This window comes from Papaver somniferum, chromosome 9, assembly GCF_003573695.1.
Source record: "Papaver somniferum cultivar HN1 chromosome 9, ASM357369v1, whole genome shotgun sequence".
Taxonomy (NCBI): Eukaryota; Viridiplantae; Streptophyta; class Magnoliopsida; order Ranunculales; family Papaveraceae; genus Papaver; species Papaver somniferum.
The window spans coordinates 24311537-24383625 of NC_039366.1; the positions used below are offsets into that span (position 1 = coordinate 24311537).

A 72089-nucleotide genomic window follows, 5' to 3' on the forward strand; every position below is an offset into this window, starting at 1 on the left:
CCCCATATTCCTTAATATATAAGTTTCTTTCATTTTGACCTGCACTTGCAATACAGTTAATCAACATAATCATTAATTTTTGAGTTTTTGTGTAAATCTATCATATGGAGACAAATAACATTTTCTAATTTCATTCATTCCCATACTTGCCTCTGTTATTTGTATCCAAATGGGAGATTTTGCAGATTTTTCTTATTTTGTGCCTCAACGTCGCAGTTTTTTATGTATAATTTTGCAATCATATGCGAAGTGAATTTTGATTCTTTTCAAAATTTCGTTCCTGTGTGGTCTTATTTTTCCTTCCTAGTTAAAGATCTTATAATGCCACCTCTTGTCATTGCGACAAAATCGCAGGACATCTTGCACTTTCATGCAAAAACCCATTGATCTTGCCTTAACTTTTTTTTTTGTATTATGGCCTCTTCAGGAATGTTGCGAAAATATGACGGGCCTAAATATTCTTGCGAAAATAAAGCCCCATGACATTGCCGTCTTGTGACGAAATCGCAGGACGTCTTCGCACTTTCATGCGAAAACCCATTGATCTCGTCTTATCTTTTTTCTAGTATTATTGCCTCTTCAAGATTGTTGCACAAATATGACAAGCCTTAATACCCTTGTGAGTAAAAAGCCTCATGACATTTGCGTCTAAAGACACTTATCAGCTCCCTAATGGAGGGTGCCGCCCTTATCTCCCCCTGGTTGCCCCTTCAAGGAGGCGTACTTCTACTATACAAGGTTAGATCCTCCCATCCAGTCTTAACAAAAACCAATTGTTTTCGTAGCCTCTTATCCCTTTTACCTATAGGGTTTATGGTTACGAGACTGCACCCTAAGTGGGGTTTTCTTCGGGCCGAGTGCAGTATAAGCCAAGACTTGTCAAGAATGGCAAGGTACGCTCCAGACTCCCCTGGCACTCTTGACTCAACCGTGTACCTCGGCGCCTTGATCAGATTTTGCACTCCTTGGGAGAGTCCTCATTACCTTATTCGCCCAACCTAAGTCATATGCTTAAGCTGGGAATCCAAGGTGCCTCTCCCGGATGGGCTTTATTGACCCCAAATCTCCATGACTCAGGTTCCGGTGGAGGTGTAGCCTTTCCCTGAGCCATGCAACAGGTACCCCCTTATATGACGTACTTTAGGTCTTACATTTTCCTCTTGCGAAAGTGTATTCGCGAACTAGGGTGTACGCCATAAAGGTTCGCCCCTTTCTCTTTTGTCATTGTTGTCTGATTCTCTTCTGTAGAATTCATTATCTCTGCGAGATTCTCGCATATTATCATATTGTATTTGCATTTCGCAATCTCAATTTGTTCATTCACTAAAATGTATTTTTGTGAATTTTATCTATTGCGAGAGTGTCGCAACAAATTAATCATTCATACATTTATTATTTTTATTACCTTTGCCATCCTCTGCTTCTTTGTTATTTTCTGCTACTGCTTTTTTGGTATTGGTATGTTCACCATTTTTTATTCTGGGCTAGTATTAGTTTCGCAACTTCTCTTCTTATTTTCGTTCGATTGCGTCCACCATCAATCTCTCACTTCTTTGTGTCTCTTTGATTTTGTATCGCCAAATTTCCTTCTTGTTTGTTCTTCCTTCGCAGGATTCTACCTCAGTTTCGTAACACTTATTTCCTTCAACCCAATCTCCTTTTATGATTCCTACACCATTGGGGTGAGGGAATTTGATGCACTGATGGAAAGTTGAAGCTACACCTAGAATCTCATGTAGCCAAGGTCGACCAATTAACGCATTGTAGGGTGATTCTACGTCAACGACACAGAACATGATTTCAGAATATCTTCCCTTCAACGGAATTCGCATAGTAACCTCCCCTTTAGGCTAGTTGGCAGTACCATTAAAACCATATATCTTATATGTTGATGGTATAAGATCATCATCTCTTCCACCCATAGTTTTATAAGTATGATAAAATAAGATGTTCACAGAGCTTCCAGTATCGATTAGAATCCTATTAATTTCCCATGAATCTTCAGCTTCATCATCCTCATCTTCTTTTGGTTTTGGATTAATTTCTAATTTTACTACCAATGGATTATCATGTACCTCTTCTCCTTCGGGGACTTCTTATGCAGTAAAAGAAATTATCTATTTCTGCCATTCCTCTAGTGGCGAGATTTTTGCAATATTCATAATTTCTCTTCCATCATTATCTCTTGCGAACACTCTACTCAAAACATTGTCATGAAAATCTTCTATTGTCTTGTACGAATGTACGATAGAGTGACTGAACAGATTCTTTGCTTTTGCACCAACTTCTATGAAGAATGTTTCCTTGTTTTTCATCGTGTTTACTTTGTGATGCTCTGGTGGTGATGGTAATGGTTGATATTGTGGGTTCCCTACCAAAAAGTGGTTTATTTTTCCTTGATATATCATTCTCAGAATAATTCTTTTTACATTTCTGCAATCATTTGTAGTATGTCCATGAAAATGATGATAAGAACAGAACTCATGACTTCTGTGATTTTTAGGTGGTTCCGTTCCCATGTTCCATGGTGTTGGTATATTCTCCATCAAAATTATAGCTTCCCATATTTTCTCCACACTTGCATTTAGAGGTGGCATCTTGATTTCTTCCCATACTACCTTGTGACCTCCTTGTCCTCTATTATAGTTTTGTCTTTGACCTCCATAAGTTTCTTGCGGTTGATCGAGTCTTTGAATCTTGTTATTTCCACCACGATTGTATAAATTTCTTTCTCTTTCATACTCCTCTTGATCTCGGCTTCCCATAGCCACCAGTTTCTGTTGATTGTTGTTCGTCACCTTCTCTTGTTGTATTTGCGAAGTGCTCGCAACTGTATTTATTAGCTTGGGTAATAAGCTTGTATTCGCTGTTTGTGAACTGGTGTTCGCAACTGGGTTTGATTCCATTTCATTCTGCCTTTCATCTAGAGCGATATATTCTTCCTGAAGTTCTCGCAACTCAGTCATTGTGATCGTATTCTTGACTCTGAAAATTTGGATATACAATAGGTTTGTTGCAAACATAGCATTGATAAATGATAAGATAAGATATCTCTCATCCACACGGCCAGCAATTTCGCTACACATAGTCCTCCATCTTTTAGTTAGGTGTTTCAAACTTTCGCCAGTCCTTTGTTTTAATCCAAACATGTCTTCAATACCAGGTCGCGAAGAATTATTACTTATATTGCCCCCAGGAATGTAGTCTGCAAATGATTGAATGATGTTATTGTATTCTTTGGTAGTCCTTTGAACCATTTTAACGCCTCCCCTGTTAAGCTGGATGCAAAATACTTTCATAACACGGCATCATGATTTTCCCATTGCAACATGCACCTCACATAGGATTTAATGTGTTGAATTGCACAAGTTGTTCCATCAAAAATGTTGGTTAATGCGGGAAAATTGCATTTCGGAGGTATTCCTCCTAGTTGTACTTCCCTTGTAAATGGATTTTTCGCAGCTTCTTCTATAGCTTCATCTAATTGTCTTCTGCCTACCTCTCCTCTATTATTTAGCATTCCTCCCATTTCTTCTAATTCTTTCAAGATTTGTTTATTTACACCTGAATCTTGATCCATTGGTCTTTTTTAATTTCGCCTCCCTTCTTCTGCGTTCATGTCTTTCTTCTCTCGCGAAATTTTGCATTTCTTCTTCATTATCCTCATCTCGTCTTGTTCTGCGATTCTCTTCCTCATCTCTATCTTGAATTCGTATATGATGATGTCTCTCATTTTCCCCTCCATGATTGTGTTCATTTCTCATCAATTCCATTCGCTGTCTTTCAGCCATTCTTTGTACTCTATCTATCATGCTCTTCATTGAGATTACCGTTATTCGGTTTTGTGTTCGTCTTCTTTCTCGATTGTCGTGATTGTTCTGGCGAATTGTTTCCTGAAGCTCTTGTTCTTCCATTTCCGCTCTCAATCTTTCACGTTCGCAAATTAAACGTGCTTGTTCAGCGTAATGTCTTTCAGTTTCTTCTTCAATCGTTTGTTGATTTCTTTGAGCTTCTCTCTCATGTAAAATTCTTCTTTCATCCTCTCGATTCCCCTCGCCATTTTGATTATTTCGTCCCTGACGTTGTCCATTCTCTTGATCTCTATCAATTTGCCTATCATCAAAAGTTTCGTAACGATCATCAGTCCTTTCTCTATCTTCGCGATGTTCTTCATTAGGATTTGGTATCTCTTGTCGAATATTATTTCCAGCATTAGTTGTGGGTGAGTTTTGCCTCATCTCTCTTCTAGTCGATCTTGAATATGATTTTGTACTACTTCTTGATCTTCTACTCTGTAGTCTCATATTTTCCATCCTCAATTCATGATTTTTCCTTGTTAGATTTGCACGTTCTTCTGCCTCATCTCTTCTTTCTTCATGTATTCTTCGTCTCCACATTTATAACGGTCAAATTTCCTCATCTCCATGAATTATTCCTTCATTTGCTTCTTGATTTCTCTCTATCCGTCTATAGTTTCAGGTTTGCTGCTCTTCTTCTACTTCTTCTGCTGAATTTGATTGCCAAGTGTGTATACTCACCTTATCATAATCTGTGTTCCTTCCTTGTACTAATGTTTATTGAACTGGTGGTTGAATTTGATTTCCTTCATTATTTCTCATTCTAGTATATTCTCCCATTTCACTTCTTTCCCTTCCAGCAATTCTCTTGCTTCTTCTAACAGTAGTTGGTTGTTCTGATGTATTTTTTCTTCTAGCCATTTCTTCAATATTAATGAATTGCAAGAGATTATGTAAAATTCTTAGTCAATCACTGCAAACTTTCACAAATCTCAATATTAATCTTTAATTTTTCCTAGTAACAATCTTCAATCGCGCCCCTCCCTGTTTCTAACGCCGTTATGTAGTTGCAGGAAATCCTACACTACACCCCTCACAAGATTTCATTAATATTCAACTCATTCTAGATTTACAATCTTAATTTTATTGATGAATCTTTAAACAATCTTACAAGTAAAGATAAAGAAATCAAGAACAACCACTGCTCTAGATTTAATTTTCTCTCTCCTATTTACTTCTCACTCAAAAAAATATCTCTCCTTTTCCTTTACAACTGAATGACTATTTATAGGGAATTACATAATGGATGACAACTAATCTATCCTTTATTTTCGGATATGACTTGCGACATTCTCGCAACCTTACAAATGTTAATCTCGCAAACTCTTTAATTTTCGCAGGTCCATCACATTTTTCTCATGATTTAGTTGACGTCGTTTATTATGTCACTTCTGAAATTGTTCTGCGACACTATTGTGTTGTGTTGTTGATAATTTCGCTGAGGCATTATTGCTGCGAGATTTTGATCCTACAACAACAAATAGGGTTTTACATATCAATTTAGATTTAGAAGCTGTATCTTTTCCGGGTAAAATGCTTTTCTTCGTTGTTTTTTTTGGTTGAACGAGTAACAACTTTTCCCTCCTGTTTTGTTGTTGGGGGAGGAGTAACAACGTTTCTCTTCTTCTTTGACGCTGGTGAAGTATCAACAATTTTTTCTTTCTTTATACTGGTATAGGACTTAATTTCTCGATTACTTCTATTATTTTTCTGTTGATCGTACTTGTTGTCACAATTTTCTCCCTTTTTAATAGTTTTCTTCTGGACCAGATCTCAGTTTTTTGTTAAGCAACAATTTTGAATTTTCGATTTGGTTTTTTCTCGTTTGATTTTGGTTTCTTTTAATTCAATTTCGTATGACTTCTTGCGTTTTTTGATCTTTGATTTTGGTTTTGTGACCTAGATTTCTGTTTTTCAGTTGCAAAATCGTGCCCTAAATTTCAGTTTTAAGACGGTGGTTTTTTGATTTCCAAGTTCAAAATCGTTCCCTAGATTTTCAGTTCTGAATGAATGAAAAGAAAATCGTAAAAACAAGAGTCATTTGAGACGTTTGTTTTCTCACATGAAAAATTACAAGCAGAAAAATAGTTTTCAGTTTTCAAAATGATTTTAAACCTCTGGATAAGTTGCTTTTGCCAGTGAACTATATGATAACTAGTAACAATTTTTTGGACCAGCCAACAAATTGTCTGATCGAGATAGTCCAATCAAATTGACTCCCACTTTCTCCTCTTAGAAAAAAATAAATGAGGATTTTACTTTTGAAAATGTTAGATATACCGCGGACACGCACCGTGATGTACACCGTGGAGTTTTGTGTGAGAGAAAAATAAGATTGTGGGCCCCACTTTTAGCCCCATCCCCTGCAAATCTCCCCTAGGGCTCCACTAACAGCCTTTGGATTTCTTTGCGGTGCAGATCGTGGTACACACCTTGCGTGTGTGTATCATTACTCTTTTACTTTACCTTTTCCGAAATTTAAGGCTGAATTACGGACCCTCCATCTGAGTCCCAATTTTTTTACTAGGAATTACTGGTTAATCCAGTAATCGGAGAACCCGTTCATGTGTAGTCCAGCACCAAAAAAAATTTAATCCCTGATCCAAAAACAGGTTTTTGGACCAGATATTTGACTCTCTAATCCAGCACACATGCGAGACTTATTATTTACTTCTTTGTAAATTCCCCAAACATACCTACGTATAGAAACAATATCTGAGGCAGCCTTGAATACAGAAAACTTCATTTCTTTGTTTCAATTTCGTACATCAAAGCAGCTCTGGCGATTCATGGAGATTTGGTTTTTTTCAAAATCGCGAAGATGATGGACAATTGTTACTTTTCGAAAATCTAAGTGTTCTTATAATTCTTCTAATCTTGATCTTAAACATCTTTTAGTGTTGTTCAAAAAGGAGAAATCATTTTTAGGGTTTTCAAAGTTTATCTTTTGGTTGTTCTATGGTAGGTGAATGAACTTTATTTTTCTGATTTGACGTTAGGTTATCTTCAATCTGTGTTTAATTTTGATTTAGGTGTGGTTAATTTAAAACTTTTATTTGATTGATCGGTTAGTTTATGTTGATCAATTTGATTTTCTGGAGCTCTTTTGATGATAAAATGTTTTAAGCAGAATTACTAGTGTTTCGAATTAATTTCATTTGATTTAAAGATCCGTTGTTTCTGCTGCTCACAAAGATCAATTAGTTTTCAGTTTATTTCTCTTCCTACGGGTATGTCTAATTTAGTTGGCATTCTTCTTCGTTGATCAGTACTGATTGGTATTAGCTTGAGAAAGTTAGTGGTATTATAGATATTTTAGTAGTTGTATCTTCCAGAAAGTGAAAGTAGATTTTTGATGCAACAGTTAATTGGTATTCTTATAATGGTTCTCAGGTTTTCTTTTGATTCGTCTCCCAGTACTCTAGTAGTCAAGTTTGATGTTGATGGATCCCAGTAGTCAGGTTTTTACTCAGTACTTATGAATATGTATTGTTTTTCACTCAGTATGTACCAATATGTATTGGGTTTTCACTTGGTACACATCAATATGTACTGGGTTTTCAGTTCTTCAATACATATATATAGATGCACTGTTTTTTTTTTTCATTTTGAATCTCTTTAGAAATTTATTGGTTTCCAATTTTTATAATCTGCTATACTGTATGAGATTCATTCCCTTATAGACTTTGCAAATTGTTGCTTATTGGTTTCCAGTTTGTAATTGCAGAAAACAAAAGCGAACCAACAGAAGAAAAATAAGATAAAGGGCGAAACTAGTGTAGTAGACCCTAATAAGCTAAAGAGGCTTGCTTCTTCATTCATTCTATTAGGGTAAATATTATTTCCAGAACTTACTAGTTTTGTTTTAGATGTTATATGTGAATTGAGATTTCTAAAGTTTTTGCTTCCATTCATCGTTTTGCGGTGCTGCTGATTCAAGGGTCTGCACTTGTGGAGCTTGGGTTTCTGATGGAGTTGGACCTGTAGACTCAATGAGCATGCTAGATTATATTCCTTTTTGATCAGGTAGAACTGTATTCCTCTTTCTTAATAATAACAAATAGGTGCAAACCTTTTAGGAGACATGCTGATATGTCTTTTTTCTAAAATCAAAATGCATCTGATTTTTCATGGCTTCTAATGTTAATTCAACCTACTTATGAAATGGAGGTCAACTGTTTAACTCTATTTTGACAGTATTACCATGTATTTTAGAACTAACCACAATAGTTGTTTGGAGTACATATCGATATCTACTAGTTTTTACTCAGTACATATCAATATGCACAAGGTTTTCACAAATATCTACTAATTTTTTTCAGTACATTTGTATATGTACTGTAATTTTTATATTGAATCTCAAAAAAAATTGGTGTGTAGTGTTGATGATTAAGACTTCTTAACAGGGGTCGAGGGGGCAGCGCCCCCTCGTAAACAAGAAATTTAGTTAACCGAGTGACTAGTGTAGCTACTTAGTGTGTCAACACTTTCAATTGTCGTTTCTGGAAATCTTATAATTCTTTTTTTTATCACAGACCTGATGAGCAATAAGTATTGGCCGCGAAAGTATTAGGGAGAATTCATGGTATGATTTTTTCTGTTAGCAGCAAGTTACTTGCTTTTTCTGTGTATTTCAGGGGTTTGAGCTGAATGAATTACTAATTTAGTTATACATTTTTTTTAGCCTGAGTATTTATACAATTTTTTGCACTGATAGTGATCCGGTCACACTTTTAGATCAAGATCCTAGCTCCCTCTCATAACAAGGTCATTTATCTTTTTATATATGGTACCATTTTGGATTATAGTTATTTAAGCTAGTCAGCGAAAGGATTATAGATATTTGGTTAGTGAAGAACTCCTGGAAAGATCTTGAAACCCTCACCATTCGTTGCAGGGTGCATTTGGGAACTTGGATGGAATGCGTAATATGTACTGGATTTTTACTCGGTACGTATCAATATGTTCCGTGTTTTCACTTGGTACGTATAAGTTCCCCATAAGCATCAGTACATATTAATATGTTTTTTTGTACAAAAACCTCTTTTATGCTCCCCATAAGTATCATTATATATCAATATCTACTTATCCTGAAGTGATTCGTTGATGCAGTACATATAATTATGATCCTACAAATTGATATGTACTAGGTTTTTGATGCTTGAATACAAAAAATATGTTTATGGAAGTACATATTGATATGTAGTAATGGATAAAAACATATTTTTGATGATAGAATTCCAACAACATGTTCTTGACAGTAAATATCCAACAGTACATGTTTATATGCACTAATGAAAAAGTAATTTTTGTGATGCTTGAATACCAACTATATGGTTTAACAATTGATATCCAACAATAAAACTTGATATGTACTCTTATCCAACAACATATATATTTGTACCGATAAAATAACCTTGTTAATTATGCAGGTAATGTGAAGAATATAAAAAAGATTACCGAAGCACCTGCGAAACTAGTTTCGTCCATGATCGTGGATATGGTGCATGGTTGATATTGTGGTTGTGAATTGGGAAGCGTTGGTTGATATTGTGGTAGGAGATGACCGAATGAGGATCTAGATATGTGAGTGGTCTGGAGATGTTAGCATTTACATAGTGTTTGTAAGGGAATTGTAGTTGGGTATGGATTGATAACTTTTCTCGTAACAGTATGAGAGTGGAAACTTGTGGTTAATGATGTCTCTTGTACTGTGCAGTTGTGATTCTATGATAGTTAATGTTGTCTCTTGTACTGTACATTTGTGATTCTGCATCCTGAAAATATGAAAATTAGTTTTGTACATTATGATCAGAACTGACAGTACATATTGATATGTACTGACAGTAGATATTAATATTTACTGCGTAATTGGTTAGATTTTAGTTGGCAGTATACATATAAATTCTTATTGTTATGTTTTTACTCTTGTTGTCAGTTTTATTATTTGCAGTATTGTAATGTTGTTTTACATTGTTAGTCTACATATATAGTATTATAACATATTAGTCAGTATAAACTGAAAAAAGATAATTAAGCCTTGATACAAGCAGTACATATCTTCATGTACTGTAAAATCTGGCGCATATAAGATAAGAAAATTGGAACTTAAACTCAGAACTTTCTATTATGAAAATGGTGCTTCTTATAGTACTGCTACATAATATAAGTATCAACTAAATGAGGTAAAAGTAGATAGTGGTAAGAGTGGTTCGATTCTCAGAATTGCGAAGGATAAAATATAGACTTAAATTCTAAAACTAAAATAGAAAACACACTAAAAATTGTATCAAACTCAACCAAAGATGATATCAATATTAAAAGAACATTGAGGCTAAGATTCCACTATTTTCCAAGTTCAAAGTGATTTAATCCCAATATTTATATTATGAAATTTTCTCGTTCAATTTGATTCTAACTATTGCAACAAGTAGATTCTCAAAATAACAAGTGTAAATCCGAAGCATAGAACATCAAAAACCTAGGTCCAAGCATGCTCTATCAAAATAAATAACAATTACTTAACAAAAATCATTCAAACAATTTTCAATCAAGGCAAATAATCATAAAATAACTGCAAATAAATAGATAAAATAGAATATACCACTTCTTGTTGGAAAAATAGCTTCCTCTATCGCCTCAGCAATGAGGTTTAGCTCCTCATATTAATCACTTGCTCAAAATATTTGTTTATGGTTCAAAAGTTGATTAAAAGGATGAAAAACTATAAAACTGATTGTTTGCAACGGTGTACTGGCGTTGCAAAACAATGGACGACTGTTACAAAGAAATCATTGTAGCAGTGTTACGAATTTGATACGCTGTTCTTATTTGCAACACTTGTTCTTCAGCAGCAGCAACATAAATATGGGTTTTTCCTGCAACTCGATCTTTTCAGCTCTGTAGTGTTCTAAAGTTTTCTGCGACTGCTCCAATAACTTCGTTACCCTCCCTGGGACTCAAGCACACCTTTTATACTCCTCAGAAACCTAAAAATATCGATTAAATTTCTTCCTTTTCTTTTCGTGCAAGCCACGGCAATAATCTCTCTGCCGACTTCTTTACGCGTTTCTGAGCTTTCCAACTAATGTTCAAATCTTCCTTAGATAGAAAATCATCTTAGGAAACAATATCTCGCCTTTAGTCTCCTTGAAATACCAAAAATACTCCATACAGTGTCCGTGTATAACTCCACCTCTGTTTGCTTTTCCCGGATTATCTAGCCAATTGGTTGGGTCCAATCGATCATACCAACCCTATTATGCTCTAGGAAGCCCAGCCCAACAAAAATCCGAGATTGAATGTCCTTAAATATTCCCAAAAATGTGATCTCTAAACTGCATGCCCGCTGGTTTGGTTTCCTGCCAAAACCAGAATTCAAATGATGAAGTTGGTTGCCCCTATCCAGAGTGGGGGTGCGAATAGTAGAAGCCTGGAAATTGGTTGCCCCTTAGTAATTAGATTACCCATTATCCAAAGTGAGAGTCTGAATAGAAAATGTCCTCCGGGGGTGCCCCGCGCAACTTTTCGAGCCGATTTTTCCAAAAATGTGTATTGGCCAAAAATACCTACACACACATAAAACACCATAATAAGTACAAAAATGAGCACTATCAATATATAGAATCGAGACAAATTAGACACAAAAATGTGTCTATCAAATACCCCCAAACCTATTATTTGATAGTCCTCGAGCAAAAATAAAATAAAATCCTAACTCACTGACGCAGGCATCGTCGATTGCATTTAGCGTATGCAATAAGCCTTTAAACCCCTAAGTGTCCCTAGTGGCGGAGTGTTGTCTCCGGAGGGCTTACAAGAGATATACCCACAAAATCTTTACTCCATACCTTAGCTATCTACGCAGAACCTTGGAAGGCACTAAAGAATCTCCTTGGTTGGCATACTTATTGACTACAGGAGGAAGTACCCTGATGCGAAATTCTAATTGTTGTACACGAGTTTGCATTCAAGCATACTAAAATTCATATAAAGTGACAGAGCTCTACTCAGATAGTCGCACTATGGACATCAATATCCGGAGTCAAAACTAATCACATGGATAGATCAAGAAGATGGATATAGAGAAAAACATAGATAGTTTTGATGTTTACTAAGTGAACGGCGTTTCCCATATCTGTCTGAAGGCCTCCGCCAAAATGAACCTATCCTAATGGATTGAGATACTAGTCTGACTAATATCAACACACTGGCATATACAAGGGAACCAGTGGTCGATAACCTAACTCTAGGTCAACACAACTGGCATATACAAGGGTACCAGTGGTCGACTTTATTGAATTTATTCCTTTTGGTCAAATGGTCTGGTCTCAATTTTTTTTTTCAACTTTTTCATATTTTTTTTCATTTTCTTTTTTGTATCTCAATCACTCTAATTCACCCTAGCATTGGTAACAACTTGAATCGTGAGCCCCACCTAATCACTTAGAGAAACATAGTCTTAAAATAAAATAAAATAAAAACATAAGTGATCAACGAGATATGGTGAAACTATCATGTTATTTCTAACATCTGAGCTATGTGCTTTTATGAATAGACTCTTCTAGATGTTGCCATCTAATCAGATTGGTTCCTCAACTCCTACAATCAAAATGCTTCCATCCACTTAGATTAGTTAGTGCAATCCTTAATAGGCATAAATTTCTAGGCTCTGGAGTTTATTTATTGCAACTAAAAAAATTAACAAAATGTTTCATCCCCACCCCCAAACCTAAATCTAACATTGTCCTCAATGTTTCTAGTGAAAGCACAATAAAAGTATAAATAACATGAGGAATTTGTAAAGAGAGAAGTCGGAAAGATAGTACCTGGGTGAAGTGTAACCAAAAACCTACAAAAATAATATACAACATACAAACCACCTCGATGGTCAATCAAGGTAAACAGGGTCCTCCAGAGGGACCTCCTCACCATCATCTGTAGGAAAAGGCTCTAAAAAGGGCTTCAATCTCTGACCGTTAACCTTTGAAGAACTACTACCATTTGGTGTCTCAATCTCAATAGCGCCATGAGGAAAAAAAGTACGGACCACAAAAGGACCGGTCCACCGAGAGCGTAACTTCCCGGGGAATAGACGCAAACGAGTGTCATACAGAAGAACTTTTTGACCTGGAGAAAATGACTTTCTTAAAATATTCTTATCATGCACAAGTTTCATTTTGTTCTTATACTCCTTAGCATTATCGTATGCATCTCTACGAATCTCGTTCAACTCATTGAGCTGGAGCTTTCTGTGAGCTCCTACCTTGTCAAGTGAAAAGTTTAAGTTCTTAGCAACCCAATAGGCTCTATTCTCTAACTCAACAGGCAGGTGACATGCCTTGCCAAATACTAGACGATAAGGGGACATTCCAATGGGTGTCTTAAACGCAAGTACGGTAAGACCATAAGGCATCAGTAAGCCTCGGCGACCAGTCTTTCCTATTGGGATTAACTGTTTTCTCTAATATACGCTTAATTTCCCTATTGGATACCTCTACCTGACCACTAGTCTGTGGGTGATATGGGGTAGCTACTTTGTGGGTAATACCATATTGTTTCATTAAAAGAGCAAACGGTCTATTACAAAAGTGTGAACCTCCATCACTAATTATAGCCCGCGGTGTACCAAAACGTGTAAGTATATTCTCTTTCAAAAACTGAACTACGACCCTATGGTCATTTGTTTTACACGCAACCGCCTCAACCCACTTAGACACATAGTCTAAAGCGACAAGTATGTAAAGATAACCCAAAGAATTAGGAAATGGACCCATAAAATCAATGCCCCACACGTCAAAGACCTCAATCACTAAAATAGGGTTCAAAGGCATCATATTTCTACGGGAAATGGTTCCTAACCTCTGGCAACGATCACAAGAAATACAATGACTATGGGAGTTTTTAAACAGTGAAGGCCAGTGAAATCAACACTGCAATATCTTAGCAGCAGTCTTCTTAGAGAATACTGGACTGGTCACTCTCAGGTACACATCTCCTAATAATTTGGTCTAGACAATACTTAAACAAATAAGGATCGTCCCAAAAAAATGCTTAACCTTGGCTAAAAACCTAGAACGATCTTCTTTACCCCAATGTTGAGGGGTTCGGCCAGTAACAAGATAATTCACTATATTTGCATACCAAGGTTATTGGGAACAGAGAACAATTGTTCATCAGGAAAGCTATCCCTTATAGGAAGGGAATCACTTGGGCAACTAACAACTAACCTGGATAAGTGGTCTGCTACTACATTTTCCGCACCCTTTTTGTCTCTAATGTCTGGAGAAAATTCTTGTAACAATAGGATCCACCTAATCAATCTAGGTTTGGTATCCTTCTTAGACAAAAGATATTTCAAAGCAGCATGATCAGTATAGATTATGATCTTAGAACCTAATAGGTAGGATCTAAACTTATCCAAGGCAAACACGATGGCTAACAGTTTCTTCTCGGTAGTTGTACAGTTCAATTGGGCATCATTCAGAGTTTTGCTAGCATAGTAAATCACATGAAGTAATTTGTCTACTCGCTGACCTAACACAATGCCTATAGCATAATCTGAAGCATCACACATAATCTCAAAGGGTAGGTTCCAGTTGGGTGCTTGGACTATGGGAGCGGTAGTGAGTAAATTTTTAAGCTTATCAAAAGCCTCTAAACAAGTATCATCAAAGACAAACTTAACATCTTTTTCAAGCAAATTACAAACAGGTCTAGAAATCAAGCTAAAATCCTTAATGAATCGACGGTAAAAACCTGCATACCCTAGGAATGACCTAATGTCTTTTACGGTTTATGGGACCTGTAAAGTCTTAATAAGGTCAACTTTGGATTTGTCTACTTCTATACCCTTTGAATAAATGATGTGCCCTAAAACAATTCCTGATTTAACCATGAAATGGCATTTTTCCCAATTAAGCACTAAATTCTTTTCCTTACACCTAGTCAACACTAATGTCAAATGATGCAAGAACTCATCAAAATATGAACCAAACACTGAAAAATCATCCATAAAGACCTCTAAAAACCGTTCTACCATATCAGAAAATATTCTCATCATACAACGCTGAAAAGTCGCAGGGGAATTACACAGCCCGAAAGGCATGCGTCTATACGCGAAGGTACCAAAGGGACAGATAAAAGTGGTTTTCTCTTGGTCTTTTGGGGCAATAACGATCTGATTATATCCAGAAAATCCATCTAAAAAGCAATAGTAACTATATCCAGCTAATCTCTCTAGCATTTGGTCGATAAAAGGAAGGGGGAAGTGATCCTTCCTTGTGACCTTGTTCAATTTCCTATAGTCGATACAGACACGCCATCCCTTGGTCACTCGGGTTGGGATTAATTCATTATCATCATTCTGGACTACAGTGATACCTGATTTCTTGGGAACAACCTGAACGGGGCTGACCCACTTATTGTCTGAAATTGGGTAGATGTAGATAATGCCCGCATCTAACAACTTAAGAACCTCTTTTCGAACTACTTCTTTCATGTTAGGGTTCAGTCGACGTTGCATCTCCCTAGAAGGTTTGGAGTCTTCCTCTAAATGAATCTGATGCATACAAATGGTAGGACTAACACCCTTAATGTCTGCTACAGACCACCCTAAAGCTTCCTTATTATCTTGAAGTACTTTTACTAGCCTACTTTCCTGATCACTATCCAAGTCGGAAGCAATAATCACAGGTAAAGTCTCAGATGGGCCTAAGAATACATACTTCAGGTTATCTGGTAGTGGTTTGAGGTCCAACTTAGAGGGCTCTTCTAAGGAAGGAACTAAGGTAGTCTCAGAAGCTGGTAGTGGTTCGAACCTAGCTTTCCATTTATCAGTGTCTAACACAGGGCTAGAATCTAATAGAGCATTCACTTGTTCAATGGTACTGTCATCGTCAAAATCTAAACCAAAATGGGATAGGCAACTCTCTAATGGGTCTTCGGACGAGATGTTTGGTAATGACTCCTGAACTAAGGATTCTATCACATTCACCTCTTCAACACATGTGTCATCTAGCTCATAAGGTATCTTACTGACATTAAAAATGTTCATTTCGATAGTCATATTACCAAAGGATAAATTCATCATACCATTTCGATGGTTTATGATCGCATTAGACGTAGCTAAAAATGGGCGACCTAAAATCACAGGTATCTGGTTCTCTGGGTCAGGGACAGGTTGGGTATCTAGGACCAAGAAATCCACTGTATAAATAAACTTGCCGACCTCAATAAGAACATCCTCGATAACACCTCGAGGAATTTTGACAGACCTATCAGCTAACTGCAGTGTTATCTGAGTAGGTTTCATTTCGCCAAGTCCTAGCTGTAAGTACACATGGTATGGCAGTAAGTTCACACTGGATCCTAAGTCAAGTAAAGCTTTTTCTACCCGGTGTTTACCTATTGTACAAGTAATGGTTGGGGAACCTGGGTATTTGTACTTTGGAGTGGTAGTGTTCTGAATGATTGAACTTACATGACTAGCTAAAAAAGCTTTCTTATGGACGCTAAGTTTTCGCTTTCGCGTACACATATCCTTAAGGAACTGGCATAAGCAGGAATTTTCCTAATTGCATCTAATGAAGGAAGGTTTATGGTAACTTGCTTAAAAACCTCCAATATGTCATTAAAGTTCGATTCCTTCTTTGTTGGTGCTAATAGCTGGGGAAATGGGGCTCTAGGCACAGAATTAGACCTCTCAGGAACCGAGTTGGCATCATCGGAAATTTTATCAGTCCCCTCATCTAGTGGTCCTGAGGGATGAGATCATGAGGGGTGAACTACAATATTTTCACTATCGGGCATGGTTACTTGATTGTCTACTACTCTTCCACTCCTAAGGGTTCTAATAGCATTCAACTGATTCGATGGTTTTGCACCTACTTCATGAACTCCTCTAGGGTTGGGAGTAGTCTGACTAGGGAGCCTTCCGTTATCTCTCTCGCTTAAGATCTTTGCTATTTGGCCGACTTGAAGTTCTATCTTAGCAAGGCTTTGAGAATTAGTTTGAAAGTTCTGCTTGGTTTCCTGCTGAAAACTAATTTGGCTCAGTGCTAACATATCCTGAGTTTTTGCTAACATCTTAATAGATTCCTTTAAGCTAGTCGTTTTATTTTCTGGGCCTGATGAATCCTTAGTGTAACCAAAACCTGGGGGAGCATTAGAATTACTAAACTGACCTTGACTTTGGCCCTTAGACTATGATAGGTTCGGATGGTTTCTCCAACCAGGATTATAGGTTTCTGAATATGGGTCAAACTTCTGACGGTTATCAAACCTAGTGTTATTATAGAGAGCATCTGAGCAAACCCCTCTGGAATCAATCCGAGTCAAAGTAAGTTGAATCAAGGCGAGGTAAGATCAGTGGAGCTTTGATACCCAAGGCCTCACCGGTTACAAGGGGGCGCAGTCACGCATTCAACTCATAGAAACCATGATGAACTTCGAAGTATGCTCAAAAGAGTAACCAATATTTTTCGAACGACTTTCCTATTAAGCTCGTTACCCTATAGGTCTCGTTCTGGTCAAAATTTTAGGCTTAGGTTCGCGTTTGGTTTCGTTTTCCTAAGGCGGGAAAGAAGAGAACGGTGATGAAATCCGAACCCTTATCTTTTATGGCCAGTCCTTGCCCTTTACTAGGAAATTAAAGCAGCCGTTTTCAAGTCCTCAGCATATATGCAAACGAAGGAATACAGTAAACCCGCTGACATGGGATTCACGGGTGTTTCGAAAAAACTTACGTCCCGTACCAGACGGGGGAAGAACCGCTGAAGTCGACTCGGGCCACGACTCCTATATCATGTACGAACCCGAGGGGCCGAGGTGATATCGTAATCAACGTCCTTCTCTGCACACAGTTTATATTTAAACCAACCCTTCCTTAGGGTTTAAAAATAATAATGTCCCAGAGTTTAATGTCCAAAGTGTCCAAAAAGAAAAGAAAAATTACAAAAATAACAAACCCTAATACAGTTCTCTCTCTTCTTCTTTTTTAATAAAGAAAAATAAACAAAACCCTAAGAAATAAAATAACTAAAAATAAATTGTCTTCTTTTCCGTTCTTTTCGCTTTAATCTTTCACTCCAAGTCTTTATGCTTTAAGATCCAGTCTTTACGAAATCACCAAACTCCTTGGCTCAATTCTCTTTATGATCCAAAACCTGTAGACAAAAGATAAATACCCAAAAACGTAAAAAAGAACAAAAATAATAAAAACCTAAAAATAAATAAAATAAAACTAAGTCTAAAACCCTAAAAACAAATCCGCGTCGGCGGCGCCAAAAATTGATGTAATTTGTAGATAGTGGTAAAAGTGGTTCGATTCTCAGACTTGCGAAGGATAAAATATAGACTTAAATTCTAAAACTAAAATAGAAAACACACTAAAAATTGTAGCAAACTCAACCAAAGATGATATCAATATTAAAAGAACACTAAGGCTAAGATTCCACTATTTTCCAAGTTCAAAGTGATTTAATCCCAATATTTATATTTATGAAATTTTCTCGTTCAATTTGATTCTAACTATTGCAACAAGTAGATTCTCAAAATAACAAGTGTAAATCCGAAGCATAGAACATCAAAAACCTAGGTCCAAGCATGCTCTATCAAAAGAAATAACAATTACTTAACAAAAATCATTCAAACAATTTTCAATCAAGGCAAATAATCATAAAATAACTGCAAATAAATAGATAAAATAGAATATACCACTTCTTGTTGGAAAAAATAGCTTCCTCTATCGCCTCAGCAATGGGGTTTAGCTCCTCATATTAATCACTTGCTCAAAATATTTGTTTATGGTTCAAAAGTTGATTAAAAGGATGAAAAACTATAAAACTGATTGTTTGCAACGGTGTACTGGCGTTGCAAAACAATGGACGACTGTTACAAAGAAATCACTGTAGCAGTGTTACGAATTTGAGACGATGTTCTTATTTGCAACACTTGTTCTTCAGCAGCAGCAGCATAAATATGGGTTTTTCCTGCAACTCGATCTTTTCAGCTCTGTAGTGTTCTAAAGTTCTCTGCGACTGCTCCAATAACTTTGTCACCCTCCCTGGGACTCGAGCACACCTTTTATACTCCTCAGAAACCTAAAAATATCAATTAAATTTCTTCATTTTCTTTTCGTGCAAGCCACGACAATAATCTCTATGCCGACTTCTTTACGCGTTTCTAAGCTTTCCAACTAATCTGCAAATCTTCCTTAGATAGAAAATCATCTTAGGAAACAATATCTCGCCTTTAGTCTCCCTGAAATACCAAAAATACTCCATACAGGGTCCGTGTATAACTCCATCTCTGTTTGCTTTTCCCGGATTATCTAGCCCAATTGGTTGGGTCCAATCGATCATACCAACCCTGTTATGCTCTAGGAAGTCCAGCCCAACAAAAATCCGAGATTGAATCTCCTTAAATCTTCCCCAAAATGTGATCTCTAAACTGCATGCCCGCTGGTTTGGTTTCCCGCCAAAACCAGAATTCAAATGATGAAGATGGTTTCCCCCTATCCAGAGTGGGGGTGTGAATAGTAGACGTCTGGAAATGGGTTGCCCCTTAGTAATTAGGTTACCCCTTATCCAAAGTGAGAGTCCGAATAGCAAATGTCCTCCGGGGGTGCCCCGCACAACTTTTCGAGCCGATTTTTCCAAAAAATGTTTATTGGCCAAAAATACCTGCACACACATAAAACACCATAATAAGTACAAAAATGAGCACTATCAATATATAGAATCGAGACAAATTAGACATAAAAATGTGTGTATCACTAAACATAAAAGAATAAGAAAAGAGTATGCAGCCTTAAATACTGACAATATATATATTTTCATATACTGTAAAACCTGGCGCAAAGAAAGTTTATGCAAGAAATATAACTCAACAAACTTTAATACATATTTGTATAAGCTTGGTGAAAATATGTATTCAGTACAACACAATATGTATTGCAGGATTTAAAAATCAGTACACGACAGTATGTAATGCGGGATTATACTGGAAAAATGAGTACATCAGAATACGTATGACATGATTATAGTGGAAAAATTAGTACATCACAATATGTAATGTAGGATAATATTCAACAAAATTTTAATCCTGCAATACATATTGATAGTAAGTAACACTACATATTGACAGGGTAAATGAGGTTTTCACATACTACATATCCATATTGATAGGTTTTCACATGTCAATATGTAGTTTCAATGTGTTAATAGGCTATTTATGGACCACTACATACTGGAAAGTTTTACACACAAACTAATATGCTACTTATGGACCACTACATACTGATAAGTTTTACACACAAAATAGAAGAAAACCAATCTCTGAGGCTATGAAAACATGCAAGGGCAGAAAACACCTGTGGGTAGAGAACAAACCATACTGCTCGGGCAAAATCACAATGATAGAAAAGATGATCTAAAGTTCCATCGGCCAAACCACATAGAGGACACAACATGTCAGAGACAAATCCAAATCTATATAAATAAGATTTGAAAGGCAATATATCAAGAAGGAAATATATTGATTTGGTTGTAAAACATTCAAACATTCAGTCACTCAGTCAGTACATATCCGTATGTATTATAGGAGCACCCAGATTTTCACAGTATATATTACAGTACATTCAAATATGTACCTGCAGTTCACAGTGTCTAAAACCATCCAGTTTCGTCAGTACAACCAAATATGTACTGCAATTTCTACTAGTACACATTCAAATTTAGGCAAAACATTCAAATACCAAACCTTAAGCCATTGTCGTTGCTCTTGCTGTCAAAAAACTATCCAGTTTCGTCAGTACAACCAAATACGTACTGCAGTATATTCATATGCATACTAATATATACTCCTACAAATCAATCAATCACTTTTTTCTACAATACATACGAATATACGGTCGGATCAATATAAACTATTGATATTCGTAGCAGTACATATCAATATGTATTACAGGATCACACAAAACAAAAAGGTTCATATAAAAATCAATGAATTCTTCAAATACATATTAATATGTATTGTAGGATAAGTACATAAATAAATAAAAAATGGAAATGTTAGAAAGAAAGAAGTACAAATATTGTTGTTACAAAGATATATAACCATAGTTTCTCCAACGCCACCATCACCACCATGCCAAAACTACTCCTTGTTTGATAAATCGCTGCCGTCAACGAAAACCCGGTGAATAATTTCACCTGTTTTCGGTTTTTCTCTTTCTCCATAGTTTTCTCTCCAGATTTGTTTTCGATTTTTCTCTTTAGCTTATCCTTCTAGATTTCCGATGAATTTGGTTTCTATTGCTGATGATGATGAGTTTCGAGAGATGATTAAGCATGGGTTTAGGATTGAATTAGATGTTGGTGTTGTTGATTGAGAAGAAGAAACAAGAATAGTTTTCTTCTGAAAAAGTAGATGAAGTTTTCGTCTGAAAAATAAAGAAGAAGAAGAGATATACGGTCCATACGTGAGTAGTGAGGGTAGGCTAGTAATTTTAGGTATTTTTAAACCTTTTTGGACTACCGAATAATTTCTCTATCCCGCTGGACTACGTCGGGTTTTTGGACTAAATAGGAAATTTCTCATTTTTTTAAGGGTTGAGTTTTGGATACCGACCCGAGTTAAATTCCTTTTTTAACTCTCCCCTGTTATTAGCTGTTATTACTGTCTTCTTGCTGAAAGGGGGGGGGGGGGGGGGATTCAAAAATCAAACTTTAGAGAGCTCAACTTTCGAAAGCCGAGAAAAGATCGATCTTTACATATCTAGCATTAGGTAATTATTCGTTTTCATTTAGTTGTTCTTCATACTGTTTGTTCTTAATTACTTGAATTATTTTTTTGAGAAACCTGTTGCGTAGAGTCTAATGATGTACCGTTTCCTTTGAATTAGGGTTTTCAGTTTCAAGATTTGGGCGAAAAATCAAACCTTTTGAAAACCTAGATCTCATCTGTAAAAGATCGATCTTTGATATATCTTCTATAATCAGGTAATTGTTTGTTGTTCATGTTATTTGTTTTAATTACTGGAATGTTTTTTTTGAGAAACTCGTTGGTTAGGGTATAATGGACGCATCGCTTTCTATATATTAGGGTTTCAAGTTTCAACAACTGGGGTAAACTTGCGATTGAGTAAAAAATGGATTTGAGATCAGCCCCAAATTCTAGGGATAAAGATTTAATTAGTAAGCTTCCAAACGAAATACTTCGTCAAATCTTGTCCTATCTCGACATCGTAGAAATGGTGCGAACATCGATGGTGTCCAAAAGCTGGAGACACATATGGAGATCGGTCCTCGCCTTAAGATTCACTCATGAAACCTCTTCTAGATTTCCTAAAGAGGAAAACTTTCTATGAATTCGGTTAACAGGGTGTTGTTGTGTCAGGATCCCGGCTATCTACATGAGTTTAGTCTGGTGGCTCCCAAGGAATATCCTAGTCCAGATCTAATGATGGGTTGTATACAAACATGGGTGTATGCACTTATGGGACGTAAGATTCAACAGATTTCCATGCATCTGAACAATAACTGGCTGTTAGATTTCGCACTAGTACCGGATGGTTTATTCCATTGTAAATCTCTGACCAAACTGGAATTGGTTATGAAGGATTTAGAGATGGCTGAACTTCGATTTCCAGATTCTATGTCTTTACCGCAACTGAAGTACTTATGTCTACGCTCCTTTACATTAGACAGAAATATGGAATCAGCAAATCAACTGATCTCCAGCTGTCCAGTCCTCGAAACATTGATACTGGCATGTATCGAGATTAATGTTAAGGGAGACCATGAGAACTTCATTATCTATGCACCCCTCCTAGAACATCTGGAAATACGGAACATTTGGTACAGAAAGAAGGAAGTTGGAAGCTTCAATCCCACAATGCCTATCCGCCTCACTGCTCCTAAGTTGAAGACATTTGTCTGCCAGGATTTTATGTTTCGAGACAATTTTACCTTTGTCACTGACTTATCATCTCTGGTCACTGTTGATGTAACAATGGTACTCGATGATTCATATTCTACCTACTTTGCTGACGAAAATGATGACAAGGTTGATGAGTATAGTGGTACATATCACATCTTTCAGTGGTACATAGACAGAAGTTTGGTGAATCTACGATGAAATTTCTTAAATCTTTCCATAACGCCGGAGTGCTGAAATTATCTCCCGGGATTGTTGAGGTATATCACTTCCCTTCATACATTTGTGTTCTTAGCATTGGCTAGTATATTATTACTTCCCTTCATACCTTTTTGTTGCTTCATAGCTTTGTGCGACGAAAATATCCTCTTCTCTAATGTAAAGACTAGCTAGATAGTGGTTGTGGTCATAAGATACAAGTATCCTAAACAGGTTGAGATAAATTTGTTTGGACTGTTCTCACTTTGGAGTTTGCCGATGCTGTAGGCAGTAGCACATTTCCAAATATATCTTGATTTTCTAGATACATAGAAGGATAATTAACAAGGTTAGGAAGTATATCATAATTTATTCCCTTCTTGGTCCTTTGGCAGTAAGGTTAAGTGTGGCAACTCATGATACATCAGTCGATCATTAGATGCAGTGCGTATATTTTGTGTGTGATCAAATGTAGCCATGTCTGAATGGGCATTCAAATTAACGTTTTGCAAGAATGTAGAACACATTTAGATCCAACAAAACAACCTATAACAGATCTAACACATCTAAATTTTGATTTTTCTATTGTATGGATAGGTTATCTCAGGACCTGAGTTGGTAAGTGAGCCCTCTCAACTTTGCAACTTACGACGTCTAAAGCTTCAGTTGTGGCTTACAAGAGGCAGCTTGTGTGCACTACAAGTCTTATTCACCATGGCTCCAAGTATAGAATCTCTACATTTGTCGATACATGTAATAACATGCCTAATTCGATTTTCTGCGTCTATGTGAGTAACATAATTTAATTATACTCTTTTGTTTTCCTTGATGTAGTCCAATTCACTAGACAAAGTCGAGGATTGGGATGCTGCTGGATTGTCCTTTTCAACCATGTTCCAGCACTTAAAGTTGATCAAGGTCAGAGGCGCTGTAAGATGCAGTAATGAACTAGTGCTCTTGGAAAGTTTGCTAAGGAATGCTCCGGTGTTGGAACAACTGATTGTTTTTACATGTGACATAGACTCGAATGACAACCAGCTTAAGGATTTCAATGAGAAGATACTAGGTCTTCCGAGAGCTTCACAAAGTATCAGAATATCAATTTCATCTCTATCCTAGATCACCCTCGTCTCCGGAAAGGGTCTCACTTGCACAGGTTATGTTCTTTAGGAAGTCTTACCCTTGTCTTACACTGATAGTGTCATCTTCTTTGCATTTCTTCACCTGTATGCATTCAGCTCTCTATGATTCCTGTTGCTTTTACATCGATTTTATCAATCCCTTAGAACAAGAGACATATAAAGACGATTTTAAAGATCCTATGTGGATAGTGGCAATGGACAAGGAGAACCATGCTTTAAAGAGTACTGGCACACTGGAGTATGTTCCTTTTGATCCTAGTATGAATGTTCGTATATATGTATGTAAAAGCTTTTTACTGGTTCTCATATTGTTGATGGGTCTTGTGAGGATGACGAAGACTCAAGTTCATCTCAAGAACATGAACTTTGTTGCTTTTTCTGGTGTTAGAGTTCCATGTCCTTCTGATTCAAACTCAGAAGGTGTGCAGTGGTTACCTAATTCATGTGCAACAAGTAATACATATGAGTAATAGTTCTGCCTATTGAATTCTTATATGTCTTATTGTGGTTCTGACAAGGTTATGGTTAGTGATGGTACTGGTAGTTCCAACTTGGCGAAAAAGAGGTAACCTTCTCTAACAGGTAAACTCTAACAATGACCTTATAGTGTCGGTAGTAACAAAATGGAAAGATTCTTTCTAATATGATGATACACTAGACAGGAAATACTAACTGGAACAGAATACAGTTAGGGATAGTTGATACTAGTCTTTATTCAGGCAATAGTAGATTACAGGAGGATCCTTTTGATCATGCAAATATTCTAAAGCCTTGGCCACACCCTCAACTCATTGTGCTCCGTTATCAACTCCGTGAGTCAACTGAGTCACACTCACTTCTCAAATCTACTGAATTTTTTCCGTCTTTCATTTTCAATTTTGATTCACCTGTAAAAAAAAAAATCATGATGAGACCAAACAAATCAAGTAATCAAGAAGACTAGATCAGTAAGCAAAGCGATGCTTCAACGAAAGTTATTGAATATAGTCCAGAAGCAAAGCGATGCTTCAACGAAATTTCAATTTCAGACTTCTCTTTGTTATTGAATAGAGAAGAAAAATGAATCTAAGATCTCAAAGAAAAGAAGGATACGGAACACGAAAGCATAGAAATTACAAACTTGCTCGTGTCCAAAACAATTTTTTCTCTCATGGATACATGCATGAGAAACCCAAATTCACGCTTCAAAAAGTGCTGAAGAATCCTGGACAGGAAGCCAATTTTGCATGAGTACCACCAGTACAGGTAGCTCCTTTGACAAAAGAAAAAAAAAAGAGCCTCGGCTATGTAAACATGTCTGATGCCCGGAATCGGGATTACTTCCGATTGGTCTGGAGGTAGATATTGGTATGTTTTATAAGGGATTTGGCAATCTCGATTTCTAAGTAGGTAGTAGCAAGAATTTATCAAGCAAATGCTTCTTTTTTTTCTTTTTCGAAAATTTTATGCTCCATAAATATTTTTGATCTAGCAGCATCCTAATTAATCATTCTAAAATGCGATCAGTCTAGCAAATTTGGACAAAATTCTTCTTTGTCTTTAAACCTCCGTAGCTTGGAGAATGTTTTTGGTGCCAACACGTATTGCTATGTTTTTGATTCCTAGTGTCTTTTTACTCTGAACGTAACACGAAAGCACAGAAATTACAAACTTGCTCGTGTCCAAAACAATTTTTTCTCTCATGGATTTGGGAAAGCATTAACAGTCGATTACCAATTATCACGTACATACATACAGCCCCTAATTTGATTAGAATGACAAACAAATAAAAATAACTTTTTTCTTATTATCAGTACACCTGTTATTCATGCGTCGATTGGGTAGGGACAGCCGGACAAATGGTCCAAGAGTAGTTGAGTGTGAGTTGAATATGATTTTTGTGCCAAAAATAAAGCAGCCGAATTTATTATCCTGGCATTTTTAGGGGCCACTCAAAAGGATTTAGGGGCCAACAATAAAACAAAAAAGGTCGACCAAAGGGAAAATGTAGCCAGCCCTTATCTCGCGTAATTCATAATGGCGAAATTACCCTTATATATTCGGAAGCCAAAATATTTCCCAGACTTACGATTGTAGTCGGTGCAGTATTTCTTGGTTCGTGTTTTGGATTCAGCGTTAATCGGGAGTTAAATATATTACAAAACCTACCGATTATAAGTTGGCGCAAATTCAAATTTTGAAAGCTACCATAATCGGTAGATATGCTAAATCCAATACCTACCGATTATTGGTTTCTCCACATTCAACTTTCGTCAAATTAGCCGTTGGAGTTTTTGGGAAAAACAAAAAGAGCCGTTGGACCCTAAACCTATATGAAGAAACTCATATCTATCACCCGAATTGCACCAAAATCTTTCCTCTCTTCAGTTTTAATTTTCATAACAAAAAACATGGATATTGCTTTTGCCGAAGAAGAAGATTGTGCTATTTATAGAGCGTGGGTTGTGGTAACTGCTCATGATCGTGTTCACAAGCTCCACAAATCGGAATCCGAAGAGCAGATATGGAATCGTATCTTAATGGTATTTGAGGCCTTAGATGGTAATCGAATTCGAAGATCATCCAATGACATTAAGATGAGAAAGAATGCGCTCGATAAGGAGATTGACAAACTTGAAGATGAGGAACGGTTTGTTAGGAACGCTTTTCCTTGGTGGACGTATGAAAAACGAGTAAGTATCTCTGTAACTCCAACTCACATTAACAAAAGTTAGTACTAACTTGTTACTCATTCGTAATTTCAGAGAAATCTTGCGGATCGCCGGTATGTGGACCTCTACGGGAAACGATTTGAACATGAAGGATGCTACAAAATCAAGAGGGACAATTTCTATGGTCACTGGAAGTTATGATCTGTTTTAATATTTTTATGGTCAATTAGGAGTATGGATTTAGGTGCTTTTGACGAAATTGTAAGGTTAAGGCCGTTTGAACTTTATGTAGTGGATGTAATCGGAGTATTATTAATATAAAAACTAGCCGATTATACGAAATCGGTAGAATATTTTGTTAAACAACCTACCGATTGTAATATTCGGTTATGTTATAAGTCAACTTTCTTTCCGATTATGGTGTTGTTTGGTTCCAGGAAACAATTTTTTTTGAACTTGTGATATTCGGAGGATAGGTTTTTTGTAACGTTCCGAATGTACGATGGCCCAAAAATCAGAATTTGGAAAAACTTATACTTTTCAAATTTTGTCTTTGAAATATTCGGAAGTTAAATTAGTTACCAAAACTTCCGAATATGGGCTGTCTAACCTTCAATATTGGCCCTTGGAACCACCTGGAGCCATGGCGTGGTTTGTTTTGAACTTGTGATATTCGGAGGATAGGTTTTTTGTAAAGTTCCGAATGTACGATGGCCCAAAAATCAGAATTTGGAAAAACTTATACTTTTCAAATTTTGTCTTTGAAATATTCGGAAGTTAAATTAGTTACCAAAACTTCCGAATATGGGGTGTCTAACCTTCAATATTGGCCCTTGGAACCACCTGGAGCCATGGCGTGGTTTGTTTTGAACTTGTGATATTCGGAGGATAGGTTTTTTGTAGCGTTCCGAATGTACCAAAAATCAGAATTTGGAAAAACTTATACTTTTCAAATTTTGTCTTTGAAATATTCGGAAGTTAAATTAGTTACCAAAACTTCCGAATATGGGCTGTCTAACCTTCAATATTGGCCCTTGGAACCACCTGGAGCCATGGCGTGGTTTGTTTTGAACTTGTGATATTCGGAGGATAGGTTTTTTGTAAAGTTCCGAATGTACGATGGCCCAAAAATCAGAATTTGGAAAAACTTATACTTTTCAAATTTTGTCTTTGAAATATTCGGAAGTTAAATTAGTTACCAAAACTTCCGAATATGGGCTGTCTAACCTTCAATATTGGCCCTTGGAACCACCTGGAGCCATGGCGTGGTTTGTTTTGAACTTGTGATATTCGGAGGATAGGTTTTTTGTAACGTTCCGAATGTACGATGGCCCAAAAATCAGAATTTGGAAAAACTTATACTTTTCAAATTTTGTCTTTGAAATATTCGGAAGTTAAATTAGTTACCAAAACTTCCGAATATGGGCTGTCTAACCTTCAATATTGGCCCTTGGAACCACCTGGAGCCATGGCGTGGTTTGTTTTGAACTTGTGATATTCGGAGGATAGGTTTTTGTAAAGTTCCGAATGTACGATGGCCCAAAAATCAGAATTTGGAAAAACTTATAATTTTCAAATTTTGTCTTTGAAATATTCGGAAGTTAAATTAGTTACCAAAACTTCCGAATATGGGCTGTCTAACCTTCAATATTGGCCCTTGGAACCACCTGGAGCCATGGCGTGGTTTGTTTTGAACTTGTGATATTCGGAGGATAGGTTTTTTGTAGCGTTCCGAATGTACCAAAAATCAGAATTTGGAAAAACTTATACTTTTCAAATTTTGTCTTTGAAATATTCGGAAGTTAAATTAGTTACCAAAACTTCCGAATATGGGCTGTCTAACCTTCAATATTGGCCCTTGGAACCACCTGGAGCCATGGCGTGGTTTGTTTTGAACTTGTGATATTCGGAGGATAGGTTTTTTGTAAAGTTCCGAATGTACGATGGCCCAAAAATCAGAATTTGGAAAAACTTATAATTTTCAAATTTTGTCTTTGAAATATTCGGAAGTTAAATTAGTTACCAAAACTTCCGAATATGGGCTGTCTAACCTTCAATATTGTCCCTTGGAACCACCTGGAGCCATGGCGTGGTTTGTTTTGAACTTGTGATATTCTGAGGATAGGTTTTTTGTAACGTTCCGAATGTACGATGGCCCAAAAATCAGAATTTGGAAAAACTTATACTTTTCAAATTTTGTCTTTGAAATATTCGGAAGTTAAATTAGTTACCAAAACTTCCGAATATGGGCTGTCTAACCTTCAATATTGGCCCTTGGAACCACCTGGAGCCATGGCGTGGTTTGTTTTGAACTTGTGATATTCGGAGGATAGGTTTTTTGTAAAGTTCCGAATGTACGATGGCCCAAAAATCAGAATTTGGAAAAACTTATACTTTTCAAATTTTGTCTTTGAAATATTCGGAAGTTAAATTAGTTACCAAAACTTCCGAATATGGGTTGTCTAACCTTCAATATTGGCCCTTGGAACCACCTGGAGCCATGGCGTGGTTTGTTTTGAACTTGTGATATTCGGAGGATAGGTTTTTTGTAACGTTCCGAATGTACGATGGCCCAAAAATCAGAATTTGGAAAAACATATACTTTTCAAATTTTGTCTTTGAAATATTCGGAAGTTAAATTAGTTACCAAAACTTCCGAATATGGGCTGTCTAACCTTCAATATTGGCCCTTGGAACCACCTGGAGCCATGGCGTGGTTTGTTTTGAACTTGTGATATTCGGAGGATAGGTTTTTTGTAAAGTTTCGAATGTACGATGGCCCAAAAATCAGAATTTGGAAAAACTTATACTTTTGGAAACACGCTTGAACCTATTCACCTGTTTTTTATACGTAATGACATAACATCAAACGGTAATTACCTAAGATTTATAGGAATAATATAAAATGAACAAAAATATAAGAACACGCACCAGTCTATCATAACCAGCTGGTTTGTCTTTGATGATACAATTATAACTTGAACCCGCCGCAGTAGTGTTGGATTTGATTTCACGGATAACCAAAGGATGTGATACCTTGTTATACCAACTCATATAGTCTGGAGAATTTTCATCACCTCGGGTGGTTCGTTTACCAGTGTCGATAATGAAGTCATTCCTCTTATCCCAGTTATCAAGAACAGTAGGTGGGCCTGTGTGAACAATCGTGAGATTATCACCACTAGAAGAGCACAACTCCAACTCCAATTTGTAGTAATCCCCCATTTTCTCCACAGGTTGATGTTGTATATACCCGTGTTGTCGCATCACCCTAGAGGGGTTATACATCACATATCCTGTGGGGTGCCACAATGGTCCAAAATAAAGGGACAAGTCCGACCGAACATTTATATGCCCACTGGCTCGATCTTCCTTGTATGGATCAAAGCATACGTCCGAGGCCTTCAATTGGTCCAAAATCTCCCTCATGCGAATCAACTGCTGCTCTTTTGTCCTAGAACGGTTGTCTTCAAATATATACTTTGTTCCTCTAGGAGTACCTTTGCACCACCCCGGGTTCTCTCCGGCCAACTTCAGGATAGGGAAGTGGTCATAGATCCATGCCTATATACATAAGAAACCAAGTTTTAGTAAATAGATTGTGTATATTCGGTAGTAATTTCCAAACTTATTTCCGATTATATATAATCGGAAATAAAACTGAGTACCTATCCGCCTACAAACATTCGGAAATAGATGGATCATTTCCTACCGAATATGCGTCATTTGGAGTTCAGTAACCTATAGTTTTTCTGGCCTGTATATTCGGTAGTAATATCAAATATTTCCGATTATATATAATCGGAAAACAACTAAGTACCTAGCCACCGAATAACAAACATTCGGAAAATAAGATGGATCAATTCCTACCGAATATGCGTCTTTGGAGTTCAGTAACCTCTAGTTTTTCTGGCCTGTATATTCGGTAATATCAAAAAATATTTCCGATTATATATAATCGGAAAAAAACTAAGTACCTAGCCACCGAATAACAACATTCGGAAAATAAGATGGATCAATTCCTACCGAATATGCGTCTTTGGAGTTATGAATATGCATCATATGTATTGTCTACCGAATAACTATAGAGTGAGTTATAGAGTTAAAGAAAAAACCTGCAATAGAGCCACGTTCCCGGCAACTTGGCAGGTTCCTAGCCTCGACGCCTTTCTCAACTCTTCCATCAAGAATGCTAGGCATGCCGTGCCCCAAGAATAGTCACCGACTTCATGGAGAGGATCCAAAGTTGTATAAGGTTGGCGTCGATCCGGTTGCCAGAAGTATTGGGGAATATGACACATCCCAATACACAAGGAGATATGCAGTGGCAGCGTGGTTCACTTGCTCATCAGTTAACGTTCCATTCTTTTCCTTCTCCAAGGTGCCTCGAACATATTCATCAAAGCTGTAATGTTGATCTGTCTTGTTCTATAACTGGCATGCCTCCTAAACTCTTGTTGTTGTCTCTTCATCCCAACCTAAGCACTTGTTAGTTAGAGAATAAAGTTGTGCCCAACTTAACTGCTTTGTGTAGTTAAACTTCACAGCTGTGCCTTGGTCGGGAAGGTTAAGAATCTGCACAACATCATCCGGGGTGATCGTCATCTCCCCAAACGGCATATGGAAAGTATCGGTCTCAGGATACATTCTCTCCACGAACGCCGATATGGCCACACGATCATGTTCCAACAATGAATTCTCGGCGGCATTAGCTAACCCCGAGTTGGCAACAATTTCTTGAACCTTTCACATTCACCGGATAAAGGCCACGCAAGCATTTTTGTTGGTGCGGCGGTAGGTTTGAGTAGACGGACCGCATCTTGATGATCCTATTAAAGTACATAAAAAAATCCTTAATACAAGTATTACGATATAACACATAGACAATACATTAATAAAAAATAGTAATTTTATTACCTCGGTTTCATATATTTCTCTGGCCCATGAGTCTTTGTATCCAAATAAATTTTCCTCCATCCGCTGGTAGTCCAAGGATTGTGCCTGCTGGAATACCCTTCTTCTTCAAGTGCTGAGGGACAAGATGTGATGCTTTCTTAGCAATATCCTTCCTTACAACATCTTTTCCTTTTTTGGCTTTTTGGGTACCACTTGGTTGTCCTTCTTCTTCTACTCTTGCCACTGGATCAACTGGTTCAACACTTGGTCCTGCACTTTGTTGAGCGGCTTGTTCAACACTTGGTCGCACCCCTTGTTCACTGCCTTGTTGTTCAACAGTTGGTTGCACTCCTTGTTGACTGCTTTGTTCTTGTTCGCTTTGTTGAGCACCTGAATTATCTTTGGCACTCCTTTCCCTCCTAGCACTAGCTGTCACTTTCTTCCTCCCTTCTCGACTTTGTCTAAACAACAAAGAAAGGAACAATATTTACAAACTATACAATCGGAAGACAAAGTATGGAAATATAACCCGAATGTACACATTCGGACGTAAGAAGACACATATTGTTCCCGAATACAAAACAATCGGAAGCTAACTAAACATATTTGCAACCGAATATACATCAATTGGAGTTCAGAAGCTGTAAATTTTTCATCCTACACAATCGGAAGACAAAGTGCACATCTATAACCCGAATGTACAAATTCGGAAGTAAGAAGACACATATTTTTTCCGAATGAAAAACAATCGGAATATAACTAAACATGTTTACAACCGAATATTCATCAACTGGAGTTCAGAAACTCTAAAATTTTATCCTACACAATCGGAGGTATAAAACATTATATTGTCTTCCGAATAAATACTGGCCCCAAAATGGGATTTTTCCTATATCAGAAATTTTGAGATTTTTTCAATATATACATTCGGTAGTGAGTGTTCTTCCGAATACTTTGTGTCTACTTAAATATATTCGGTAGCCAAAAAATTCATTAAACTACCGATTATTAGCAGTTTGTATCCAGGAAGATATGGCCACCAATATTCGGCAGATAATCATCAAATCTTTCTCCCGAATACTGTCGATGTTCTTGAAAAATGAAGAACACGACTACATTCGGAAGTAAATGAGCATGCATATCGCCCGAATCTGGATAAATAACCGAAAACCCTAGAATTTTTTTTCTCGATTCGACGAATTAAAGCGAAATAAACCCCAAAAATGATAGATTCTTACCTAATTGGGGCCATTTGAAGTTGACGAAGTGTTTGAGTCTCGGAATCGCCACCACCGACTACATTGCCGGTACTTCTTCTTCGCGTTTCGCGTTCTTCTTCATTTGCAGCAAGAATTTATTTATTTCTTGCTAAAATTCCAATGTTTGGATCGATACCCCGAGCAACATTTTTGGTTCTAGGTCTGTGGGTTTCATTTCTCTTATCCATTGTTTTATAATCGAATCGACGATGTTTGATTTTACGATTCGCGCGCGATGTTTCGGTTGAACGAGGAATTTTTTTTTTTCTTCCACAATCGGAAGATAATATGAAACTGGAAGAAGAAGAGTTGAAATGAGCAGAATTGTTTTTGATTTGGTTTTTATACAGTTTTACCAGAAGGGCATTTATGTAACTTCAATATCATATAGGGTACCCCTTAACTAGAGTTTTGGCTGGGTATAAATTGATGGCCCCTAAATCCTTTGGGGTGGCCCCTAAAAACGCCAGGTTTATTATCTATGGCTGGTGGTTCACGGATGTATTAATAGTAATATATTCGTGATCATGGCTTTGTGTCTTTTTTTTTTCTTTTTTGAACGAGAAAATAAAAAAACAAAAGAAAAAAAAAACGGAAAAAAAAATACATATGAGAAGAACACTCGCTCATAATGAGCTGAGTAATACAAGGAGGGATAATTAGCCACTCATTAGAGGAGTGGGTGTCAACGGCTAAAGCTGCAACGCTCTGTGCCATATTATTGGCAGTTTTCTCTATATACCTGAATTCAACAGAATTGAAGTCCGAGAGTTCATCCCTTATTCCGTTGATGTTGTTTTGAAATTTCCAACTGGGTTTGTAGTGAGAGAATCTGAGAGCATTAATAGCTATGAGTGAGTCTCCTTCAAGGATTATGTCTCTGAAACGTTTACTTCTAGCCAAAGCTACCTCTAGTAGTGCCCCTTGAACCTCAACTTCCACTACCTTGCAATAGTCAAGACTCCTATTATGACATCCATGAAATCTAGTTTCAGAATCTCTAGCCACAACTCCACAAGCAAAACCCTTTGGTCCAGCCGCTCCATCAAAGTTAATCTTAATCTTCATGTATACCGGTGACTCCCAACTGTCCTTTTGAGCTTCCAGCATATCATTTTCAGATGGCATGTATATTTCCTCTATTGTGGTCTCAAGGTTGTACCAGTACATGGCATCTTGTATGACAGACTTGATGTTGATCTTTCCTCTTCTGAACACCACAACATTCATAGCTTTCTAAATAGCCCACCACATACAAGCTCCCATCTTCAATCTAGCATAGTCTCCTCCTTCAGTCAGCCACTTGCTCACATAATCTTGAATTGTTAGCTCAGGTTGTTCACCAGTTCTGAGACTGAGTGGAGAAGCAAAAAGAATAGCTTGGGTAGTTTGACACTAAAGGAACAAATGCTCATTCGTTTCAAGATTCATGTCAAATATTCTGCAATCATCATTAACTCCTTGAATGTGATTTCCTATATTCTTAACCACTGGCAAACCATTTTTAAGTAACCTCCACAAAAATATCTGAATTTTGGGTGGAATATGCTTTATGCTCCAGAATTTCTTCCAAGGGAACTCTGAATAAGTAGAAGTCGAGGGATTATTATTATTCATAGTCTTGAGAAAGGATTTTGTAGAAAACTCACCTTTTGGATGAGGTGTCCATATTATTTTGTCAGCAATGTTGTTGTCATCCTCTCCGGTTAAGTGAATCTCCATTATCTTTGCAACTTCAGTTTAGTTGAACAGCTGCTGCAGCTTGATTTCATCCCACCTGTGTTCTTCTTGGATAATAAGATCCTTAACTTTGGTAATACTATGCTCACCTTCAACTCTCATTTCTGGTCTTTTGTTCAGTAATCCTGGTATCCAAGGATCAACCCAGATATCTAAGTTATCACCATTCACCACTGACCAACATCACTTGTCTTTCATTTCCTCTCTAACTTTTAACATGGCACTCCAAGTGGTTGAGCAGCTAGTTGGCTTTTCCACCTCCCCAAAATTACCCTTTTTTACATACTTGGCCTTCATGATTTTACCCCATATACAGCCTTCCTCATCCAGAAACTTCCACACCAGTTTAGCTATCATCGCCATGTTCAAATGCTGAAGAGATCGAATTCCCAGACCACCTTTTCTTTTTCAAGTTCAAATTGATCCCAATTAATAAAGTGCATTTTCTTGACCTTCCTGTCATGTCCCCACCAGAAATTCCTCATGATTTTTGTTAAGTGCATTAGAGTTTGCTTAGGCAGCATATCAGTAGCCATATAAAATGGTGGAATCAAACCTAGCTCCGTCTTGATAAAAATTATTCTGCCAGCATGAGTTAAGAATATTCGCTTCCATCCTGCAGTTTTAGCTTCAAATTTGTCTTCAAGGAAGTTATGCGAAGATATTAGGTGAGCTGATTTTAGGAGTTGATGTACAGTTCATCTGCTTCATCCCCGGAATGTTAGCTACTTCCAATCTTCTTTGGCTGTCCACACCTTTACTGAAGTATACATCAGACTTATGCATATTTGCATATTGTCTTGACCAAGACGCGTAGATACTTAGAATCAGGAGAAGCGTGTCGATGGTCTTGTTATCCAAGGTGCCGAATAACAACGGGTCATCAACAAACATTAGATGTGACACTGTGGGAGCCTGTCTACATACTCGATACCCATTGTACAAGGCAGTATCCTCAATCTTTCTCATCATCCATGATAGTCCTTGAGCACACAGAATGTACATATATGGCGATAAGGGACATCCTTGGCGCAGACTCCTTTCACTTACAAAAAAGCCTTCTTCCTGTCCATTGACAACCATAGAAATGGTAGCAGTGCTAATACTATGCATAATCATATTGTGAGTGTGCCCTACAATCCCAAAAATTCTAAGACAATGACTTAGGAATCTCCAGCTAATCCTATCATAAGCCTTACTAATATCAATCTTTAAAGCAAAGGCACCTAGTATTGACTTTGAGTTAGACTTGGAATGGAAGATATCTTTGGCTGCCACCATGTTGTAAATAATTAACCTGCTAGGAATGAATGCATATTTCACTTTATCTACTAGCTTATCAAGATGTCCTCGCATTCGCTGGGCTAGAATTTTGGTGATTACTTTATACATAATATTGGTGAGACCTAGGGGTCTGAAATCTGAAGGAATATTGGGATGTTTTACCTTAGGTATCAACACAATGTTGGTGTGGTTTAGACCCTTGGGGAGAGTTTCTGTAGCAAAACAGTATCGGATCGTCTTTGTAACCTCATCACCAACAATTTCCCAACATATTTTGTAGAACACAACAGGCATACCGTACGGTTCCGGCGCTTTTAAACTTTTCATTCTTCTAAGGTGTTCCAAACCTCCTATTTAGAAGGAGTCCTTGAAATATTGTCATTACTGGTGCTGTCAATTTTAAAGTCTGCTTAAAATTGAATGTAATACCTGTCTTCATTCGGATCGTTTTTGAAAATACAAGAAAAATGGTTTACCAAGTAATGTATAACATCATTAGCATCTGTCACCCAATTACCACTAGGAAGTTTTAAGGCATCAATTTGATTCTTCTTCTTTCTTTGCATAACATACATGTGAAAAACCCTAGTATTCTTGTCTACATTTGAAATCAATTTAAATTTGCTTCTCTGCTCATAGTATCTTTGTTGCATGATGTTGAGCTTCTCAATCTCCTCACACAATTTCTTCTCTTCATCTCTTGTATCTCTCAAATGAGCTTCTATTTGTACCTTTAGAAGTTTTTCGTTACATTCTTCAGCAGCTCTGAATATGTTTCCAAAAGTTTTCCTGCTCCACTCATTAAAATTTTTCCCCATATAAAGAATCTTCTCTACAATTTCATGTTGACTCCCATTCCAGGAATTATGAACCACATCTTTGAAACCAGGATGCTCAGTCTAGTAATATTCAAATTTATTAGCATGCTTTTGCCTCCTTCTATTGGTTCTATTTGTGTTCACCAATATGGGTGCGTGATCACTACTGATTCTTGGGAGATGAAGAAATCTATTATCCGGAAACATGGAGAACCAATCAGTTGTGCGCACATCCCTATCCAATCTTTCAAATATAGGCTTCTCCACTACCGCACCACTATACCAAGTAAAAACAGGAATCATAAACCCCATGTCTATCAAGCTCCTATCCTGAATGAAAATTTTAAATTCAGTAGTTATAGTGTTCAATTTCAGTCTTCCTCCATGCTTCTCATTAGATGACTTTATGGTATTAAGATCACCAACCAAACACCAAGGATTAACTATTTGAGTAGCATACTAAGATAAATCCTTCCAAAACTTGTTTCTCAAATGATTCTGAGGTGGCCTATAGATACATAGAAGCTCCCAATCATTCCAAACCAATTGATGTATTCGACAGTGAATCAAATTTTTATCAGCTCTTAATACTTCTAGGTCAACACTATTTCTCTATAACACCACATTAGCACCACTTCTACCAATAGCAGGAATAGCTCTATAATTATCATAATTAAGAGAGTTGAAGAAATTATCAGAGTTAGACTAATTAATCAAAGTTTCCGTCAAGAAAGCAATTTGAGGGTTGCAAGCCCTGAGAAACACTTTTAGATTGCGAACTGTCGAGGAGTTTCTCAAACCTTGACAGTTCCAAGAGAATATCAACATTTTCCTTCTGGGGATTTTGGGAAGCCACCACACCCTTTTGAATGTTAGGGTTATAGACAGTCTTCTTCGCTGGTACATCAATTTCCATTGAACTTTCCGATATTTTCGTTTCACTTGAGCTTCCTCCATTAATACTCTCCAATTGTGGATTTATAGAGTTTCTTGCTGTTCTCTTCCACCTAACTTGCTTCTTTCTAGCCCTATTTTCTGCCGATGCCGTTGAAGAAGAAGAAGAATTATCTTCAGATCTTTGCAATTGGATTTTAGAATTGAGATTAAGTTGAAAAACATTTGGGTGTATTATGACTCATTTGTTTGACTCGAAATAACCTAAGGCTTTTCTACGGGTTTTTCCAAAATGGGCTCAGTTTTACCCATTTCACGATTTACTGTCTCATGATGTTCACCCACCTAATTTATACGTGAAGAATACCTTCCTTATTTTCCAATTTGTAGGTCAGATTTTTTATGCGTTGTACCATTCGACATATTCTGCTTCACCTTCTTCTGCGCTGTCAGAATATTGTTATTCCACCAAGGTGGTTTTCTTAAATCCGCTGTCGTCTTTCTTCCAGCGTTACGCCTGTAACAATCTCAGCATCGTCCAAACTGTTAGCACCAGAATTTTTTATGCTCCTGTTGATGGTGGTTTTAGGACAAGGGGTAAAACCGTAAAACCCCGCACCTAACATGACGTCACTAACGCCGGTAGCGCATTTAGTAAATAATTTAACGTGCTCATGCAAGAATTACCGGGGTAACTTTTTTAACGCTAAATTAGGATTTCGATACACCAAAACCTAAATCCTGCACCACCGTGCCAGCAGCATGCCAAACATGCCAGCCGCACCACCGTGCCAGCAGCATGCCAATCATGTCAGTCGCACCACCGTGCCAGCAGCATGCCAATCATGTCAGTCGCACTACCATGCCAGCATCATGCCAAACATGCCAGCCGCACTACCATGCCAGCAGCATGCCAAACATGTCAGCCGCATCACCGCGCCAACAACATGCCAACATGTCACATGTGACAAGCACACATACGACGCTTCCCTTGCGCCAAAACGCGGAAAGCCCAACGCCAAGCCTTGGCCGGCTCCGCCACACGTGCCAAGCGCACATACCAGCGCTTCCCTTGCGCCAAGCCTTGGCCGGCCCCGCCACATGTGCCAAGCGCACATACAAAGCGCAACCCTTGCGCCAAGCCCAGGATGGCCCCGCCACATGTGCCAAGCGCACAAACAAAGCGCTTCCCTTGCGCCAAGCCTTGGCCGGCTCCGCCACATGTGCCAAGCGCACATACAAGCGGTTCGCTTGCGCCAAAGCCTTGTCCGACTTGCCACATATGCCAAAATGTCTGGCACACGCGTCATTGGCACATGCCAAGCAACGCTTGCAACCTGGCATGCCAAGCCATGCAAACCAAGGCCAAAGCCGCCACACGCGCCATTGGCACATGCCAAGCAACGCTTGCAACCTGGCATGCCAAGCCGTGCAACCCAAGGCCAAAGACGCCACACACGCTATTGGCACATGCCAAGCAACGCTTGAAATCTCGCATGACAAGCCGTGCAAACCAAGGCCAAAGACGCCACACGCGCCATTGGCACATGCCAAGCAACGCTTGCAACCTGGCATGCCAAGCCGTGCAACCCAAATCCAAAGCCGCCACACGCGTCATTGGCACATGCCAAGCAACGCTTGCAACCTGGCATGCCAAGCCGTGCAAACCAAGGCCAAAGCCGCCATACGCGCCATTGGCACATGCCAAGCAACTCTTGCAACCTGGCATGCCAAGCCGTGCAACCCAAGGCCAAAGCCGCCACACGCGCCATTGGCACATGCCAAGCAACGCTTGCAACCCGGCATGCCAGGCCGTGAAAACCAAGGCCAAAGCCTCCACACGCGCCATTTACACATGCCAAACAACGCTTGAAACCCGGCATGGCAAGCCGTGCAAACCAAGGCCAAAGCCGCCACACGCGCCATTGGAACATGCCAAGCAACGCTTGCAACCTGGCATGCCAAGCCATGGAAACCAAGGCCAAAGCCGCCACACGCGCCATTAGGACATGCCAAGCAACGCTTGCAACCTGGCATGCCAAGCCATGCAAACCAAGGCCAAAACTGCCACACGCGCCATTAGCACATGCCAAGCAACGGTTGCAACCTGGCATGCCAAGCCATGCAAACCAAGGCCAAAGCCGCCACACGCGCCGTTGGCACATGCCATGCAACCCTTGCAACCTGGCATGCCAAGCCGTGCAACCTAGGGCGAAGGCATTCCATACATTCCATTGGCACATGCCGTGCAACTCTTGCACTTTGGCATTGCCACTTACACCCGACGTGCAACCTAGGGCCAAGGCATGCCACACATGCCATTGGCACATGACGTGCAACACTTGCACTTTAGCATTGCCACTTACACCAACGTGCAACCTAGGGCCAAGGCATGCCACACATGCCATTGGCACATGTCGTGCAACCCTTTCACTTTGGCATGTCGCGCCTATATCGAAGGCCACGATTCCTCTTAAGATGCAAAATCTTGACCGTCGAAGGTCGCCACTGAGCCGGCAAGTCTCTCAAGCTCGACTTATCAAACACCAGCGACATGCTACATGTTTTCCACGAAAACACTCGAGACATCAAAAAAGTATGTCACAAACTGGGGGATGCTCATTAGGGTTTTGTTTTGGCGGTCTACAGCATGCGACATACACAAATGCCTGTTTCAAGATAGTGTCATAAGAATAAAACGGTTAGTAAATGCAGTAAGTAATGGTGAAACGCTCTCTCATTATGGAACATCAATTCCATCAATACCAGGCGTTACCACGTCTTCCCATTTAACTCATTCGTTTCTTTTCTTACGAGGCCAGAGTACGTTTCACTTGGACCTGTATAAATAGGTCTTACCTATTTCCACCGAAAAACAAGTTTTTGGTCAGGGAAAAATACAACACTCAGAAAGGAAACTTTGCAAGCTTTCTCAAAGCTTTCACCTTCTGATACAAGTCAAGTACTACTCTTCCAGAACTGTTCTGGTCTCAACACTCTCTTCGCTTCCCTCCCTAAACCATCCCTTCCCCTCCTATTTGTGACCGAAGCAAATCTGGAACGACCATTTCTTGGTTTAGGCCAGATTTTTATAGATTGAGCTCTCGAATCTAAAGTACTCCCGCGCAGTACACTTTTTTAGGGTTTAGATCTGTTTCTCATTCATCCACCGAAATTACCAAAATCAGCAGAAACGATTTTCAACCATAAACAATTGGCGACCACAGTGGGAGATTGATCTTTCGGTTACAATGTCAGTTTTCAAACCTCGATCTCATACTTCGATCCAGACATCAGGACGGCAGAAGCGAGCGATCTGTTCAAGATCCACAACTCGACTACCAGACAACCTGGTTACCAGTCGCAAACCGCAAGAGACGGCTGGGGACTTCACAGAAACCGAAAGCAAACGATACAGTCATCAAGTGACTCAAAACGAATGGGGACTTTCCACAATCGCGGCGGTGCTTCCCACAAAACTCGATATTACACACGGAGGATCCCTTTTTCATCAGGAGATCCGGAAACCGAGTAAGTTTTTCCTAGACAGAACATATGGTTTACAATTTCAAGTTTTCACGGGAATGATAAAACCAATAGCCATGTTATGTTTTATCCCATGTCATCTACCAACACGCAACGTTCACGATTTCATATCTTCCCTGGGATGTTCGTATCACTTACAATCATAACCAAAAACGGCATCATCTTAAAACGGTTCATCCCAAATAATAACCCAAAACCCTGTGACACTTTTCTATCAACCCAGAAATCCAGAAAATCAAAACCATAAGCCAGGTGTTTCATTTGCCTTTCAAAAAAAAAAATTCAGAAGAAAGAAATGCATCCAAAGGAAGACATTCAACAGTGGTTTGCTCTTCTCGAAGAAGACGTCCTTCGTCATTTGGAAGACCGCCTGTTTCAGCTCCAACTCTTTGGACAACCTTCCAACCTCCGCCTCTTGTTGTTTGAGCACATCCGCAGAAGGACCTTTGGTCACCTTGGCCTGCAACCTTGGATCTCAGAGAAACCCTAACGCCCAGTCTTCGTGGAAGCAGTTGCATGCCCATGTGTACCTACTTTGCATCATAACGATTACCAGTCACTATTCATGAGGTAGTTGACGCTACTACGGTAATATTCGAAGAGAAGAACAATATTTCTACAGATTTATGGGAGGCATACCTATGGCTAGGGTTTTCACCAACACAAGAAACGCTGGAGTACATACTTGGAATATGTTGGCCCACTTTATTGCTACCGCGCCACGCCAAAGCAGCGCCCACGCCGGAACCAGAACCCACGCCAAGACAGCGCCGTGCCAAGCCAGCGCCTTGCCAAACCAGCGTTCATGACAATCCAACGCTCGTTCCAACAAGATCCAACGCTAACAACTTGCATCTTTCCAGGGACAGCAGCTTGCATCTTTTCCGGCGCGCTGACAGCTTGCGTCCTTCCAGCACCGGCGACCTGTGTCTTCCAGTGCTGACAGCTTGCGTCCTTCTGATGCTGACATCTTACATCTTTCCAGCGCCGACAACTTATATCTTTCCAGTGCCGGCAACTTGCATCCTTTCCAGCGCCGGCAGCTTGCATCTTTTCCAGCACTGACAACTTGCGTCCTTCCAGCGTCACACTTGCACTTCCAGCTTGCATCTTTACAGCAGCTTGGATTTTTACAGCAGCTTGCATCTTCCCAACGCTAGCAACTTGCATCCATCTAGCGTTGCACTTGAACGCCCCGTAGGAAATCAGCAATCCGATTTCATCACGTGTAAATATCAGGAACGACTTCTCCAAAATCGAAGCAAGGAAAATCAGCAAACCCCCTGGGCTCACGAAGACTCTCTTCCTATCAAGAGACGCATGATTTCTGGGGACTTCGCCTACAAAACTGTGCGGTCCATGATGAAACATTTATGTGAGATTCTATGTTTCCCCAATGCACAATCTCAAGACATATTTGCAGCCCTCAACCGCACCGCATCAGGGAAGCATCCGTTTCCAACAAGAGAAGTCGTTCCCAAACCCCAACCTCTCCTGGAAAGCACGATTGATAGATGGAACTGGGGACTCGACCATTGTTCGCCTGAAGGGTGTCCAGTTTTGGAAGCCCACTGATTAATGCAGCCGCCCCGCTTCAACGCTCGCTCCAGCAGCCGCTCCGCTTCAGCGTTCTCTCCATAAGCTGCTCTAGGATCCGAAGCCGAAGCTTTAGCGTTTGGCTTCTTAAGTTTCAACATCCTCTCCAAGAGTCGAAGCTGCTTCAATGCCGCTTCTTCCTGCAAAGGGTCGTACCACCACGCTCCCCATGTCAAGGATCATGGTCACAACCAACCAATCTTCATAGTCATGGCCACCTTTTAATCCATCTCGCCAAAATTCGTGATCATGGACAGTCTGCTCGCTTATGCATCCAGCCAATCCTTTTACTTCCACGGAAGCCCATACAATTCCAGCCAACCTACTTTGTTACCGTGACAATGTAGACTCTTCTGATTACATCTCCTACCAAGAACTGTTATCGCTCATTCGTTGATACCAGCCAGAGCTTCACCACAGCATCAATTACTACAAAGATGGAAACATGTAAACCATACTTGAGGATTGGGGATATACACGGAATCCCTTCACTGTCGAAGCTCAGAAGACACAGTCAACCGAAAAGCCACAACAAGGTCATCTACTCTTCAAGGGTGCAGCGGAAGAATATCATCACCTCTCTGTCTAGAAGACTCCTTCAACGCTTTACGAGGCCGCGGAGGATCCCAAGCCTGCACTATCCAGAATATTTTATCATGTAGTTTATGAGCATCTCAGTGTCACATCAGGAAGAGTACGATAGGCTTATATCAAATCCCGTGGACGGGGATTGAAGGAGATGTAATGAAAGTAGGTTACGCATGGGGACTACCAACATGAGATGCTTTCACTCCCATCAACCAGGTTATTACTGATTCCAACATCATCACTGTCGAGGTTTTACGAGCCGCGGGAATTTCTCAACATGAAGCCGTACATGTGCACCGAAGACTCCAAAAGCACGCCAGAAGGTTACATTCACATATTCATCCATGTCATCATATCAAACCGAAGTATAACTGGGGACTTCTCACCGCATCCCATTCCGTACAATAGTCCAAGATTTAGAAGATGGTTCAAAGGATGTAGCTTGGAACAAAGTCCCCGGGAGACTTGATGGCAGCACATCGGCAATGGAACGTCTCCCTATTTCATCCAGGGGAACCAGAAGTTTTCGACCATGCAAGCATTCACAACACATCATCATCACGATCAGAAGGTCCACTGAACAACCTAAGGTCGAGGATGGACCGACGACGCAACCACAATCTCCAAGATTATCCCTGACGTGATCGTTTCCAAGCATATATTTCATCCATCCGTCCCAAGAATACAGCGGAGTTTTGGTAAATTTTTGGAATCCACTGGAGAGACACTACAGACGAAAACACGGATCCAGACGAACAACAGAAAAACAGAAGAGGGTCGATACCTCTTTTCATGCGGACAGAGTTTTTAGAGCTTGAACAGAATGAAGATTCATTCTTGCTCCATGAACGGGAATAGGTGACTGGCGCGCGACTATGCCACCCCGGGCCCACAACATCCCTCCTGACTTCTTCCTGATTTTCACTGTAGGGACGTTTTCACCTTTTAATAGAGCTCGAAACCTAAATATTCACTCGAAGGGAGATAGAGAATTCTGTTTCGTGTCCGATAAAGGGGCGGACCATCAAAATCCTAGTCCGTACACGGATTCTACAGTGATTCTAGTAGAGAGCGCTAATTAGGGTTTCGGCGTGTCAAACCCTAAACCGCAAGCGCTTCCCTTGCAAGCGCTTCCCTTCCAAAGCGCTTCCCTTACCAACGCTATCCCTTTCCAAGTGCTTTACAGAGCGGCCCACACCCGTTCCATGCCCGTCAGTGCTAATGGGTCTCCTTCATGCCAAGTCCATGCTAGCAGCTCCGCCTCGCGTTCCAAAGCCTAGCCCTGAAGACACCCAATCACACCGGGATTTGCGCAGAGCTACCATATGAAAGGATTGCGGATTCTACATACCTCTCGAAAAATATTTTTGGATAAGGAAAGAATTCCCTGTTAAAGACGCGCATGGAAAAAGGCGATCGGGCCCACAAGAGCAAGCCTTGCCACTCTCAAGACATCCGCGCTTTCCTTTCCATTGCCGGTCTTACCAACGCTCCACGTCAGATTTTGCAACACTCCGCTCCTGTCATACTAATCTCATCCAATGCCAACGCTCCGCTCCATCCAGGACAATCCGCGCTTTCCATGCCAATGCCTTACCAGTGGACCATGCCAGAGCCTTGCCAGCACCTCCGTTTCCTCTTTCCGCGCTTCCCTTGCCGACGCCATGCTTTGCCAAGCGGCCCACGCCCATTCCAAGCCCATTGGTGCTGACAAATCCCTTTCATGCCAAGTCTATGCTAGCAGCTTCGCCTCGCGTTCCAAAGCCTGGCCCCAAAGACACCCGACCATATCGGGATTTGTGCAAAGCTACCAGATGCAAGGATTTCGGATTCTACTTACATCTCGAAAAAGGTCAGACAAATCTCCTCGGCCCTCTTTCATGACTTACTGTCTCAGTTCTATCCTCGTTTGTTACCATCTTATGCTTAACTCTCAACAAGGCCCCTATTCCAATCTAAGAAGGGGACTTAATGTTAATGGTGGTTTTAGGACAAGGGGTAAAACCGTAAAACCCCGCACTTAACATGATGTCACTAATGCCGCTAGCGCATTTAGTAAATAATTTAACGCGCTCACGCAAGAATTACCGAGTACCTTTTTAACGCTAAATTAGGGTTTCGATACACCAAACCCTAAATCCCGCACCATCGTGCCAGCAGCATGCCAAACATGCCAGCCGCACCACCGTGCCAGCTTCATGCAAATCATGTCAGCCGCACTACCATGCCAGCAGCATGCCAAACATGCCAGCTGCACCACCGTGCCAGCAGCATGCCAATCATGCCAGCCGCACTACCATGCCAGCAGCATGCCAAACATGCTAGCCGCACCACCGCGCCAGCAGCATGCCAACATGTCACATGTGCCAAGCACAAACATGGCGCTTCCCTTGCGCCAAAACGCGGAAAGCCCAGCGCCAAGCCTTGGCCGGTTCCGCCACACGTGCCAAGCGCACATACCAGCGCTTCCCTTGCGCCAAGCCTTGGCCTGCCCCGCCACATGTGCCAAGCGCACATACAAAGCGCTTCCCTTGCGCCAAGCCTTGGCCGGCCCCGCCACATGTGCCAAGCGCAAATACAAAGCGCTTCCATTGCGCCAAGCCTTGGCCGGCTCCGCCACATGTGCCAAGCGCACATACAAGCGCTTCGCTTGCGCCAAAGCCTTGGCCGGCTTGCCACATATGCCAAAATTCCCGCCACACGCGCCATTGGAACATGCCAAGCAATGCTTGCAACCTGGCATGCCAAGCCGTGCAAACCAAGGCCAAAGCCCCCACACGCGCCATTGGCACATGCCAAGCAACGCTTGCAACCTGGCATGCCAAGCCGTGCAACCCAAGGCCAAAGCCCCCACACGCGCCATTGGCACATGCCAAGCAACGCTTGCAACCTGGCATGCCAAGCCGTGCAACCCAAGGCCAAATCCGCTACACGCGTCATTGGCACATGCCAAACAACGCTTGCAACCTGGCATGTCAAGCCGTGCAAACCAAGGCCAAAGCCGCCACACACGCCATTGGCACATGCCAAGCAACGCTTGGAACCTGGCATACCAAGTCGTGCAACCCAAGGCCAAAGCCGCCACACGCGCCATTGGCACATGCCAAGCAACGCTTTCAACCTGGCATGCCAAGCGTGCAAACCAAGGACAAAGCCGCCACACGCGCCATTGGAACATGCCAAGCAACGCTTGCAACCCGGCATGCTAAGCCGTGCAACCCAAAGCCAAAGCCGCCACACGCGCCATTAGCACATGCCAAACAACGATTGCAACCCGGCATGCCAAGCCGTGCAAAGCAAGGCCAAAGACGCCACACGCGCCATTGGCACATGCCAAGAAACGCTTGCAACCTGGCATGCCAAGCGGTGCAAACCAAGGCCAAAGCCACCACTCGCGCCATTAGCCCATGCCAAGCAACGCTTGCAACCTGGCATGCCAAGCCGTACAAACCAAGGCCAAAGCCGCCACACGCGCCATTTGCACATGCCAAGCCACGCTTGCAACCTGGTATGCCAAGCCGGGAAAACCAAGGCCATAGCCTCCACACGCGCCATTGGCACATGCCATGCAAACATTGCAACCTGGCATGCCAAGCCGTGCAACCTAGGGCCAAGGCATGCCACACATGTCATTCACACATGTCGTGCAACACTTGCACTTTGGCATTGTCACTTACACCCGACGTGCAACCTAGGGCCAAGGCATGCCACACATGCCATTGGCACATGCCGTGCAACACTTGCACTTTGGCATTGCCACTTACACCCGGCTTGCAACCTAGGGCCAAGGCATGCCACACATGCCATTGGCACATGCCGTGCAACCCTTGCACTTTGGTATCCGTGCCTACATCAAAGGCCACGATTCCTCTTAAGATGCAAAATCTCGACCGTCGAAGGTCTCCACTGAGCTGGCAAGTCTCTCAAGCTCGACTTATCAAACACCAGCGACATGCTACATGTTTTTCACGAAAACACTCGAGACATCAAAAACGTATGTCACAAACTGGGGGATGCTCATTAGGGTTTTGGCTTGGCGGTCTACAGCATGCGGCATACACAAATGCGTGTTTCAAGATAGTGTCATAAGAATAAAACGGTTAGTAAATGCAGGAAGTAATGGTGAAACGCTCTCTCATTATGGAACATTAATTCCATCAATACCAGGCGTTACCACCTCTTCCCATTTAACTCATCCGTTTCTTTTCTTACGAGGCCAGAGTACGTTTCACTTGGACTTGTATAAATAGGTCTTACCTATTTCCACCGGAAAACAAGTTTTTGGTCAGGGAAAAATACAACACTCAGAAAGGCAACTTTGCAAGCTTTCTCAAAGCTTTTACCTTCTGATACAAGTCAAGTACTACTCTTCCAGAACTGTTCTGGTCTCAACACTCTCTTCGCTTCCCTCCCTAAACCAGCCCTTCTCCTCATCTTTGCGACCGAAGCAAATTCGGAACGTCCATTTCTTGGCTTAGGCCAGATTTGTATAGATTGATCTCTCGAATCTAAAGTACTCCCATGCAATACGTTTGTTTTGGGTTTAGATTTGTTTCTCATTCATCCACCGAAATTACCAAAATCAGCAGAAACGATTTTCAACCATAAACAGCTCCCTACTGCTCTCTTGTCTTTACTTGATTCCATACCATTCACGGTAAGCACCGTTGCATTATTCCCCATCTTCTTTCTTCCTACGACGTTGGATTCATCAATCCTAAACATTCTCAGATCTAATTGTAGATGTTGAGTATCATCCATCTCACCATGTATTCTATCTCCCTGACCAGCGGTTCTTGAACATTCACATTCAATCTCCTTACTTCATTTATGCACTAGTTGAGATTGATGAATCCCGGATAATTTATCTTGTAATAAGCTCTGGTTTCTTTGTTATACCTTGCGAGAGATCTATCGTTCATTCTTGATACTATATCAGTCGCGCTTATAGTTAAGTCTTCCTCCATATATTTTGGATGACCTCCATACCTGAAATTTAGGACATTGTTTCATCTGATGCCCAAAGTATCCACAATAGAAGCATAATCTTGATAGTTTTTCATACCTGAAATTTATCTTTATCTTGTTCTTTGTTCTGAGGATGACCTCCATATATTTTGGTAATGGCTTTGTTATGTTTAACCTGATTCTGATCTTAGCAAACCTACCCGATTTCTTTGCCAATAGTTCATCAATTGGTTCTGGATCTCCAAAGGTCTTTGCAAGCTCAGAAACTTTTGTAGCAGTCATCATACTAAACGGTAGCCCGTATATATGGATTCAAAATACAACATATTTAAACTCTTAATCTTCTAACATAGCACCATCAATACCCTTCTCCAGTAACATCAAATATTCCTTTACGGACCAGGGAATCCCCTGTATAACAGCAGCAAGATCACATAACAGAGAAAATATAGCATTGTAATGACCCTTGCCAAGATCTGTGATGGTTATCGTTCCCGGTGGTCTCCAAGCCTTTGACAGAATTTCACTAATTAAGAATACTGATGTTATATTCCCTGCCTGAGATGAACTTAAAAGCGATATCCTTATCGTGTTCAATTCCAACTTCATTCACATCCTCTGTTTCTTCATAGACATAAGTTTGAGGTTCTTCTAATATCCTCCTTTCTTCTCAATTTGTTTCTACATCTTCTCCATTTATTCCTGTAACTTCCTCCATCTTCAGACAAACGAAAAACCGAACAAAAACCTTTTCAACACAATCCAGCTGAAAAAACAATCCTTCAGAAGATGGAAATAAAAAACTCACAGAACTGTGATATAAATTAACACCCATGAAGGAGAGAAAATATCATCAACATGATGAACAAATCGAAACTTTGACTAAAGTCAAAATACCGACGACCAAATTTGACCAGGAGACAGAATCCGGTTCGGAGTAGTCGTGGCTTTGTGTCGGTTTTTAAGTAGGCTGATAATTGTTTAGCGGGGGAATTTATGTTCTATCCCAATTTCTTATATTTGTGTGTCAAAAACAGGTCATTAAAATTTCATATACTAAGAGCCCATAATTAGTTACAATACCTTTCGGTTACTTTTTTTTTTAATTTTTTGTAAGGTGAAATGAGATAAAAACAGCCTAACTAGGGGATTTAGAAACCCTTACATACGTAATAGTAGATCCATCTAGTGGTGGGTTAACAACTTCTACCCAAACATTAGATTTATCTACTTTTAGAGCATACAAAATACAGGATGGAGGTTTGTTTTTCCAATTGATAATGTTTGGAAAAGACTTTGCCTCTTTGGCTAGAATATCAGCTACATTGTTTGCTGATCTAGAAATATAAGAAAAACCCAAAAAATTCTGACAAAGATAGAACTCTCTCTTGACGGCATCCATAATTGATTGATTTTCCAAGAAATTTGGGAAGGTTCACCATTTAAGTTATCAAAAAGATTTTTGCAATCTCCTTCAACTTTGAAGTTTCTCAGTCCCTCTTATGTTGCCCATTGTGCTGCCTGGAGCATCCCTTGTGCTTCTTCTTCATCTACAGTGGAGGCTGTGAAGGATCCTGCTATGCCCTGCTCAAAGTTTCATGCACCATTTCTGAATATTAAGGAGAAACCTGCTAGTTCATGCATAGAAATCCATGCTGCATCCAAGTTAAGTGTTTTTTGTGATTTACTGGAGGCTTTCCAACTAGGCTTGTTAATGGTGTTGAGATGCTTATCTCTATTTATCTAATGGTCTTTGTACCAAAATTGTATGTGTCTTTGAATTTCTAAAGCTAACTGGGAGTAAGATTGTAATTGGTTCTCAAAGGATTTGTTACATCTCTCCTTCCAAATGTACCAAATTTTAGTCGAAATTATTTCAATTGGGATGATTGGGTCTGGATTTTCTAACCATTCTTTACAGATGTCTAGAAAGGTTCTTTTTCTATCAAGATTTAATTCTATTGCATAAGGTGCAGCTTCTCAGATTGATTTAGCAAAGGGACAATGAAATAAAAGGTGTTCTATAGATTCATGTTCCATACATCCAAAAGTGCAATTAGGGTTGACATCTTCCATGAATCTAGCTAGTTTTAAATTAGTGGAAACCGCATTTTGTAGACATTTCCATATGAAGATTTTATTCTTTTGGATGTATTAATATGCCAAAGGTTTTTCCAAAAGGAGTCTAGTTATCCTAAATTGTAGTTATTCATGGTTCTTTCATTGAGCTTATGATACATGGACTTGACTGTAAATTTCCCAGACTTTGTGAGTAACCATCTTAGTCTATCCGATTTATTCAGCGCAATTCTAATTTGCAAGATTACCCTAGCAATGTGACTGGGAAAAAGTTCCTTTATTAAAGTATATTCCACTTCTTAGTGTGAGGGTCAATAATTTCCTTCACAAGTGTTAAATTGGAACTAAAAGTAGTTCTATAAGTACTTATATTTTCCTCTAGATTAGGGATCTAGTTGTCTTACCAAATATTGACATCATTTACATCCCCTACCTCCCATATACTGTTTGCTCAACTAATTTAATACCTATACTAATACATTTCCAGATCCAAGAACTGGAAGATGTTGTTTTAGCTTTAAAGACAAAAGATTTTCTTAAAGTATCTGGGTTTAAGCTGTGTTGCCCAGAGAGCTTTGGGTTCAGTCAATAATCTCCAAGATAATTTGGCTATTAATGCTAAGTTAAATTTGTGTGTATTTCTGAATCCTAATCCACCTTTTGTAATAGCCTTGCAAAGACAGGAGTAGGATTTAGGGTAGTATCCCCTATGATTAGTTTCTTTCCCCCACCAGAAGTCTCTTTGTAGTGCATCTATTTTGTTAGTAATTTTCTTATGGAGTATAAAGCAATCATTTGGTAACTGGCCATACTTGCTAGAGTTGCTTTATTTAACACCATTTTGCTAGACTGAGCTAAGATTTTACTTATCCATCCTTGGATTTTATGCTCCATTTTTTCTATAACCCCTTCAAAGAGTTTTATTTTTTCTTTATTAATGAATAAGGGGGTTCCTAGATAAGAGTCTTTAAGGTCTATTTTCTTTATTTTTAGGATTTTACTAATCATTCTTTGGTGTTTTGGTTGGACCTTTTTACTAAAGAAAATTCCAGATTTTTCAAAATTGATTAATTGTCCTGATGCCTGACTAAAGATACTAATTTGGTTAAGAATATTATGACATTCTTTTAGATCATCTCTAATAAAAAGCAGGAAGTCATCAACAAAGAATAGATGGGAAATTGGACTGCTCTCCGGAGTAACCTTTATGCCGTGTATAATCTATTTTTCTTTACCTTGAAGGAGAATTCTATAGAAGATTTCCATGCATAAGATGAATAGGTAATGGGATAGAGGATCCCCTTGTCTGAAGCCCCTAGATGGTTTGAAATAAATTCTGGGACAACCATTGAGAAGCACAACTATGGATGTAGTTGATATACATTGATAAATAAGATTGCAGAAATTTGTGTCAAAACCAAAGGCCTTCAAAGCATCTAAAAGAAAATTCTAATCTACTCTATCAAAATCTTTAGACATGTCTATCTTAATACCTAAGCCGGCTTGTTTCACTTTTTTTCTTCTTGAAAGTATGTATTAACTCCTGTGTAACTATAATGTTGTCAGATATTTGTCTTTTGGATAAAAGGTTGCTTGGAAAGGTGATATGATGTTATCTAAGATGGGTTTCATTCTATTTGCTAGAATCTTTGCTATAATCTTATAAGTGGTATTACATAATCCAATTGACCTGAAGTTACTAGGATCCTTTGGATGTATACTTTTTGGGATGAGGAGAAGTCAGGATGAAGAATGCCAGTTTGAAAAAAAATGTTGAATAGCAGCGACTACTTGATCTCCCACTGTTTCCCAGTTAAGTTTAAAGAAACTAACTGGAAATCCATCAGGTCCCGGGGATTTATTTGGTTTTAGTTGTTTAACTTCTGTCCAAATTTCATCAGTCGAAGGGATAGAGTTTCAATCTATGTTATTTTCAATGGTGATTTCAGGTTGAATTGATTGAAAAATATTAGAATTCAGAGGAGGAGGATCTAGAGGAGCAGAGAAAAGATTTGAAAAGAAATGTGAGATATTTTCCTGAATTTTTGGTCTCTTAAAAGTTATTTCCTTATTTTCCATTCATACCTTCACCAAAATTAGGAGAATTATCCGGATATAAAGTCAAAATATATCCCTAAATTGACGTAATTCCTAAATTAACGTCTAATTGCCAAATTGAGTAACTAATTCCTAAATTAACGTCTGTTGACTTAAATTGTGTTAGTTAATGTGATGTGCAGTTTATATTCTTCACATGAACTAGTATATTAATTCATGTGATGTTTCCTTTCTTCACATGAACTAGAATGTTAGTTCATGTGCAGTTTCTGTTTTGCACCAAAAGTTGTGTAACCTATCTCTAAGTATGAGGTCATTTGTTGACTTTATATCTAAAAATAAGACGCATTTTTTTTTTCATTTTCATTTAAACTATCTGACGCATAAGTTGTGTAACCTATCTGACGCATTATTTTTTGTTTTCATTTAAACTTTTCCTTTATTTTTACTATTATTGATCAAATGAAGAAAGACAAACATTCAGATCAATAATTTAGGTCTTTATTAGGATTTTGTAATTGGAAATGACATCACGTATACCCTTAATTGGGCATGTGTTGGTCTAAGAATGCATTTTGATTGTGCTATGTGTTTAACAGTTACTGATTGTTTGACATTAAGCGTGTATAAACAAGCGATATCTCCTTTTCTTTTGAAATTCATACATACGTAGAATCATTTTCTAATGTTTAGGGTCGAAATACTTGATTTTGTTGTATAAATACATGAATATATATATAAATAATATATAAATTAAATATGTATATACATGCCCGCGTCCTAGTTTTATGAAAATTTTGTAGTGTCCGCGTCAGCGTCGTGTCGTGTCCGCGTCTACGTGTCCGTCTCTGTGCAACCCACCCACAACCACAAGCATGAAGCACCTTACATAAATATACAGGTGAAAACTCTACTATTTCTCTAGCCTCTACTCTCTATATTAATGGGTCCCCCTGCTTTTCCCCGCCCCACATTTTGATTGAACTTTTGACACCCAAATACTTTCGCTTACGATTTCGATGTCGAGCTGCAGGTAACTGTCAGTCCAAGGTATAGAGGGAAGATCCCTAGACACTCAGATACACACTATTATACATGACCTGTTTACCAAAAAAAGCGTCATGAATCGAGTATTGTCAAGTCTTATGATTTGGGTTCTTCCAAATATGCTTTGGTAGATTTTTTGCTTAGTCGTGTTACAGTTGGATATTTTTTTAAGGGGTGGGATCCGTTGACATGATTGTATTGATATAATCTTCACATTTAGCGCCATTTTTTCATATTTAGCGCCATTTTTTCCACTGAGCCCAACCGTCAATGAATTTGAAGTTAATTTTTTGGTGACATGTTTCTCGTATGAAACTCTATGTTTCTCATATGAAACTCTACATTCCTACCAAAAATGAGAGTATTCCAAAAGAGAATACAAAACTTCCTCATCCACAAAATTTAATTTCAACCGCTAATCTTCAACTTCCTCATCCACAAAATTTAATTTCAACCGCTAATCTTCAACGGATCCTACCCCTTTTTAAATAAGACCAATCTTGAAGCAAATGCAATCTGAACAAAAGCCAACCTTAAGATCGTAATTATTAAAGATAAGAACACACCCTAATTATTAAAGATAAGAACACGCCCATATATGATCAAATCTATAGACGGATCATAAGAATCCCTGTGAGAGGATCAGGGAAACAAGTAGTGAAAGTATTTTTTTTTAATAAATAAACAGGGTGATAGCCCCGAAAGTTACATGACACAAACCAAATACAACATGACCGACTATAACGAATCTCAGGTAATAGGATCACCAGTAACAGAATTTCTAGAAACTAATAACAGTAGCACCCGCTTACGTACGCGACAGCTTGAACCGTTGGAGGCTTGGAGCATGATTCACAACCCTAGTAACATTTTTTTAAGGAATTTTTAAATTAATCTGAAAAACATCCTCTTCCATTGGAAGAAGAGCTGAAGGACCAAAAGTGATTAGAATCTTCAGTTGGTAAACAATGAACTCGCCGGGAAAGACGTCGGATCTCCTGCACCTGCCAGAGATTCACCAAAAGGGATATATTAAATCCACAAAAGGGTAATATGGCCCGAGTTACCTGAATCTGATAATTTAAATCCACAGTTCATCTGAGTGAAAACATGAGGTATATGGGAATCTGATGACCTGAGTTCCCAGAATCTGATCATTTACATCCCCGGTTCATCAGAATAAGAACATGAGGTCTATCTATGGGAATCTGATGACCCGAGTACCCATATTCTAATAATTTACATCCTGGGTTCACCAAAATATGAACATGAGGTCTATATACGGGAGTTTGATGACCCGAGTTCCCACAATCTGAAAATTTACATCCCCGGTTAATCAGAAAGAGAGCATGAGGTCTATCTATGGGAAATGGAACTCCCCGGTTAGTCATTACCGAGCAGGACCTATTCCACTCCTAACAAAAAACACAACAAATTTGTTAATTAGAACAAAGGATTCACTACTCAATAGATTCTTTCAGGTATATCTCCATACTTTATGAAAGAAAAACCAATCCACTTGCAGCTCTAGAGGCATGTGGATAGTGAACAAGGACTTACACACCATTAACACAATTTCATACCAGGACGATCTCGAAGCACCATCCTTCCTTTACCTACACCACCACGGAGCCAGTGACCTTGAAACCAACAAATCAAATCAGCTCAGATTAATGATTAAGTAACCACACTACAAGCACAAGGATTGAATCTTTGGTCTACTTCACTAACCTCTATTCATTTGGCATGCCAATGTAGTTTCAAAGCAAAATAAGTACCAAAGAGGTAATGCAGGTTCTGCTGCAATGAAGTCATATAGGTCCTGCAATCACAATTATTTGATTTGAAGTTTAGATTGTGACCACAAAAATCAAATCACGAACCAATAATAAGGACTGACCTCAAACTAACATATAAACAGACAACGAATTAAAGGTTGAGGGATTGACACCTAGGTCGTTCCCTTATTGGTTTATCAAACCAGAATCAATAAGGTCTGAAACTCCATCTCTTTCTGAAGAACCAAAGGCTCATTTTTCTCATTTTCGTTCTTTTCACAATCAATAACTTCATGAATATACCAGAGAAACCAGAAAAGCAAGATTAACTGAACACCAACCCCACAAATCTCAGATCTATGAGATTAAATTCAATTAGGAGAAACCAAAACAGCACCCAAACTTAAAAGAGCCCCGTAAATCTTAAACCTAAATGACTTCGTCTACTTATAAATACCATACAAAATTAAAAGCAAACAAAATTAAACCCTATCAAATTAATAGAAACATATTTGAAGATGTCCATAAATCAAACTCAAAACTAAAATTCATAAAAATATAGAGATGTTTTACCGAAAATTATATTTTCCTTCTCAAATATGGGTTTTAATTATGAGATGAGTTCAAGAGATCTCATAAATCAGACTTAGTTAAAACCCTATCTGAGAACAGAAAAAGGATAAATAAAATTGCTTAAGCTCAATCTTATAAGAGCCCATCTCATAAATCAGACTGAGTTCAAGGAATCTCATGAATTGGGTTAGATTTAAGATAATATTTCTTTTAATTTGGACAGATTGAGTTCGATTTCAAGAGATTTCGATGATTTCATAGAGAAGAAAATGGGAAGGAGAAGAAAAAGTTGTCAGGAAAAATTCAAAGTGAGAGGTGAGAAAGAGATTAGGTTTGAGTAATTTTCTCTCTCTTCTAAGCTTATGTATGAAAGCCTAATAATTTCCTCGACTAACTCATCAACGAGATAAAGGGACACAATAATTTGTTTGTGTTTTTTCCACGTGTACCTTAGCTCGGTTTTAGTGTGTTAGAGTTGTACGATCATTACATATGAACCAATTAGGGATGGCAATGGGACGGGGATTTTGAATCCCATCCCTTACCCCGTTCAAAAAACCAAAACTCATCCTCTACCCGTTCCTCATAAAAATGGGGCCGGGACGGATATGAGAAATCCCCGTAGGGAATAAGTTTTCCATGGATTATCATAACATTAAAATAAATATCTAAAATTTTGTAAATAATAATAATTTAAAAATAATCATAATATCAAAACAGTGATACTAAATTTCTAAGTTTATAATAACCAACTAAAACTGAAAAATAAAGGAAACAATTGATCCACAATTAAGTACCATGGTTCCTTTTACTTCTTAGTTCCTCGTTATTAACCATCTTCCTCCATGTTAATCATCTCATCATAATCTTCTTCGTTATCTTTTAAAAAAGGTTCCTCGATCAGAAATATTTCAGATTCGAACATCACATGTTCAAAGATTGCTAGAGTTAGACTTAAGTTTCTTGTTCGGATGAACTGAAGACGAAATATATCAGATTCGAACATCACAGGTTCAAAGATTGCTAGAGTTAGAACTAAGTTTCTCGTTCGGATGGACTGGAGACGAAATATATCAGATTCGAACATCACAGGTTCAAGGATTGCATGTAAGATTCCTTCGGAATATAAGTCGAAAACTTCGTACGAACGATGAATTCATCCATTTACAGGTAAGGTTCCTTCGGAATATACCCTGAAACGTTAAAAAAAACATATTCTGGCATATTGTACACATACCTTTAGGGCTGAACATGGTTTCGGTTTTCCGCTGAAACCGGACCGAACCAGACCAATTAGGAAGAAACCAAACCGAACCATTTACTAATGGATTGGTTATGGTGTAGAAAGTGGAAAACCTATAGTGTTGTTTTTGGTTTGGTTTGACCACTAAAACCGAATCAAAAACCATTGGAAAACCGATTAATTTTTAAACTTAGTTTTTACCTTGATTTACAAGTATTAGATTCTACCCATTGATTTAGAGGATAAATAGAAACCCTAAATCTAATATTTCATTATAATACTCTCCCTCTTTCTCCTCCTCTTAGTCGCCTCCCTTCTCCGCCCCTAATTACAGCAGCCACTGCTGCTACTCGACTTTCTACTTCCCTTCTTCCTTCTTTTTTGTTTGTCAATAACTAAATTAAGATATATTATATATCTTCTTTTGATCTCTAGATTTAGAGTATGCTTTAACTATTCTTGTTTTTTTTTTGTCTGTTAATTTGTGTAAACCAATACTATCGGCAGTTACGATTTTTTTATCTGTAAATTTGTGTATTTGTTTTTTGTTTGAGTCGTTTGACATAATTATTGGTTAACGAAAAACCACTGGGACAAACCGAAACCGGCTGGAACCATTTGGAAACCGAACCAATGGTTAATGGATTGGTTTGGTTTAGATTTTTAGAAACCGATAATATTGGTTTCGGTTTTGGTTTGGCTAGAAACCGAACCAAAACCGACCATGAACAGCCCTACATACCTTGGCTCCGAGATCGAAACCCGATGAATTCATCCATTTACAGGTAAGATTCCTTCGGAATATACCCTGAAACGTTAAACAAACCATATTCTGGCATATTGTACGCATACCTTGACTCCGAGATCGAAACATGACCGTGAGTTGACTACTATAAGTCGCAAACTTCTTACGAACGATGAATTCATCCATTTACAGGTAAGATTCCTTCGAAATATAGCCTGCAACGTTAAACAAACCATATTATGGCATATTGTACGCATACCTTGGCTCCGAGATCGAAACCTGACCGTGAGTTGACTACTATAAGTTGGAAACTTTTTACGAACGATGAATTCATTCATTTACAGGTAAGATTCCTTCGAAATATACCCTGAAAAGTTAAAAAAAAAAACATATTCTGGCATATTGTACGCATACCTTGGCTCCGAGATCGAAACCTGACCGTGAGTGGACTACTATAAGTCGGAAACTTCTTACGAACGATGAATTCATCCATTTACAGGTAAAATTCCTTCGTAATATAGCCTGAAACGTTAACCAAACCATATTCTGGCATATTGTGCGCATACCTTGGCTCCGAGATCGAAACTTGTCCGTGAGTGGACTACTATAAGTCGGAAACTTCTTACGAACGATGAATTCATCCATTTACAGGTAAGATTCCTTCAGAATATACCCTGAAGCGTTAAACAAACCATATTCTGGCATATTGTACGCATACCTTGGCTCCGAGATCGGAACCTGACCGTGAGTTGACTACTATAAGTCGGAAATTTCTTACGAACGATGGATTCATCCATTTACAGGTAAGATTACTTCGAAATATACCCTGAAACGTTAAACAAACCATATTCTGGCATATTGTACGCATACCTTGGCTCCAAGATCGGAATCTGACCGTGAGTTGACTACTATAAGTCGGAAACTTCTTACGAACGATGAATTCATCCATTTACAGGTAAGATTCCTCCGGAATATACCCCGAAACGTTAAACAAACCATATTCTGGCATATTGTACGCATACCTTGGCTCCGAGATCTAAACCTGGCCGTGAGTTGACTAATATAAGTCGGAAACTTGTTACGAACGATGAATTCATCCATTTACAGGTAAGATTCCTTCGGAATATACCCTGAAACGTTAAACAAACCATACTCTGGCACATTGTACGCATACCTTGGCTCCGAGATTGAAACCTGGTCGTGAGTTGACTACTATAAGTCGAAAACTTCTTACGAACAATGAATTCATCCATTTAAAGGTAAGATTCCTTCGGAATATACCCTGAAACGTTAAACAAACCATATTCTGGCATATTGTACACATACCTTGGCTCCGAGATCGAAACCTGGCCGTGAGTTGACTACTATAAGTTGGAAACTTCTTACGAACGATGAATTCATCCATTTACAAGTAAGATTCGTTCGGAATATACCCTGAAACGTTAAACAAACCATATTCTGGCATATTGTACGCATACCTTGGCTCCGAGATCGAAACCTGACCTTGAGCGGACTACTATAAGTCGGAAACTTCTTACAAACGATGAATTCATCCATTTACAAGTAAGATTCCTTCGGAATATACCCTGAAACGTTAAACAAACCATATTCTGGCATATTGTACGCATACCTTGGCTCCGAGATTGAAACCTGGCCGTGAGTGGACTACTATAAGTCGGGAACTTCTTACGAACGATGAATTCATCCATTTACAGGTAAGATTCCTTCGGAATATACCCTGAAACGTTAAACAAACCATATTCTGGCATATTGTACGCATACCTTGGCTCCGAGATCGAAACCTGACCGTGAGTGGACTACTATAAGTCGTAAACTTCTTACAAACAACGAATTCATCCATTTACAGGTAAGATTCCTTCGGAATATACCCTGAAACGTTAAACAAACCATATTCTGGCATATTGTACGCATACCTTGGCTCCGAAATCGAAACCTAACTGTGAGTTGACTACTATAAGTCGGGAACTTCTTACGAACAATGAATTCATCCATTTACAGGTAAGATTCCTTCGGAATATACCCTGAAACGTTAAACAAACCATATTCTGGCATATTGTACGCATACCTTGGATCCGAGATCGAAACCTGACCGTGAGTTGACTATTATAAGTCGGAAACTCCTTACTAACGATGAATTCATCCATTTACAGGTAATATTCCTTCAGAATATACCCTGAAACGTTAAACAAACCATATTCTGGCATATTGTACGCATACCTTGGCTCCGAGATCGAAACCTGGCCGTGAGTTGACTACTATAAGTCGTAAACTTCTTGCGAACGATGCATTCATCCATTTACAGATATGATTCCTTCGGAATATACCCTGAAACGTTAAACAAACCATACTATGGCATATTGTACGCATACCTTGGCTCCGAGATCGAAACCTGACCTTGAGTTGACTACTATAAGTCGGAAACTTCTTACGAACAATGAATTCATCAATTTACATGTAAGATTCCTTCGGAATATACCATGAAACGTTAAACAAACCATATTCTGGCATATTGTACGCATACCTTGGATCCGAGATCGAAACCTGATCGTGAGTTGACTATTATAAGTCGGAAACTCCTTACTAACGATGAATTCATCCATTTACAGGTAATATTCCTTCAGAATATACCCTGAAACGTTAAACAAACCATATTCTGGCATATTGTACGCATACCTTGGCTCCGAGATCGAAACCTGGCCGTGAGTTGACTACTATAAGTCGGAAACTTCTTACGAACAATGAATTCATCCATTTACAGGTAATATTCCTTCGGAATATACCCTGAAATGTTAAACAAATCATATTTTGCATATTGTACGCATACGTTGGCTCCGAGATCGAAACCTGGCCGTGAGTTGACTACTATAAGTCGGAAACTTCTTGCAAACGATGAATTCATTCATTTACAGGTATTATTCCTTCGGAATATACCCTGAAACGTTAAACAAACCATACTCTGGCATATTGTACGCATACCTTGGCTCCGAGATTGAAACCTGACCGTGAGTTGACTACTATAAGTCGGAAACTTCGTACGAACGATGAATTAATTCATTTACAGGTAAGATTCTGATCGGTTGTCGGCCGTCAAATATAATTTCACTTTCTTACTCAACTACAAAAAATATAGTATATGGTAGGAAAGAGTTCGTATCCACAGAGAGGCTTTTGTTGTTATAAAATCTCAGTTTCTTAAGTAACCAAGGGGAATTTTTGTTGTTTTAGCAAAGAAATAAGAATAGTTGAAAGCAATAAAATAATTGGAAAATCAATAAGGAGAAGATATTGGTCACGGGACAGTATCATTCACAAACATGCATTTTCATCAATGACTAGAATTGGTAATTTAATCTCTCATTTACTAGAAGTCCTTGGATACCTTGATCGCAAGTATATCCCGCTAATTCTCTGATTTCATCACAACCACATTAAAAGATGCATATGTGAATTCTACCTAGAAAGCAACCTAAAGTGTAAAAGCACAATTAAGTTTAACTCTCTAAGAGCAATAAGTTTATGGAATAAGACTAATCAAAGCAACCAAACGTGTAAAAGCACTAATTCAATTTAACTAAGGTTATGATTCATATGTGACTAGTAGGATATATCACTACAAGCACTACTCACATTTATGCTACTTGTAATCAGGAATTTATCACTTTTTCGTATAATAAAACCTAATCTGGCAGTGGATGTGAATGCAAATCGGATTGATGCCGGACTCAAGCAAACAAACAATCAAATCATATAACAATATAAACAATGAATCATAAAAAATAAAGTATTGAGACAAAATTAATTCATAGATTCAAATAACATGTTGATAAATCAACTTTATCCCATAACCAATAATAGTATTTAGTTACTCATAATAATGGAGTTCATCATAATCATTTTCATAAAACAATGAAATGAAAAATAAACGAAAAGAAAACCCTAGTAGAATCGCCGCTCTTCTCCAAAACCCCAAGTAGAAAATACGTGATCTCCAAAAGAAGTAGAAAACTTTCCTTTTTGTAGGTCTTCTTCTTTCCAAAACTAGGTCAATCCTCCAAAATCCCATAACCAATGTGTCCACCAAGCCCACACGTGAGAAAAACCCATGTAAAAATCTTGCGAAAAAGTAATCACCGGAAAACTGGTATTATGGCCGGGAATTGGCCGGAGAGTCACCGGAAAAAGTACTCAGGTACCGGCAAAGTTCACCCGGTCACCAGTGAAACGTCAGTCAACTGGGTTAACTCAGTTAAACAGACCGAGTCAGGGTGAGTCAAGTCTGGCTAACTCAGTGATGTCAGATAGCTCTAGTCAGATCAGAGTCCTAGTCTAACTCAGCTGACTTGGCTCTAGGCATGAGCCATTGCAGTTTTGCACAGGCAGTACTCAGTGTTGCACAATCATCGCGCTTCACTGCTTCACATCCAGCTATAATGGCTGCTCATTGCTCCAACCATCTGCACCTCATGTAGCTTCAAATCCATAACAAAATCAACACCAAAGCAGGCTCACAACTCCCGCCATCTGAACTGCAACATGGATTCTGCTGCTCCATATTAACTCCAGCTCTTCTTGTTGCCTGCAACAACTACAGACCTTATTCAAGCCCACAACTGCAATACATCACTACCAACTACTGACATATCCTTGGCCTCAACTGCATCACCAACAACACCAGCTAAGCATCCTTCACTTCTGTTCTTGCATTCCAGTTCACATTTCCTTGCAATTTCAGCTGCAAACTAGCTTAGCTGCACCCATCTCAGTCACCACCAATGGCTCAACACCATTCCCTGTAAACCTATACTTCCGAGAGCATCACAGCACCAACCTCATTCTTCACATTTGCAGTTCATACATCCAACAAGACTATTGATTCTGCAAAACTGATCATCTTAAGTTCTGATTCGTTGCCGCAACTGCAGTATATTCTTCTTAGCTCTTCACAACATCAATTCTTCCCTGATCCAGCTGCAATGCTAAAATTCCTGCGAAGCCAACTCAGTTCACAACTCCACAACACCATTCTTTGCAACACAGCCACTGCACTATTGCAATTCAACTTCCTGCAGCTCCTACTTGATTGTATGGCTATAGTTTAGTCACAGAATTCCAACAAAACTGCAATTCACATACACAGCGTAAGCCATACAATCAACATAGCAACAGCTTCACCATTTCAGCCAACATTTCTTCCATTTCCTTGACTGCAACACGGACTCAAACCAATTAAGTTCAGCTGCACCTAACATACATCTAACAACTCTATAGCTTCATACCCACATATCCAACCCTGTAATTACTCAGCATCTCCATTTTAGTCCATCCAAAACTCCATAAACTCAAGCCTAATTTCTGCTTCATCCTCAAATTCATCACAAAACCATCACTGTCTCTTATATATCAACAGCAAAAACACCTGCATCTTCCCTGTCTCCAGCCGATGACCTGCAATTTCATTTCACAAGCAACACCATAGATATCACCATCATCTCCATGTAACTGCAATTTCAGATTCAATCATTAAACATTGCAGCACTCTCGCAACTGCATGATTCATTCCCTTTTTCATCCTCAAGACCTCAGTTACCACCAACATCAAATCGATTTCCAAATCTGAGTTGCAGATGCAACCCATCTTCTAATTCTTCTTCCTCAATCCCTAAACAGTAGCATCTTCATAATTTCCGCTCTCTGAACTCGAATTGAACCACAACCAAACCCTTACTGTCGATCAATTTCTCTTCCATCTTCACTGCAAAACCCATCTCGTTTCTTCATCAGTAGCATCTCCATAAACCCTGTCCTAATTCCTTCGAAATCAACAGATGAACCCCAATCAAACCATCATCAGATCCCTAATTTCTCCCACATCTTTACTACCATTCGAACCCCACTGAAACAGTAATTCCAGCTAGCCCTTGCTTTGATTTCTTGTTCAAATCCCTTGTAACTGCCACCAGACTTCCATTTCATTCTTGAATTGATCCAGCAACTGAGATGTTGCTCCTGTTTCCTCACTAAATTCGTCGAGCTCTCTCGATTCTCTCTGAATAATGGTGCCGCCTCTTATTTTTTCGGGCGAGTAAGAGCAAGCAATGATGAGCGAAATTATTGCTCTCTGATTTTTAGGTCTTGTGTAGGAAAATGATACAGCCACCCAAACGACCTGGATAAGGGCCAACCAAGTATGTCTCATAAATGGCTTGTCAGTTCCAAACAACTGACAGCTTAATTCCTTGCCCAACTCAACTGTCAGTTTCGAGGAACTGACAGTTCATTCTTTCCTCTTTGCGCAACCAAGCCTTAGCCGGATCCATGTACCGCTCTCCCGTGAATTGAACTTTTTGTGTTTTACACTCCAAATGGACAGTTTTTCCTTCTTTTGCTCCCAATGACTCCATTACACCTAATAAACTCAAACTCACACATAAGATACATGATTCACATGAAAAATAGCAACGAAAGCATAAACTATAAATATAAATGAAGGTGTTTATGACACCTATCAGATTCCTTCGGAATATACCCTGAAACGTTAAACAAACCATATTCTGGCATATTGTACGCATACCTTGGCTCCGAGATCGAAACCTGGCCGTGAGTGGACTACTATAAGTCAGAAACTTCTTACGAATGATGAATTCATCCATTTACAGGTAATATTCCTTCGGAATATACCCTGAAACGTTAAACAAACCATATTCTGGCATATTGTACGCATTCCTTGGCTTCGAGATCGAAACCTGACCGTGAGTGGACTACTATAAGTCGGAAACTTCTTACGAACGATGAATTCATCCATTTACAGGCAAGATTTCTTCGGAATATACCTTGAAACGTTAAACAAACCATATTCTTGCATATTGTACGCATACCTTGGCTCCGAGATCGACCGTGAGTGGACTACTATAAGTCAGAAACTTCTTACGAACGATAAATTCATCCATTTACAGATAAGATACCTTCAGAATATACCCTGAAACGTTAAACAAACCATATTCTGGCATATTGTACGCATACCTTGGCTCTGAGATTGAAGTCAGAACCCACCCGAAACTTGTTGGTTCATAGTTTGTACGCCGTTATACCACATTTGAAGTTCATGACTTGTAGGACTAATAAAAATTGCTTCATGGCCTATGTGACTAGTCGAAATTCAAACCAGAAGCCCAAAAAGAAAGCAAAAAAAAAATCACCATATATCGAATTCATAGTTTGTACGTCGTTATACCACTTTTGAAGTTCATGACTTGTAGGACTAGTCAAAATTGCTTCATGGCCTATGTGACTAGTCGAAATTCAAACCGGAAGCAGAAAAGCACAGAGAGAAATCACAAAGAAACACACCAATTATCGAATTCCTTTTTCTTTTCCCGATTCATTCTTATACATTTTCTGGATTTTTTATATAAGAATGTCAATAACAATGTACTAAATTTATTAATATTTTTTTTGGATTTTTTTTCATGTCGAAGGTTGATAATTAAACCGAATACATGAGTTCGTATCAGCACAAAGAGAAACACACATGATTCACAATCCGTATGAGCCTCCCAAATTCAATCTCATCCGTCAAGATGTTTTCTCAATCCGCATGAGTGGATCAAACGAACGTGGTTCGTCCATCATTTTCATTCGGATTCACTCATTTTTGTTTTTTTGAAGCATTTGTTTATTCACCAAACCTTCACTCACTTTTGAAGCATTTGTTTCACTATAAATTACTAAGATTAGCTTTAGTTTTGTTTTTGTGTGCTTCACTATAATCCTGATTTCAGCCCTTTTTCCAAGTACTGTCCAATAGTTACAACTTCTAGTTTACCTCTTATCCATTAACAAATCCTTCCTAAATCACCGTATTAATTCAACCAAAAATCTAACAAGAAGAAATGGAGGAAGGATCCGATGTAATTTTTATGAAATTAGCTCAACAAATTCAGAATTTTGGTGAAACTCTATCTCATGAAGACGAAGATAATATTAGAGGACAACTGGTGAATCTGGTTGAAATGGGGTATGATGTTACGAAATACAGAAAAAGATTTGATTCATTAGTTGAACTTGTCCAAGAATATCAAGAATCGGAGAATGAATTGGATGCTATAAACGCTGATGAAATGGTTCAACTAGGAGCCATTCAATCTCGCATTTCTGAATTAGAGAAAGAGAAGGAGTCATCCAAAACTCGGCTTATTGCTCTGAAATCAGAAATTACTGCGCCGAAGTCTAAAGTTGATATCCAGGAACATTTGATTAAGAGTCTTTAGCATTTTCGTATTCCTAGCATTTTCGGTAGCAAGGCTAGTTCTGTTCCGAGATTGGAGTCATTGGACCAGCCCCTGTATCCCAGCTGTAGCAAGGCTAGATAGCGAAAACTCTAGACATGGGACAACTGTTATTTTCCAGATATGGGTAAATAAATCCGGACCTTTAATCATTCTCCACTTCACCCGCTACTAATCCCGATTCCCGATGCTAGAATCATTCCCCTCTTTAACCATTAAGATTGTGCCACCTCATACCCAAAATTTGGACAATGTCTGTTGTCCCAGCTGTAGACGCTCCCGCTAGAGAGTAGAGGCTATACCGAAGCTGCTACGGAGACCCCGGTTTTATACCCCACTTTTTTACACCCCTATGTGTCACGGATCTAAGCCCTTGATTGGGGAGTGATGAACCCGTTGGGGCCCATGGTGGGTCCTATCCTGAATGCGTGCACCAATTGGGGAAGGACACATAAGTGGGGTATTTATTTGGTGTAAGAATCCGGGGGATACATAGCATTTTCGAGGCTAGACAGAGAAAAAAGATTGGACCTGCCCCTGGTTACACCAACTTTCCAAAGTGATTGAGGCTAGTTGAGTATAGGCGCCACATAGTGGTGTAAGATAGTTTTGTATATATCAAGATTCCCCCAGACCCTCTGTCTCGCCCAGTATTCGACGACATGTGGAGTTCTTTTGTTTTGTTTATTGTTGCCATATTTAATCGGTCCTAAAAGAGAAATAAGAGGAATCGAATATATTCATTCCATATGGTAGTTATTTTTCCTGAAAACCCAATTAAAAAACTTCATGGCAACATATATCTTCTGTTCTTTAAATTGGTATTGATCGGGAATTGCAGCATTGGCCGGATTGGAGTTACTCAGAGCTTGTCATGTTTAGAGAATTTAAACCTAATTCTTTCTTTCTTTGGAAAAACTTCTAATGCTAATTCCATCCATAACCAGCCTTTTTCAAGGAAAAAATGCCTTCATTAACTGCCATTTAAGGCCTTTGGTTATCAGTCTCGTCGCTTGGTTACTCACGATCCTTCAAAGCCATGCGTATCCCCTTCAACTTTCCCTTCATAATTATCCTATAAACCCCTATTTTCAACACCTAACCTCTTCATTACCCATAACTCCCCATGGAACTTCTTTCAAGAGGTGCATTGGTAGGTCATCTAACTTTCACAAAGTATTTTGGGGTCTAATTAAAATTTTGTGTTTTATGCAGACTAGACGAATGCAACACCAGTTGAGGGGCACCAATGGTACCATATTATGCCAAGTGCAAAATTGTGTTTTCACCTGTTGATTGGTATTAGCCAAAGTGCAAAATTCCCTTTTCACCTATTTTTGGTAACTTGTACATTGCAATCGATTGTGAGGGAGAACTATTTTTTTTCTCACACTTGACTGGAGACTGGACTTGATAAGTCAAACACTTGACTCGACTGGATATTTTTTTAGACTCGCCCAAAAAAAAATGCAGACCCATGCTTAATAGTAGTGTTGCTGTCCAACCTTTGTTTAAGTGTTCCGACTTGAGAATTGTTAAGTCTTTGTTATCGTCCATCCATAACCAGCCTTTTCAAGGAAAAAATGCCTTCATTAACTGCCATTTAAGGCCTTTGGTTATCAGTCTCGTCGCTTGGTTACTCACGCCCCTTCAAAACCATGCGTATCCCCTTCAACTTTCCCTTCATAATTACCTTATAAACCCCTATTTTCAACACCTAACCTCTTCATTACCCATAACTCCCCATGGAACTGCTTTCAAGAGGTGCATAGGTAGGTCTGAGAAAAATAAAACCACTACTTCCAGGTCGAGGATTTCTGAAAGTTTCCATTCACTAGCAGCAGATTCTTCAAGGACCCATTTTACAGAAGTTAACTGAATTTTAAAATGTAGTTCGCACATATGAAATGTCAGTTGTTTTTTTGTTCACATCGATTTGGTTCAATTGGAATCAAGGTTAAGATGTATTAATTCCGGAAGTTCCGTTAATACCGAATACCTAGGTTAATTTAGAATGTAAGAAGTTCAGAGCACATAATGAGTTTTTGCGAGTACACTCTCAACACCAACAAACTTTTTGCCAACTTACAAAAGTTCAGGGGGAGAGTGTCTTCTAGGTCAACTCTTCCACCCAATTCAGGGAGTATAATCCTGAACAAAATAATGAGGCCGAGTTAATCATCAGCCTCACTGTTGTATATACGCTATAAAGGTTTTACTGTCTTTCTACATGCACTTACCTCGATACTTTCATTGTTGTATAATTGAACTGCAAACCTCCTACGATAAGCCTTAATAACATCTTCGTCTATGAAACGGTCCACAGAAACTCCCTTTATCAAACACAGGATGAAGCATAATGCATACACTCCGCAATCACCGAAACTAAACCAATAAAAATGGAAGTGTCAATCTCAGATTACCAACTGCACCATCTAGGATGTAAAACGCGGATCTAACGAGATCTCAAAGAACTCACCTCGAGCTTTGTTTAGGGACCGCTTGATCAAAGTTTGCGTAGTTGCAATTCCATTCTCCATCCTCAAGGGTTGTACTCAAAACATCGCAGATTGCGGTGACCTCGGATGGGTTCCCAGCTGTCCTGGTGGATCTTTTTCGATTGTGATGATCGTAAAGGGAATCGTAGATACGAATATTACGTTTTCTCAAGAGGATTTCAATTGCTACCCAATGACTGCCGTTCACCAGCACCGGAGCGTAAACAACATCCAAGTCAGACCATGGTTTACCATCCATTCCATATTCCTCCATGACGTGCAATCTTGTGTAATAGATGCATTCCCTTTCACTGGTATTGGAATTCGATTTTCGATTTCTAGCGCACCGCTGTTTTTCAGCACGATGATTAACAGCGCGTGAGAAACCCCACATTACAAGCCATCATAGACATGTATTACTGCACGTGTATTTATTGTATAAATGTGATAAATTTCTTAGTTATCATATAAAACTTACAGCAAAATAACTGCCAACGATGGTCCACTGAGTTTTCTTCGTGAATCCAGGGTATTTGCGCATCGAGTGCAGTACACAATTAACAATCTGCAGGAGGTCTCATAATAGATAAGTCGAAGAGTAAAAAATAAAATATTATGAACTTACACTATAACATGAACTGGGTGACAGTATATATGAAATGCAGACCCCAAATAAGATTTAAATCAAGAGAGTAATATATGTAACCATGACCAAATCAATCAACTGAGAACAGGTGGTTAGAATCCCGAAGCCCTGCACAATTCTCAGTTCTGAACATGTAGACGTTTCAAAATCGAATATATAATAAGCTGACGAGTAAAAAAACAAAATATTATGAACATAAACTATATCATAAAACAATCTACTTACATTGCCCGATAACCAGTGGGACCGTGGTTGCAATGTTCCTCCTAGTAACTTCACATATTCATACCACTCTATATCTCCAGCCTCTTTAGACTCCTCTTCCGGAGAGTCTTAGGACGTGGGTCATTTGCATTCTTGTTTTCGTTTGGCTCCACATTTTCCCTGCTCATTTTGACGATCTTGAGACAATGACTTTCGAATTAAACACGGTGAATAAGCAATGGAGACTTGCCTTTGCCATATGTAAACGTTCAAATTCCTTTATTTTTCTTTGAGATACCTGGATCCTCGATCATCTCCCCAGCATAGTCATTTCTAAGCCATCCTTTGTACGTGAGGCGTGCATACGGTGATGAGATCTGACGTCTTGCCTTTATGATTCTACGCCTTTTTAAGTTGGGTACGTCAGGGTATTTGGCTTCATTATTACATTTCCACAAAATTTATACATCCTCATCCACTGGAGATTTAGATGTTTCATCACCTTTACAATCCTCCCCACTTGACACTTTTAAAACTGCTTAAGTACTAATGACCGATTCATAATCATGCTGCCACAAAATTTCAACATCCGTATCCACTGGAGATTTAGATGTTTCATCCCCTTTATAATCCTCCTCATTAGGAACATCAAAGATATATTTTCCAGATCCCATGGGCAACGCATCTTTAGCATTTGGATAGAGACCACCGTCATCTTCATCTTCTTCTTCTTCTTCTTCTTCTTCTTCTTTGTTTACCAATCTATCTCCTTCTAAAACTGCTTCAGTATTAATGACTGATTCCATAAGTGTGTAATTCGATGTGGAGGCAACCCTATCTCCATCACACGATGTCTCCCCCCTCCCTTTCTCTCTCAGCTGTAGACAAATACTCTCATATAAACCTAGCTAACATATCTTGTGCCTGTCTTGTGCCAACCTCCCGTGTAACTTCCTTCGCCATTCCCGACCAAGAGGATTCACATACCCTACTAGATTTTTTTGAAAAATCAGATGGTTCCAAAGCATCCTCCAACACCTCCTTGTCATCTACTACGCCCAGCAATCTAAGGTAGTCACAATTATACAGCTTGTACTCATCACAATCCAAAATTATCCCTTCTCTCAAGGATACAAGTTCACTGTATTTCGGTGTCTTGGTGCAAGATACACGTTCCATGGGCCATCGACCGATTGTATGTTTCAACACAACCCGTCCACATAAACCCCTAATTGCAGGAATGCTTGCCAATGCCCAAGCCTGAAATGACAGCAATAGTAAGAACTAGAACTGTACAAACTAAACCACCCAAGCATACAAGATGAATAAGTCCACTTTAAAAAATATAGAGAACTATTGTCAACTTACCGTCAGAGCATGTGACAGTCCAAACAACCTGTAGCTGTAGTTAGGAAAGCGTAACCCACCACTTTTTTTTGGTCCCTTGCCTTTCTCGACAACACTGGCTTTCTTAGTTTTCTTTCCATCCTTCACCATCAGAGCTGAACGAAAGTGGAGGATGGTTCTTTTGAGAGTAACATGGCCCTATGGGGACTTGTTGAAGGTATCCAAGTTATCCACCAAATGGCAATATACGCGTTTATTGCATCTCTATGCTGGAAGCCCAAAAGCAAAACGTGCACAAAAACGAGAAGTGCCAACTTAGCGTTCTCATCGTCAGTGCAGGTGGTCAAATCTCCCGTTTCGAGGCGCGTCAGGGCTTCAATTACTGTTACTTTTTTTCCCCAGGGAAATGAGTTTTCATGATTGGTCAATCCATGATAGATTTTGGGAGTGGGTTAATTACATCTTCCTTTCTTGCCGCTGTCAACTTGAAATTAAGTCCTGTAGCAAGTGCGAATTCTTTCATCCCAAACCTCAAGATATGGCCTCCAACCCCAAAGTTCATACAAAATGGATCATCATCATCTTGTCTCACAATTTCTCGTGAGAGTAGATAATGCAAAATTGCACCACTGTTTTTGGTATCAGGCATATCCAGAAAGTGGCCAACTGCCGTTGAAGCAAATACTGCGCAAGCCTTATCGCTCAAACTACCCATGATGGTGGACATTAGTTGCATGCCTAAGTGATTTGTTACTTTCGGGAAGTTGTCCCGATACTTTTGTAGGTGAACAAACTTGCTATACACATGAGATGCTTCAAGTCAGTTTCTTCCGAGGATATGCAACAACTACAATATTTTGAAAGGGCGTACGATTCTTTGACATGGCTATCCTCAAACCATCTCATAATTTCAAAGCCAGTCTAGTTATAAAACCCAAATACTAATGAACCTAAAAGATTAAAACTAATAAAACAAACTTACAATGGTTTGGTTCCTGATGTAGCAGCTGTCTCTAGCGATTCTTTTGACCTGACATCATACTGGATGTCAGTATCTACTGTACCTCCCGATGTAGTAGCATACATCTTTTCCTAACACCACGGATAAGCAATCAATTTACCATTATATCAATTCATTCTCTACATGATATAACATTCACTCTCAATCGGTCAAAAGTTTCAGTGGGTT

At 39.1% G+C, this 72089-nt stretch overlaps 1 protein-coding gene and 1 long non-coding RNA gene across 3 annotated transcripts; one reads left to right on the top strand and one right to left on the bottom strand.

Moving 5' to 3' along the window:
- The first annotated feature begins 21564 nt into the window (after nucleotides 1–21564).
- LOC113307715 lies at nucleotides 21565–24616 on the top strand. 2 transcript variants are annotated; one of them, XR_003339255.1, is made up of 5 exons: nucleotides 21565–21645; nucleotides 21763–21859; nucleotides 21963–23056; nucleotides 23592–23718; nucleotides 23829–24616. XR_003339255.1 is itself a non-coding variant. In XM_026556163.1 (5 exons), the coding sequence occupies exons 3-5, from the start codon at nucleotides 22994–22996 to the stop codon at nucleotides 24111–24113; spliced, it is 504 nt and encodes a 167-aa protein (XP_026411948.1). In that variant the 5' UTR covers nucleotides 21565–21645; nucleotides 21763–21859; nucleotides 21963–22993; the 3' UTR covers nucleotides 24114–24616. The 2 variants fall into 2 exon arrangements, 1 of the variants encoding a protein (XP_026411948.1); XM_026556163.1 differs by having other exon boundaries at nucleotides 23592–23747.
- Nucleotides 24617–54215: 29599 nt separating this feature from the next.
- On the bottom strand, nucleotides 54216–56249 carry LOC113314429. Its single transcript, XR_003342403.1, has 3 exons — nucleotides 55912–56249; nucleotides 55292–55382; nucleotides 54216–55200 (listed from the first exon to the last, which is right to left on the bottom strand). It is a non-coding gene; the product is annotated as an uncharacterized LOC113314429 (long non-coding RNA).
- Nucleotides 56250–72089: the final 15840 nt, after the last annotated feature.

Excerpts from the sequence above, each read along its gene's own strand:
- LOC113307715 (XM_026556163.1), top strand. The coding sequence starts at position 22,994 with ATGAAATTTCTTAAATCTTTCCATAACGCCGGAGTGCTGAAATTATCT. Across the intron at positions 23,057-23,591 it reads TATCTCCCGGGATTGTTGAG|GTTATCTCAGGACCTGAGTT; the intron begins GTATATCACTTC and ends TTGTATGGATAG. Across the intron at positions 23,748-23,828 it reads CTCTACATTTGTCGATACAT|TCCAATTCACTAGACAAAGT; the intron begins GTAATAACATGC and ends TCCTTGATGTAG.